The 72,089-nt window shown below is 45.5% G+C and overlaps 8 non-coding genes across 8 annotated transcripts; all 8 read right to left on the bottom strand.

The window, feature by feature from the left end:
* Nucleotides 1–8,349: 8,349 nt before the first annotated feature.
* TRNASTOP-UCA (transfer RNA opal suppressor (anticodon UCA)) lies at nucleotides 8,350–8,436 on the bottom strand. The gene has a single exon. It is a non-coding gene; the product is annotated as a tRNA-Sec (tRNA).
* A 3,776-nt stretch (nucleotides 8,437–12,212) lies between these two features.
* On the bottom strand, nucleotides 12,213–12,299 carry TRNASTOP-UCA (transfer RNA opal suppressor (anticodon UCA)). The gene has a single exon. It is a non-coding gene; the product is annotated as a tRNA-Sec (tRNA).
* A 2,259-nt stretch (nucleotides 12,300–14,558) lies between these two features.
* TRNASTOP-UCA (transfer RNA opal suppressor (anticodon UCA)) lies at nucleotides 14,559–14,645 on the bottom strand. Its single transcript has one exon. It is a non-coding gene; the product is annotated as a tRNA-Sec (tRNA).
* Nucleotides 14,646–19,961: 5,316 nt separating this feature from the next.
* Nucleotides 19,962–20,049, bottom strand: TRNASTOP-UCA (transfer RNA opal suppressor (anticodon UCA)). Its single transcript has one exon. It is a non-coding gene; the product is annotated as a tRNA-Sec (tRNA).
* An 11,210-nt stretch (nucleotides 20,050–31,259) lies between these two features.
* On the bottom strand, nucleotides 31,260–31,341 carry TRNASTOP-UCA (transfer RNA opal suppressor (anticodon UCA)). The gene has a single exon. It is a non-coding gene; the product is annotated as a tRNA-Sec (tRNA).
* Nucleotides 31,342–34,234: 2,893 nt separating this feature from the next.
* Nucleotides 34,235–34,321, bottom strand: TRNASTOP-UCA (transfer RNA opal suppressor (anticodon UCA)). Its single transcript has one exon. It is a non-coding gene; the product is annotated as a tRNA-Sec (tRNA).
* An 8,377-nt stretch (nucleotides 34,322–42,698) lies between these two features.
* On the bottom strand, nucleotides 42,699–42,785 carry TRNASTOP-UCA (transfer RNA opal suppressor (anticodon UCA)). The gene has a single exon. It is a non-coding gene; the product is annotated as a tRNA-Sec (tRNA).
* Nucleotides 42,786–47,200: 4,415 nt separating this feature from the next.
* Nucleotides 47,201–47,287, bottom strand: TRNASTOP-UCA (transfer RNA opal suppressor (anticodon UCA)). The gene has a single exon. It is a non-coding gene; the product is annotated as a tRNA-Sec (tRNA).
* Nucleotides 47,288–72,089: the final 24,802 nt, after the last annotated feature.

Below are 72,089 nucleotides of genomic sequence, written 5' to 3'. Positions count from 1 at the left end.
ACATTTTAGTGGCCACACAGCACGGGTCGGGACTCGGGAGACAGCTTCAGACGGGGTTTAATAAAAAAAGAAAGTAAGTGCCTAACCACCGCCATACGCACAGGAGGGGGAGCGGCCGGCCGGGCCCCACCCTCATGGCTGCAGGAGGCGGGCCCGGTCGCACGTGCGACCCCTGCGACCTCGGGCCCTACGCCACTGCCTGCACCCCAGACCACTGAGGATCATCTGGGCAATGTTACACTGCTCTGTGTCTGCTATATAAGGCCTGCTGTGGCCGGTAACTACACATTAGGGAGAGATACTGATAGTGTATTTTCCCCCCTTGTTATGAATATATAAATGTATACATCAATGTGTATTTATTAACATCAGGGATAACTATACTATTAGCACTTTTAATAGGAAAAATAAATAGTCTACAAGCTAAAGATTGCCTATCTTATTTGCATAGAAAACAGCAAAGCATTGTGGGAGCTGCCTCTGTGCTTCTAAAGGAACAGTCAGTACAAACCACACTGAGCAAAGTTCAGTGTTAAACCTCAGAAGATTTCAAAGCTGAGATACACAAATCAGCGCTACAGTATAACAGAACTTCCTCTCTGCTCTAAAAGATCAGCAACAGCATAATAACCTTTAAAGGAAATCTGAATAAAAAAAAAAACAGTTTAACTTACCCAGGACTTCTTGCAGCTCCCTGGGGTCCTCCTGTGCCCACGATGTTCATCCAAGTCCCTCCAGCCAGAAGGGGCGACCCCCACAAAGCTGGCTGGCATGGCGCACCTGTGACGGGGAGCATCCTGCGCATGCGCAGCGCTCTCCTGATAGCAGGAGCACGAATAGGGTGTGTGCGGCTCTGGGCCACGCATGCACAGTAGTCATTGACTGGCAGGAGCTGCCGCTGCTTGCCGGAGGGCCTTGGATGGACGTTGTGGGCACAGGAGGACTCCAGGGGCAGGGGCGTAGCAATAGGGGTTGCAGAGGTTGCGACCGCATCGGGGCCCTTGGGCCAGAGGGGCCCTGTAGGGCCCTCCCTCAACTGCAGTATTAGCTCTTTATTGGTCCTGTGCTCATAATAATCACTTCTATAGATACTTTGAACAGTAGTAATCATTAACAAACTGTTCCCCATCCCCTTCTTGCACCTCTAACCAGGGATGGTCGTAGGCAGCCAACTTCGCTACGCTGGAACTACGCGTATTTTTACGCAAATACGCTTCGCAATCTACGGCTCCGAAATCAGCCACTTCGCTACGTTAGCATACCGTAGACTACGCATTAAAATACGCAAGCTTTACGTATTGCGTAGCGTAGTTGATGCGACCGCTTATGCCCTTATGCGGAAAAATTTCCGCAATAATCTGCTAACTATGCGCATACACAAACTAATTTAATCATATTCCAACATCCAATGCGAAATTGTATGCGTACAAAGGGCAATAACATTTCTGCACATGCGCAATGACCCATATCAGTGCAGTTACCGCACGCGTAGTTGACTTCGCAATACATACGTCAACTACGCGTAGCGGGCGAAGCTACGCATAGCGGGACTACGACTACGCGGAAATGCGTAAGTGTAGTTCTTAAACTTCGCCTACGAACTACGACGCGTAGTTGCGTACTACGATGCGTAGATTCGCGCTGGCGTAGTTTACGAGCAACCCCGCCTCTAACACTGTAGTTGCCATTGGCAGGTTGTGGTGCCACCGCATCAATTGCTATGCATAGAGTGCTTGGGGGGGCCCCATTGTAAAACTTGCATTGGGGCCCACAGCTCCTTAGCTATGCCACTGTCCAGGGGACTGTAAGAAGCCCTGGGACTGGCCAGGCCGGCTGCCAGGTCGGGCTTCCTCTGCGCTCCAAAGTGCGTGTCACTCGTGCGCGCTGACGTCATCGGACGTCCTCCGGGCTGTACTGCGCAGGCTCAGTAGTTCCTGGCCAGATCGGGCTCGCCACCGGGGACCACCGGGAGCCTGCGGAGCGGCGCCGAGGGCACCTCCTGCCTGCCACGGGCTGGAGGTAGCCCCAGGTAAGTGGATTTGGATTTTTATTTTCTTGATACAGTCCCTGAACCTTCCCTTTAAGTAACTCTTTAAAGAAAAAAACATTTATTTGTTACTGCTGATACTAATCTTTCAGTGTGTCTACTTCCTGCTTTCATGGAGAAGCAGACTTTGGGCTTGATTCACAAAGCTAAACAGTTTGCACGGCTTTGTATATCAAGCCCATAGAGTTAACATCCTGTATTTCCAAAATTAGCTGCTCTGCTGTAGCAGTCATGTGACCCAGGGAAGAGATCAAATTAGAACTTGTGATTAGTCACAGGTGAGCTGGAATTAGTCAGGCTAAAAACTCTAAATACATACAGGGTGGATTTCTCTGTGTTTTCCTTCTGTCCTGTGCAAGAGTTCAGGTCCCCTTTAAACAACACAGACCCGAGGCCTTGCTATTCTTCTTTTGATGGACAATTTTTCCCCTTTACCATAGTTAGGTGATGTTAGACATTTCTGATGTTTTTAATAAATTTTTATTTTTTATTTTAAATGTATATGGTGATTAGTAATGGGTGAACTTCTTGTGTTGTGGTTTACCGGCTGGATGGCGTACCCCTAAGTGAGTATTCATAAGCATGCAGGGTTGCGTACCTACAAAGGCCACCTGAACCCGGGTTCACCTTCCACCCACCAAACCACCCCACAACTAGTGTTGGGCGAACACCTAGATGTTCGGGTTCGCGAACGTTCGCCGAACATCGCCGCGATGTTCGGGTGTTCGCGCCGAACTCCGAACATAATGGAAGTCAATGGGGACCCGAACTTTCGTGCTTTGTAAAGCTTCCTTACATGCTACATACCCCAAATTAGCAGGGTATGTGCACCTTGGGAGTGGGTACAAGAGGAAAAAAAATATTTGAAAAAGAGCTTATAGTTTTTGAGAAAATTGATTGTAAAGTTTCAAAGGAAAAACTGTCTTTTAAATGTGGAGAATGTCATGTTTCTTTGCACAGGTAACATGCTTTTTGTCGCCATGCAGTCATAAATGTAATACAGAGAAGAGGTTCCAGGAAAAGGGACCGGTAACGGTAACCCAGCAGCAGCAGCACACGTGATGGAACAGGAGCAGGTGCAGGAGGAGAAGGCCATGCTTTTTGAGACACAACAACCCAGGCCTTGCATGAGGACAAGAAGCGTGCGGATAGCATGCTTTTTACCGCCATGCAGTCATAAATGTAATAAAGATAAGAGGTTCAATAAACAGGGACCGGGCGTCAACGCTAACCCAGCAGCAGCAGACGTGATGAAACAGGAGGAGGCGCAGGAGGAGAAGGCCACGCTTTCAGGTGCAACTCAGGCCTTGCATGAGGACAAAAAAATGTGTGCGCAAAGCAATGCAATAAGTAGTTTTCAGGACACAATGGGTTATTCGGAGGAGCTATTCCCACCCCCACAAACTTCTACCTGTGAAAGGTCAATGGAACAGCCACAAATGTTGTGCCCGGATTCACAACCTTTTTCTGTGGAAAATGCACCTCGCACTGAAATGCAAGGCAAGGCCGAGGATGAACATGACGTCAACAACTCAACATGACGCAAAATGGGGGCGGAACAGAAAGCTGCTTTCAATGTTTTGAAGGCCTTAATTGCCTCCGGTGGCCAGTTAGATGCATCATTCATCACACCCAAATCCCAGAGCAATGTGTGCAGGAATTTGAATCTCAGGAGGTGTACCGAGATCATCTGGACAAGTGACCAAGTGACAAGTGACAAAGTGACCAGTGACAAAGTGACAAAGTGACAAGTGACAAAATGACAAAGTGAGAAGTGACAAGTGACAAAGTGACAAGTGACAAAATGACAAAGTGACAAGTGACAAAGTGAGAAGTGACAAGTGACAAAGTGACAAATGACAAAGTGACAAGTGACAAAGTGAGAAGTGACAAGTGACAAAGTGACAAATGACAAAGTGACAAGTGACAAAGTGACCAGTGACAAAGTGACAACTGACAAAGTGACAAAATGACAAAGTGACAAAGTGACCAGTGACAAAGTGACAACTGAGAGGTTGTTCTGGGGAGCTCCACTGCACTCAGTCGCATATGAGGAGAGGTCTCGTCGGGACTGCTGATCCTCCTCAGCTTGCTCAAAGCCTTGAGGGTTCCTGAAGATCCTCTGCTTGGAGTTCGCCGGGGTTCTGCTTGGTGTCGGGGTCGGCGGCGTCCTCCTCACTCCAACGTGGCAGATCTTCTGTTGAAGGAAAAAAAAAAAACATTGTTAAAAGTCCAGTACCGCTTCTGAAGGACTCACCAAGAGATGCAGGAGCGCTTCAATCTAGCGCACCATCGCTCGCTGGGTGATGTCCCTGCCTACGCGCTGGAATTCTACGCTGCACATGCTAGCACGCTTTTGCGCAGTGCCGAGGCGCATTCCAGCAGCTAGTAGCTACCAAGCTTCTGTGGATCTGATTGGGCCACCATGTTGGATCTCTGCCAAGTCCTCCAAAATTTTGAGCAATGCACGTTGCGTGACTGAGCAGTGACAACTCTACAGTCAGCATTACAATACCACTGCTGTGTTTACTGAAGAAATCAATGTTGAAGATGGAAACCGCTGGCATGATGCAAGTGGGGGATTCTGAAGATGAAAACGATCAGCGTGATGATACCAACATCAGGCAACCTGCCTCAGGAAACGCTGGTCCCAGCTATGACAAAGAACAGGACGAGGAACAGCTGGAGTTGGAGCAGGAATTGGATGCCCCCACTGCCGAGGGACAGAGCGGTGCACGTTGGACTTCCACAATTTAGCGGGAAAGGACAGCAGAAGAGGAAGAAAGTGATGCTGGTGACGAATATGGTGCATCACAACAATCACAGCGCTTACAAGAACATGAAGATAGAGGAGTCTGGCAGGACTCTCTGGCACACATGGCTCAATTCATGCTAGACTGCATTGAACGCGGCCCGCGCATTATTCACTATTCATTATTATTCATTATTCTGGAATCTGGACAACACCAATTACTGGGTTTATACCCAGTTTATACAAACACAATGTTAAAAAACTGATTGAAGAAAGTGTCAGACAGGTCAAAAATGGAACAATTCCAGCAGGCCCTTGAGGATGGAGACTTTAGAGAGGAGATTGACATCCTCCTCCTTCTCTAGCCAGTTGTACGCCGACAGACTGACTTCAGCAAACCCAGGAGGACCAGGAGGGCAGCAAAGAACACAAGCTGCTGCTAGTGCCCAAAAGGGAATGGTATTGGCAGTGTCCTTGGAGTGGGAACATTTTCTGACACCCATGCAGCAGCCCACAGAACAGCAATCGGGCAGTTCCACGTCCTCCAACACCAATCGCCTAGAGAAGATGGTCAAGGTCCAGGACTACATGTCAGATGGCGTAGCTGTGTTGAACAATCCATCTGCAGACAGACGGTGAGTGTGACAGGCAGCACAGAAGGACCATGGCAACTCACTCATAGTACCACAGTTTGATAGTGCTGCCCAAAAAATTATATGGATCCGTGGACCCGGGCACTGCGGGCAGTACTGGGAAGTGGGAACGCAGATTTCAGTACCTAAACACACGATACAACATGTTTTCCGGGGTCGGACTCTGAGGCACATACAGATGGTCCCGATCATCATCCTCATCATACAACTCTTCTCCTGAGTCTGACCCACCCACCACCTCTGCCACCCCAACATCCCCAGACACAGACCCCTCATCGTCCTCAACATTAACTTGGGATGCTGGCCTGAGCCCGACCTCCTCCTCCACATCAGGCCCCATCATCTCCTCAATGGCAGCCCTCATTAATCGTTCTGGCGACGGGCCGATGGACACAACATTCTCCTCCGGAGAGGGCTGCTGCTGACCACTGGCTGCTGGGGTGGATGTTATAGCTTGCGTGGGGCGTTGGCTGTTGCTGTTGTTGGGAGTGCTGCTCACAGCGGAGGTCTCTGAGGAACTCATGGTGAGCTCATATAGTGGTTGGCGGTGAGTGGAGTATTACTGATCCCAGCAATATACACACTGACTGGCAGAGTACGCAATGCTATATAGTCTGGCTGAGCGGTGTACACAGAGTGGCAGTACACACAATGCTATATAGTCTGGCTGAGCCGTGTACACAGAGTGGCAGTACACACAATGCTATATAGTCTGGCTGAGCGGTGTACACAGAGTGGCAGTACACACAATGCTATATAGTCTGGCTGAGCCGTGTACACAGAGTGGCAGTACACACAATGCTATATAGTCTGGCTGAGCCGTGTACACAGAGTGTCAGTAAAAAATGCTATATATAGCGTGGCTGAGCGAGGTACACAGTGGCAGTACACACAATGCTATATAGTCTGGCTGAGCGGTGTACACAGAGTGGAAGTACACACAATGCTATATAGTCTGGCTGAGCCGTGTACACAGAGTGTCAGTAAACAATGCTATATATAGCGTGGCTGAGCGAGGTACACAGTGGCAGTACACACAATGCTATATAGTCAGGCTGAGCCGTGTACACAGAGTGTCAGTAAACAATGGTATATAGTCTGGCTGAGCGGTGTACACAGAGTGTCAGTAAACAATGGTATATAGTCTGGCTGAGCGGTGTACACAGAGTGGCAGTAAACACAATGCTATATATAGCGTGGCTGAGCGAGGTGCACAGTGGCAGTACACACAATGCTATATAGTCAGGCTAAGCCGTGTACACAGAGTGTCAGAAAACACAATGCTATATATAGCGTGGCTGAGCGAGGTGCACAGTGGCAGTACACACAATGCTATATAGTCAGGCTAAGCCGTGTACACAGAGTGTCAGAAAACACAATGCTATATATAGCGTAGCTGAGCGAGGTGCACAGTGGCAGTACACACAAAGCTATATAGTCTGGCTGAGCCGTGTACACAGAGTGGCAGTAAACACAATGCTATATATAGCGTGGCTGAGCGAGGTACACAGTGGCAGTACACACAATGCTATATAGTCAGGCTGAGCCGTGTACACAGAGTGTCAGTAAACAATGGTATATAGTCTGGCTGAGCGGTGTACACAGAGTGTCAGTAAACAATGGTATATAGTCTGGCTGAGCGGTGTACACAGAGTGGCAGTAAACACAATGCTATATATAGTGTGGCTGAGCGAGGTGCACAGTGGCAGTACACACAATGCTATATAGTCAGGCTAAGCCGTGTACACAGAGTGTCAGAAAACACAATGCTATATATAGCGTGGCTGAGCGAGGTGCACAGTGGCAGTACACACAATGCTATATAGTCTGGCTGAGCCGTGTACACAGAGTGGCAGTAAACACAATGCTATATATAGCGTGGCTGAGCGAGGTACACCGTGGCAGTACACACAATGCTATATAGTCAGGCTAAGCCGTGTACACAGAGTGTCAGAAAACACAATGCTATATATAGCGTGGCTGAGCGAGGTGCACAGTGGCAGTACACACAATGCTATATAGCCAGGCTAAGCCGTGTACACAGAGTGTCAGAAAACACAATGCTATATATAGCATGGCTGAGCGAGGTACACAGTGGCAGTAAACAATGCTATATATAGTGTGGCTGAGCGAGCGGTGTACTACTGTTCCCAGCAGCGACACACAATGACTGGGGGGGACCCTGGCTAGCGTGGCTGGAGAGCGAACTACCCTGCCTGCCTACCCAAAGCTAAACCCACAGACAAATGGCGGAGATATGACGTGGTTCGGGTATTTATTTACCCGAACCACGTGACCGTTCGGCCAATCAGAGCGCGTTCGGGCCCGAACCACGTGACCCGTTCGGCCAATCACAGCGCTAGCCGAACGTTCGGGGAACGTTCGGCCATGCGCTCTTAGTTCGGCCATGTGGCCGAACGGTTTGGCCGAGCACCGTCAGGTGTTCGGCCGAACTCGAACATCACCCGAACAGGGTGATGTTCTGCAGAACCCGAACAGTGGCGAACACTGTTCGCCCAACACTACCCACAACCTGAGCAGGACACTCTGGGAGATTGGGCAGTGCAGCCCAGACTGAAGACGAGCGGGGCCGCGCAGGAGGACATCTCAGGTTTCCTAAAAAGTCCACAGAGTCATCTGCTTCCAAAAACAGCATAAAAAAAATGCAAGACCAAACTACACATACATTTTCTACTAAAATACATTATACACAACTGGAAGGGATTTTTTTGTCTTTTTTGCTGCCAGTTTGACATTGACATGTATGCACATTTTTTTAAATGGTTTGAAGCCATCTCATATACTTTTATATTCTACCGTACGCATTCTAATGGCAATATACATGTGTGAAAAATGCACCCTAGTTTGGTGAAGATGTGACTTGTGCATTCAGCAATCGCCCAGAAGGTGGAATTGAACCACTCTGTCGCTAAACAGCTACAGGTTTGAAGCCTGCACCCCAGACCACTGAGGATCATCTGGGCAGTGTTATACTGCTCTGTGTTTGCTATATAAGGCCTGCTGTGGCCGGTAACTACACATTAGGGAGAGATACTGATATTGTATGTTTTCCTCCCATATTATAATTAGTACATGGAAACATACATCAGTGCTTATCTTATTTATTTTAGAGACACATTTGCCACATTTTGGGAGGAAATAAAATATCCTATGAGATAAACATTGTACACCTTATTTGCATATAAAGCAGCAAAGCATTGTGGGAACTCCCTCCATCTAAAGGGACAGTCAGTACAAACCACACTGAGCAAAGTTCAGCAACACTCAGGAGTTCTCTGCCAGACGTCCAGAAGTAAAAATGCAGATATCTCCGGATTGCAACCGAGTCACTCAAAATCGGCAGCAAGTGTCTGTGACTGGGCAATCCCAAGCTCTGTACAATGTGCAGTACATCTCCATGCCATCCAGGACTATTAGCATATCATTAGGAAAAGGATAAACCATGAAACAGAGCCCTTGGCAAGATAGCAGTTTTTGCCCACCTCTGATGATCACCCGGCTTTGTTTTGCATAAAATGTTGTTCGGGCTAGCATGCACCAGCCCCCTAGACTCTCTCCAGGCCCTAGGCAACTGCCTAGGGTTGTTTTGTGGTTCATCTGACTTCCATTTCCTGCCTCTGAACCGAGGCGGCAGAGACAGTCCTGCCTGGGGGGAAACAAGCAGTTTGTAAATAAGGATAGGCAGGATTGTCTAAACCAGACTTCAATTTACAAGTCTATGGGGCTGAATTTTATGAATGATTTCAAAGTCCCTATGCATTATATAACCCATGTCCAATCAACAACTCAACTGATTTCAGGCTGCAATTGGTTGTATATATTGAATGAACATACTGAGAAACCTGCAACTGACGTGATCGATCGGGTGTGCTGTGGTAACAGTGTGCGATATCGTAACAAGCAAAGAACATGATGGAACCCCTGTCCTCTGTCCCCCCAAATGTTAATGTTTCCTCAGATGCCCATGTGTTACCCTCCCTGGCGGCGGTATGATTATTTTAAGATTTTATTGTCTAAAGGCAGTGCAATTTTTTCACAAGCTTTTAGACACACTAGAGGCGTTTTTTGGCCAATTGTAAGCGCGGGAGTTTTTTTCAAAACCCTGAAAGCGGTTCCACCATGCTTCTCTATGAGAGAGTTCACATCTGAGCGGTTCGTTTCCGATCCGCTCAGAAAAGCGGTGATTGGGCCATATTTGAGGCAATTTTGCCTCAATGGAAGGTATAGGAAAAACGCAAAGGCTCACAAAATCGCTTTGTGCGGCGATTGCGTTCCCGTTTTTAGGACTAAATACATTGCATTTATTCTTTTCCGGATCAAAGAGTTTACTTCCTGACTTGCGTCAGGAAGTGAAAAAATGCTATCGCTCGGCAAAATCGGTTACAAACACGGTTCACAAAAAAACCAGCGTGCAGCTAATCGCTGGGAATTGGAAAGAAAAGTCGCGTCAAAAACCCCAAACGCGGACGGCCACACAAACGTAACGCAATGTGAACAAGGCCTCAAACCTTAAAAATCACACCGCTAGATAGAGCTGCTGCAACCCTGCACATTACACACCTCCCATGGATCCAGCTCGGGGTTACCTCTCTGCGCTGTGGATTTCCAGCCGGAGCCTTAGGTTACCGATAAGGAGGTTAAAGCTAATAGGAATCCATATTTAACTAAAAAAAAGTCAGATACTCACCTAAGGAGAGGGAAGGCTGGGGTCCTAATGAGCCTTCCCTCTCCTCTCCCGGTGCCCTCCGTGCTGCGCTGGATCCCCCGTTCTATTCCCCCACCAGGGGGACTTTGGAAGTCTTCGGGAGCCGAGTCCTCCCGAAGACAGGCGGCTCCAAACTGCGCATGTGCGAGTGCGTCATAGAGGGCGCTCGCACGTGCGCAGTGTAGAGCGGCCCATCCTCGGGAGGACTCGGACTCCCGAAGAATTTCCTAAGCCTCCCTTCGGCGGGAAACCAACAGTATTTGACCAAAACGGTTGAATATTGTTATGGGGGAGCCAGCGCAACAGCGGGGACAAGGAGAGGAGCGGGAAAGCTCTGTGGGACCCAGAGCCTCACTCTCCTTAAGCTGGCCACTAACGGTCCAATTTCTAGCGATAAATCGTTCGAGCGATCAGAAATTCTGATCGGACGAAAAATTGTTCACTACACCATCAACTAACCAATCATTGCTTCCTATCTATCACGACCAACAAGGATATCCAAATTTTCGTTTGACGAAAATTCATTCGGGCGACATTTTTTTCACTCGTTCATAATCGATTGTGTCCACCAATGGAGATTATTTACAACCAATCCGATCAGAATTTCTGATCGCTCGAACGATTTTTCGCTAGAAATTGGACCGTTAGTGGCCAGCTTTAGGTGAGTAGCTGACTTTTTTATTTAAATTTCGGTTCCCATTAGCTTTAAAGGCTCAACTGTTCCAGATTTTATTCACATCCAATGTGGCTACTGCATGTGGGACACAAGTAGGGAAGCAGGAGCAGCTGGAACAGGTGACAAGAAGCAGGAGCAGCTGGAACAGGTGACAAGAAGCAGGAGCAGCTGGAACAGGTGACAAGAAGCAGGAGCAGCTGGAACAGGTGACAAGAAGCAGGAGCAGCTGGAACAGGTGACAAGAAGCAGGAGCCGCTGGAACAGGTGACAAGAAGCAGGAGCAGCTGGAACAGGTGACAAGAAGCAGGAGCAGCTGGAACAGGTGACAAGAAGCAGGAGCAGCTGGAACAGGTGACAAGAAGCAGGAGCAGCTGGAACAGGTGACAAGAAGCAGGAGCAGCTGGAACAGGTGACAAGAAGCAGGAGCAGCTGGAACAGGTGACAAGAAGCAGGAGCAGCTGGAACAGGTGACAACAAGAAGCAGGAGCAGCTGGAACAGGTGACATTTTAATAGAGGGGGGAGGGGGGGGTCGCAAGAGATGGCATGCATACATTGATCAGGAATCAGTCTGCAGTAAATGGGTAGCTATCAGATTGCCACTTGCTCAATGTGCCCATACACCGCTGGATGCATGAGTTAAAAAAAAATGCTCATCTAGTTACCTGGGGCTTCCTCCAGCCCCTTGAAGTCTCTGTGTCCCTCACTGTAGTTCCGCTGACAGCCACTCTTCTGTGGTCCCCTGTGCAGAACGCTCCTGGCCACGTCAGTGCGGCCCCCAGTGCCATGTTCACAGAAAGCACTGACAATGGAGCTGCGACGAGGGACACAGAGACTTCAAGAGGCTGGAGGAAGCCCTGGGTATTAGGTCAGCATTTATTTATTTTTTACCTCATGTATCCTTTAACAAATCATGTAAGTACAGATCTCTTCAAGTTAGCAATCAGCTTTGGAGGCCGTGCTGCTTGCTAACTTTCGCCAAAGTCATTTTCACATCAAAAATGCTATTTATCATTTCGAGAAAATATTCATGAAAATGCATTGTATTTTGCAAAATGATCAAAGGAAACGAATTTTGCAAAAATTTCTAAAACTTTTATTTTTAGCACCAAAATTGACGAAAAAGTGGGAAATAGTTTTTTTTTTATTACCACAATTTGTAAAAAAAAAAAAAATACAATCTTAATACAAAATGATTTTCAGGGGCAGTTTATCTCGAAAGGCAAATTTAACATTATTTTCGCAAAGTTTATGTGAAAAGTTTTGCTGAACATTATTCAGAGGATAAACTTTACACTTTCATAAATCTTAAACACCCCAGGGATGGCTTTTTGTGTGCATAAAACATATCAGCAGTCATCGCCCAGAAGGTGGAATTGAACCACTCTGTCGCTAGACAGCTACAGGTTTGAAGCCTGCACCCCAGACCACTGAGGATCATCTGGGCAATGTTACACTGCTCTGTGTCTGCTATATAAGGCCTGGTGTGGCTGGTAACCACACATTAGGGCGAGATACTGATAGTGTATTTTTCCTCCCATACTATAATAGGTACGTGGAAACATACATCAGTGCTTTTCTTATTTATTTTAAGGACACGTTTGCCACATTTTGGAAGGAAATAAAATATCCTATGAGCTAAACATTGTGCACCTTATTTGCATATAAAGCAGCAAAGCATTGTGGGAACTCTATGCCTTAAAGGGACAGTCAGTGCAAACCACACTGAGCAAAGTTCAGCAACACTCAGGAGTTCTCTGCCAGATGTCCAGCAATGAAGATCAGCAATAAGGCCCAGTGCACACCAAAAAGCGCTAGTGTAATCGCAAACGCTTTTTGAAATGATTTTTCTAGGGGATTCTAGGCATGTGCAGAGTGATTTTCTAATCCTGCCTAGCACTTTTTGGAGTGTTTTGGTGTAGAGTTTGTGTTTTTTTTGTTACAGTAGATCTGTAACTGAACAGCTTCTGTAACAAAACCGCCTGGAGAACCGCTCTGATCTAGCGCTTTTCAGAGCGATTTTCCACTTTTCTATACTTAACATTGAGGCTGAATCACCACAGAAATCAGCAGAAATGCTACAGGACCCGCGTTTGGGGGAGAATCACATCGCTCAGGTGTGCTCCATCCCATTCATATACATTAGCCAAGTGCTTTTCAAAGCACTGGAGTTTTTAAAAGAGCTCAGAAGCGCTCTTGGTGTGCACCAGCCCTATGATGCAAACTGCTTGCAACTAGGGATAATCAATGATATGTAAACACTTCTGAGTTTATGCAAATTTATGTACATTTTATGCAAATATATGCAGCTTGAAATTGGACCACTTGATTGGTCCATTTTTAAGCTGCATATATTTGCATAAAATGTACATTCATTTGCATAAACTCTGAAATAGTTGCATATAATTGAGCATCCCTACTTGCAACTGAGTCACTCAAACTCCGCAGCAAGTGTCTTTGATTGGCCAAACACAGGCTTTGCACAATATGCAGTACATCTGCATGCCATCCAGGACTATTAGCAGATCATTGCCCGCCTCTGCACAGGAGGGGACATGATAATCCTGCTTGGGGGAAAACAGCAGTCTGTAAATGACAGGAAATACAGTGGAAAACCACTAGAACCAAAAAACACAGAGACAATGGAAGCCCAAATGTTGGCACTTCAGGCAGGTGGGGATACACAAACCCAACTCCACTCAGGTATACCAGAGATCCTGGGAGCGGTCGCACTCTTGGAAAAAACACATGTACTCTGACCACCTATAAAGTGGAGGAATTCCACTTGGGGTCAGTTGTAAGGAACTCCCCTCACTGGGAGGGAGAGGAGAGGGGGGGGGGGGGGGAGTAAGACACAGAACAAGGGGAAAGAGGCACCCTATGAGTATAAAATGCTCTAAAAACAAATAAAATAAGAAAACTTGAGGTGGAATACCTCAATAAATGACACGTTCATGTAAAATGAACTATTTATTGGTGTAAAACACAGGCAACACGTTTCGTGGGAACTCGCCTACTTCCTCAGAGCAAATCAAGTGCCCATAAACGTTAATGTTCCAGTACCAACAGAGTGTTTAACACAAATATAGGAGAAAATATATAAAGTCCGAAAAATACAATAAATACAACTTTATCCAAACAATCAATGTCTAAAACTATTGCCGACAGTCATGTACATTTCTTACATGTACTGATCTGTCGGCAATCATTTTAGACATTCATTTACCACACACTGTTTAATTTTCATGACAATTAGAAAAATTCACCAATCCTGATCGACTTATATTAGAAATAAAACGGGAAATTTGATCGATTTCTCGCTGAAATCAACAAAAAACTTTCAATTGTTGGGGGACAACCAATTATTTTTATCAAATTTCTGTAAAGTCAGAGCATTTTATTGCATCATGTGTGGCCACTGGGGATGATCAATAATATGCAAATACTTCTGAGTTTATGCAAATGTATGTAATTTTTTATGAAAATATATGTAGCTTGAAATTGGACTAATCAAATCCCACCCAGGTTTAAGCTGATTGGACTGATTTCAAGCTGCATATATTTGCATAAAAAATTACAATATTTGCATAAACTCAACATTGACAAAATCACATAAGTACAGTTCTTCTGCTTCAGAAGATAAACTTTACATTTTTGAAACACTCCAGATAGGGCTCTTTTTATGTCGCTTACAACTAACATCCATCGCCCAGAAGGTGGAATTGAACCACTCTGTCGCTAGACAGCTACAGGTTTGAAGCCTGCACCCCAGACCACTGAGGATCATCTGGGCAATGTTACACTGCTCTGTGTCTGCTATATAAGGCCTGCTGTGGCCGGTAACTACACATTAGGGAGAGATACTGATATTGCATTTTTCTTCCCATATTATAATTAGTACATAGAAACACATATCAGTGCTGATTCTTATTTACTTTAGGGACATGTTTGCCACATTTTGTCAGGAAACAAACAGCCTTCAAGATAAACATTGTTCACCTTATTTGCATATAAAGCAGCAAAGCATTGTGGGAACTCCCTGCATCTAAAGGGACAGTCACAATAGAGTTCATGCTTAAAGGATACCAGAAGTGGCATGTGACATGATGAGATAGACATGTGTATGTACAGTGCCTAGACCACAAATAACTGTGCTGTGTTCCTTTTTTTCTTTCTCTGCCTGAAAGAGTTAAATATCAGGTATGTAAGTGGCTGACTCAGTCCTGACTCAGACAGGAAGTGACTACAGTGTGACCCTCACTAATAAGAAATTCCAGTTTTTTTTCTATTTCTTGCTCTCGGAAGCCATTTTCTGCTAGGAAAGTGTTTTATAGTTGGAATTTCTTATCAGTGAGGGTCACACTGTAGTCACTTCCTGTCTGAGTCAGGACTGAGTCAGCCACTTACATACCTGATATCGCCTTAGAAGAAATCAGCAGAAATGCTGCAGGACCCGCGTTTGGGAGAGAATTACATCGCTCTGGTGTGCTCCATCCCATTCATATACATTAACCAAGCGCTTTTCAAAGCACTGGTGTTTTTAATAGCGCTCAGAAGCATTCTTGGTGTGCACCAGCCCTTACATGCAAACTGCTTGCAACTAGGGATACCCACTTGATTGGTCCATTTTTATGCTGCATATATTTGCATAAAAATGTACATACATTTGCGTAAACTCTGAAGTATTTGCACATATATTATTATTATTTTATTTTTGGAGTGTTTTGGTGTAGAGTTTTTTTTTTTTTTTTGGTACAGTAGAGCTGTAACTGAACAACTTCTGTAACAGAAACGCTTAGAAAACTGCTCTGATCTAGCGTTTTTCAGAGAGATTTTCCACTTCCCTACACTTCACATTGGGTATCATTCATAAAGCATTTCCGCATGCGGAAATGCTTAACACCGGTGACTTTCCCGACCACTCAGCATAAGCCCCATTCATAAAGGCTCTTTCCGCATGAAAAGGTGACAGAGCGATACATTTCCGCCTTGTGCGGAGTTTTTCTAGATTAATCTAGAAAAAGTAACAAACACATCCATTCATAAAGATTAGAGCAAGCGGTATCCGGAAGGAAAATACCGCTTGCTCGACAGTAGCGATAGGCGGGCGGCATACATATAAATGAATGGGAGGGACCTCCCAAGCAGCATCAGACAGAGCAGCGCAGGGAGGGAATCGGGCAGCTTTTAAGTTTCCGCATGCCTACTGCCACGCTACCGCCAGCTTCCTCCAGAAAACCTCCGCACTTCTTCCGCAACAGGCAGACTTCTTTATGAATGGCCACCCAGAAGTCTTAATTACCGGTTGCGGAGAAGAACGGTGTTTTCCCGCACTACCGACAGCCTGTTTATGAATGATACCCATTGAGGCTGAATCACCTCAGAAATGCTGCAGGACCCGCGTTTGCGTTTGGGAGAAAATCACAAGGCCAAACCAGAAATGTTCGCCGGCGGGTGCAGAAGCATCGGAGCGGGGCTACGGAGGCACCAATCGGCTGCAGGGGGCTGAGGGAAGCCCCAGGTGAGTAAATCTCATTTTTTTTTAGACTTAAGGATCACTTTAAAATCGAACGATCTAGCTTGGTGGATTTTTTCCAACGACGATCGTTTGCAAAAATAGTAAATCGTTGGAAAACGGTCATTCGTACTAGGCTTGACATGCGCATTTCGCTATTTCTCCATTGAACTTTTCATTTTTATGCGCAATAGTTGCTTTACGTGATGTAACGTTCGTTCTAACGATCAGATCGTTACACACCTTTAAAAGCTAACTTTACTTAGGCCGTTCTTTCGTCACGAACGATCGTTGTCGTATGTGTGTACGTAGCTTCAGGCGTTATCTGCCAGACGCCCAGCAGCAAAGATCAGCAATAAGAATCAAACTGCTTGTAACTAGGGATGATTAATGATATGTAAATACTTCTGAGTTGATGCAAATTTATGTACACTTTTATGCAAATATATGCAGCTTGAAAATGGAACACTTGATTGGTTCATCTTCAAGCTGCATATATTTGCATAAAAATATACATACATTTGCATAAACTCTGAAGTTTTTGCATATCGTTGATCAGCCCTACTTGCAACTGAGTCACTCAAACTCTGCAGCAAGTGTCTGCGACTGGCCAATCACAAGCTTTGTACAATGTGCAGTAGATTTGCATGCAATCCAAAACTATTAGCCTATCATTGCCTGCCTCTTCACAGGAGGGGTGGAGACAATTCTGCCAGGGAGGAAACATCAGTTTGTAAATGAGGATGAGCAGAAATTGAATTCTGTGGGGCCGAATTTTACGGTCGATTGCTAAGCCCCAATGCATTATATCACCAATTGGGATTGGTCCAATTCCAGTTGCATACAATTTGCATTACATCTACACATGTAAGCTGGAGTTATTAGCATTTAATTGGCCATCTCTAAGTCAGGGCTTTGGAGTCGGCGTTGAGGAGTCGGAGAAATTTTGGGTAGTCAGGGTTGGAGTTGGTGGTTTCATAAACTGAGGAGTCGGACGATTTTATACAAAATCCACAGCCCTGGTAAGTATTAGACTAAGGAGTCGGAGTTGAGGAGTCGGAGACATTTTGGGTACCTGGAGTCGTGGTTTCATAAACTGAGGAGTCGGAAGATTTTTGTACCGACTCCACAGCCCTGATTAAAGGTGGCCAATTAGCCATACATCTATTGATTTTGCAGCCCGATTGACCATCCTATAGGATAATTTTATTGAATTGAATGAAAGTCAAGCATGTCTGATCAACGATCCAACCAATTTCAGGCCAAAATCAGTCAAATGTGTTGATTGAACATGCTGGGAAATCTGGAGCTGGCCTGGTCATCAGGTGTTTGGTGGTAACAGTGTGCGATATTGTGGCAGCGACAAACGCGATGGAACCTCTGGCAGCTGTACCCTTATATGTTAATGTGCCCGTGTAATAAAATCTCACCTGTTCCAGCTCCCCTTTTCACATCCCACGTGGCACACAAATGGAGCTGCAGTATCTGGGCACCAGCAGCCGCTGGAACAGGTGAGTATGAAAAGAGACTCAAGTCTTCAAAAAAAACCCCCCCAAAAAACGGTTTTCTGCAGTATCTTCATTAGCACTAATGCCCTACCTAAAACGCTGCATCCCTGCAGCTGAAATCACAATTAATCACCCCTCACTCCCGGGGCAAAAATCCATGACTTTCCTTGTCGTGGAATTTGCTGCCCGGGGGAGGTAGAGCTTTAGGCTGTAGCTCTGTCTCCATGCTCGTCAATCTCCACTGATCGCCGCCTCTCTCCACCCCTCTCAGTGAAAGAAGACTGAGAGGGGCGGGAACAGGCGGCGATCAGTGAAGATTGATGGGAGTAAAGGCGGAGCTACAACGCAAAGCTCTCCCTCTACTCGAAAGGAGCCCCAAATCTTCCCCTGGGGATTTCAAGGGTTTTAATTGCGATTTCAGCCATTGGGATGCTGCCTTTCAGGTAGGGCATTACTGCTAAAGAAGACTATGAAGTAAAAACGGGGTTTTTTGAGACTTCAGTGTCTCTTTAATATATGGGGGGAGGGGGGCATTGAGGCACCTGCATAAGAGAATTAATGCTGAAAGTGATCGGGGATCAGCCTGCAGTGTATGAGCTGCCAGCTGATTGGCCCTTGGTCACCTTTAGGCACTATTCACATCTGAAATTGATATCGCAAATGCAAGCGCTTTGCAATTTTGTGCATGATTTATTTTAGCGCTTCCCGGTGCTTGCCTGCATGCTGTGGTTTTTTTAAAGCGCTTTTCTAAAGCGTTTTTGCAGAGCGATTTTTTAATTCACTCCCTGACGCAAGTCAGGGAGTGAGCTCATTGACTCTGAAAATAATAAATATGATCTATTTATTCTTAAAATCGCGAATGCAATTGCTACACAAAGCGATTTTGTTAACGTTCAGAATTCTTCCTATACCTTCCATTAGAGCAAAAACTCCCCAAATATGGTACAGGCACCGCTTTGTGCTGACTGAGCGCAAAGCGGACGAAATGCGCTGATATGAACATTCTCATAGAGAATCATTGGACAAGTGTTTTGTGGGGGATTTTGAAAATCGTCTGCGTTTGAAAAATGGCCAAAAAGGTTGCCATACACCATACAATTACTGTATTTCTCTTCAATTGGAGAATTACAATCAGCTTTTCTGATTGTAACATTTAAACAATCTGGCCAATGTACCACACACAAAGTGTGTCTATACATTAAGAATTTGACCATCTACCCTACACCATTCCATTTTTATGAAAATTGATTAGAAAAATCCACCACTCCAGATTGACTTATATCGAGAAAAAACAAAAAACAAAAAAACAGGAAATTGGATTTTTTATTGGGGGTAAAAGAAAGCTTTCAATTTTTCTGGACAAGCAATCGTTCTTATACAATTTCTTTAAAATCAGATTATTATAAAATGATATAAAATTTCTGTAAAATCAGATCTTTTTTTATTTTTAGAAGGATGAACCAAATCATGTAAGATTAGTTCATCTGCTTCAAAAAAAAAATTTTACATCTTCATAACTTTTAAACACTCTAGGTTTGGTCTATTCGTGTGTAGCATACAACGTAAAGCGGAACTGTAAATTCCTTAAAAAAAAAGCCCCCAGCAGCCGCCCTGTCCCGCTCCGGTCCTGCCCGAGCCACCGCTCTCCCGGGCCAGCTAGTTTGGTTACCGCCGTCGAAGGCAACTGCACCTGTGTGCCCCTGGCTACGCAAAGCTTTCTTCACGTCCCCGCCCTTTATAGCGTCCTGCGTTATTAGTGCAGGAGGCTATTGCGTGTTGGAACGCGAAGAAAGCTTTGCGTAGCCGGGCACACAGGTGCTGTTGCCGTCGACTTGCAAGTAGGCGGTAACGAAACTAGCTGGCACGGGAGAATGGAGGCTCGGGCAGAACTGGCGCTAGACCGCATGCAAATAAGAAGACATTTTGACTTATATATTCAATGTACAAGTCAGATTTTCTTCTTATTTTCATGCTGTTGTGTATCTTTTAAAGTGGAACTGAACTCTTGCACAGGATACATGGAAAACAAAGAGAAATGTGCCCTGTACGTATTTAAAGAGTTTAGCCTTTCTAACTCCTCCTCACTCACCCCAGAAGGTGGAATTGAACCACTCTGTCGCTAGACAGCTACAGGTTTGAAGCCTGCACCCCAGACCACTGAGGATCATCTGGGCAATGTTACACTGCTTTGTGTCTGCTATATAAGGACTGGTGTGGCCGGTCATTACACATTAGGGAGAGATACTGATATTGTATTTTTCCTCCCATACTATAATATAGGTACATGGAAACATACATCAGAGCTTATCTTATTTATTTTAAGGACACGCTTGCCACATTTTGGAAGGGAATAAAATATCCTATGAGCTAAACATTGTACACCTTATTTGCATATAAAGCAGCAAAGCATTGTGGGAACTCACTGCATATAAAGGGACAGTCAGTACAAACCCCACTGAGCAAAGCTCAGCAACACTGAGGAGTTCTCTGCCAGACGCCCAGCAACAAAGATCAGCAATAAGGTGCAGATATCTCCAGCTTGCAAATGAATCACTCAAAATTGGCAGTAGTTGTCCCCAGGTGCTTACACATGTAAGATAAAAGTCTTTGGAAAACAAAAGATCAAAGATCGATCCGCAGAGAATCTTTGTAAAAAATTTTTTTGCAAAAGTCCCCAAACGGTAGAAATAAAATATATTTGTCTCTCAATCTTCCATACCCATCTTGGCGGATTGGATCTGCAGACAATTGTTTGTTAAACAATGTGCATATGAGATTGCCATCAGTGTTGAGTGAAAATGCTAATATTGCTTTTGGCATTCATTTTTGTGAAAACAATGTACAATTCAATATTTGAGTTAAAACATCATCTAAAATACTTTTTATTTATTTTTGTGTGATTTTCACGAATTATCGCTGTAAAATATCGGTTTTGTGTTTTTGCAAAAAAAATTATTGATTATTCACATTTTAATGGTAAAAATACTGAGGTTTTTGTTTTTTTTTTTTTTTTTTTTTTTTGCATTTTCGTAAAAAACTTGAAAATGCGAACATTTTGGCACTTTTTTTTTCGAAAATTTTCCTGAATTGAAAATAGGATTTTCAATGCAAAAATGATTTTGGAGAACACTTGCAAGCAACACCGATTGCCATTAGGAATGCTCATTCGGATTCCGCGAAAATGCAATTTCCGAAATTCCGATCGGAAATGGGATTTCCGCATCGGAATGCGGAAATCAGTAATGCAAGTGCGGTAGGCGGATTTCTCGTTCACAAGATTCAGTTTAATAAACCCTGAAAATTTGGTGTTTTTAGGACTTAAGGGGGCTTTGCTATTAACCGCTAAAGTCGGCGGATTTTTACTGTAATATAAATGCAGAAAATCTGCATCTGCCTATTTTCTGCATTTTACATTACAGTAAAAATCCGCCAACTTTAGCGGTTAATAGCAAAGCCCCCGCAAGTCCGAAAAACACGAAATTTTCAGGGTTTATTAACCAGCATCTTCTGAACAAGATGCAAAAAAAGTTTTCAAAAAGACCTTATCGTTTTTGAGAAAATTGATGTTAAATTCAGGCGGAATTTCCACGATTTCCAGCGGAAATTCCGCATTGGAATGCGGAAATTGGTAGCGGAAAGCGGAATCGGTAATTGGCAATGGCGGAATGCGGACTTACCGCAGAATCGGAAATTGCCATTCCGACCATCCCTAATTGCCATACATTGCTTAACCCCTGTGTGCACTGCGTGAATAAGAAGGAAGTGAATGTATTATGGGCTGGTGCACACCAGAGCGGTTCTGTAGCGTTTTTAAAAATGCTTGGGGATAGAAAACCGCTTGGCTAATGTATTTCAATGGGATGGTGCACACCAGAGCGGGTCGTTTTTTCCACAAACGCAAACTCGGGGGCTGCAGCATTTTTTAGATTTCTGAGGCGTTTCTGCCTCAATGTTAAAGTATAGGAAAGTGGAAAACCGCTGTGAAAAACGCTAGATCAGAGCGGTTTTCCAGGCGTTTTTGTTACAGTAGTTGTTCAGTAACAGCTATAGGGCCCATTCACACTTGCTGATCGCAAAACACTAGCGCTTTTTCTAGTGTTTTGCTCTGGCGTATTTTGTCGATTAACGCCAAAAAATCACCATTCACACCCGGCGATTTTTTAGCGATCGCATTTAGCGCTTCTATAGCACTGAAACACGATCGCCGGGAAATCGCCTGAAAATGGTGCAGGCTACGCTTTTGCGTTTAGCGTTTTTGGGCGATTAGTGCAAATCGCCTAAGTAAGAACGGGCCCATAGGGTTTCATTACACTAGCGCTTTTAAAAAGCTCTAGCGTTTGAGCATTTTGCCGAAGTGTGAATGGGGCCTTACTGTAACAATATATGAAATCTGCTACAAAAAAAAAACGCTCCAAAAACGCTAGGCGTGTGTAGAAAACCTCTCTGCACATGCCTAGAATCGCTCTGAAATCTGCTTCAAAAACCTCTAGCGTTTTGTGGATCTGCTAGAGGTTTTTGGTGTGCACTGGCCAAAGGAAGCATTGCTCAGGTGTTCTGCCTTTTAAAAGTGAGGGAATTTTAGATGATTGAAGTTGGGGTGAGCATATGAGGTTTCCCATTGCATCACTGCTGATTATGCAAATTATCCCTTGTTGTCCCTTAAAGGGAAGGTTCAGGGAGTCTGCAAAAAAAAAAAAAAAATCCATATCCACTTACCTGGTGCTTCCTCCAGCCCGTGGCAGGCAGGAGGTGCCCTTGCAGCCGCTCCGCAGGCTCCCGGTGGCCAACCCGACCTGGCCAGGTCGGCTGCCAGGTCGGGCTCTTCTGCGCTCCAACGACGGGCTCTTCTGCGTCCCACGCGGGCGCGCTGACGTCATCAGACGTCCCCTGGGCTGCACTGCACAGGCGCAGGGCTGCGCCTGCGCAGTACAGCCCGGAGGATGTCCAATGACGTCAGCGCACCCCCGTGAGGCGCAGATTGGAGCGCAGAAGAGCCCGACCTGGCAGCAGTGTTGCCAACTCATCCCTTTAATTACTGACACATATGAATTATACAGGTTTCGTGGCTAGGTAGAGATGCAGTTAATGCACTGATTATGTGTAAGTAGCCCCAGAACCTGTATAACTTAGATGTGTCAGTAATTAAAGGGATGAGTTGGCAACACTGCCTGGCAGCCGGGCCTGGCCAGGTCGGGTCAGCCACCGGAGACCACCGTAAGCCTGCGGAGCGGCGGCGAGGGCACCTCCTGCCTGCCACGGGCTGGAGGAAGCCCCAGGTAAGTGGATATGGATTTTTACTTTTTTTGCAGACTCCCTGAACCTTCCCTTTAAGCTAGCCACACCTCCAGATCCGCTGGAATGCAATGATGTGTCAGCTTGTTAATATTACAGAGCCACAATAATCCAACATGCATACAGACTGTTTCAGTTGGTTAGTCCTCATCAGTGCATGGGATGAATTTTACAAAGAATGCCAGCATAAAGATGGGGGTTAGTGAGCAGCCCCCCAACAGTAAGTATTGCCTACCGCACCTCTCCTGACAGACTATTTATGAATCTCCCTTAGGAATTGTTTCCACTAGAGGTATTTTGCAGTGCTTCACTGTCCACAAATTTGGAAAGGGAAAAAGTAGTCAATTAAAAATCGATAGACTACCTCTGGATTCGTACGCAGGGAAAAAGAGAAAGCATGCACAAATGATGCATCACGTAAAGGACACCTGAAGTGAGAAGACTATGGAGGCTGCCATGTTTATTTCCTTTTGAACAATACCAGTTGCCTGGCAGCTCTGCTGGTCTGTTTCGCTGCAGAGGTGTCTGAATAACACCAGAAACAAGCATGCAGCTAGTCTTGTCAAATCTGACAATAATGTCAGAAACACCTGATCTGCTGCATGCTTGTTCAGGGGCTATGGCTGAAAGTATTAGAGGCAGAGGAAGAGCAGGGCTGCCAGGCAACTGGTATTCCATAAATAAGATAAACATGACAGCCTCCACATACCTCTCTCTTCAGTTCCCCTTTAAAAGGAACCTAAACTGAGAAGGATATGGATCTTTCCTTTTAAAATGATACCAGTTGCCTGACTCTCCTGCTGATCCCGTGTCTCTAATACTTTCAGCCACAGCCCCTGAACAAGCATGCAGATCACGTGCTCTGACTGAAGTCAGACTGGATTAGCTGCATGCTTGTTTCAGGCGTGTGATTCAGCCACTGCTGAAGTCAAATAGATCAGCAGGACTGCCAGGCAACTGGTATTGTTCAACCACTTCACAACTAAGGGGTTTTACCCCTTGAGCAGCAGAGCAATTTTCACCTTTCATCGCTCCTTCCATTAATTCGTCTATAACTTTATTATTACTTATCGCAATGAAATGAACTATATCTTGTTTTATTCACCAGCAATTAGGCTTTCTTTAGGTGGGACATTATGCCAAGAATTATTTTATTCTAAATGTGTTTTAATGGGAAAATAGGAAAAAATGTGGGGAAAAAATCATTATTTTTCAGTTTTCGGCCATTATAGTTTTTAAATAATGCATGCTACTGTAATTAAAACCCATAAAATGTATTTGCCCATTTGTCCCGGTTATTACACCATTTAAATTATGTCCGTATCACAATGTTTGGCGCCAATGTTTTATTTGGAAATAAAGGTGCATTTTTTTCAGTTTTGCGTCCATCCCTAATTACAAGCCCATAGCATATAAAGTAACAGTGTTGTACCCTCCTGACATAAATATTTAACCACTTGGCCCTATCAGGACGGATATATCCGTCCAGATAGACTGTGTTGCTCTTGCAGCGTGGTGCGCGCGATCGGGGGCGCGCTCCTGCTGCCTGCCGCTAGCCCCCCAATCAGTGAATGGGAATATAATTCCCATTCACCGATCTAAGCCCCCCAGAGAAATACCAACACTTTCTAAGCAGAGAGTGCAGTATTTCTGCCCGGAAAAAAAAATTGCAGCCACCTAATAGTTCCTGGCAGCGTGATCGTACGGTCCAGGAACTTTTTTGACTGTGGCCATCTTCTGGCCAAATAGTAAACTGCACCCACATACATTTTTTAAAATAAAGAATTACATTATATTACACCTAAAAATAGCTGTTTACCTCCCAAACTAAAATCACCCAGATACATTTTTTTAATAAAAAAAATAAAAAAAATTACAATTAAAAAAAAAATTAAATAAATAGTTACCTAAGGGTCTGAACTTTTTAAATATACATGTCAGGAGAGTATCTTATTTTTTTTTTTTTTTTTTTAATTATAAACTTGTAAATAGTGATGGACGCAAATTATAAAAATGCACCTTTATTTCTAAATAAAATATCGGCGCCATAAATTATGATAGGGACATAATTTAGAAGGCGTAATAAGTGGGACAAATACGCAAATAAAATACATGGGTTTAAATTACGGTAGCGTATATTAATTTTTAAACTACAATAGCCAGAAACTGAGAAATAATGATTTTTTTCCATTTCTTTCTTAATCTTCCTGTTGAAATGGATTTAGAAAAAAATAATTCTTAGCAAAATGTACTACCTAAAGAAAGCCTGATTAGTGGCGGAACAAACAAGATATAGATCAATTAATTGTGATTAGTTAATTGTGAAAGTTATTGACGAATGAATGGGAGGTAAACATTGCTCGGATGCATGAGATTTTCCACGCTGTAGGCTGAAGTGGTTAAAGAGTTCAGTCCCTAAGGTAACTATGTATTTTTTTTATTGTAATTTTTTTTTCTTTTTATTACAAAAATAAATTAATTGGGGAGTGTGGGAGGTAATGAGTTAGTTTATAATATAATAGTATGTATTTGTATACAAAAAATGTTTTGGATGTAGTTTTACTATTTGGCCACAAGTGACTAGTGGTGCTTGGATGTGCCTTATCCACGAATTCGGCAATCCGCGTGGTCGCAAAAAAAAATCCGCATTCGGCCCCGTCACATGCGGATTTTCGTCCGCGTCCACGCAACCACGCGGATTTTCTGCCTTGAATGGCGTAATCACGCGTGGATTCCCGCCCGGAGGCGGAATTTCTTTTAACGTTAATAACAAAGCCCCCATACATGCTACAATCCCCCAAATTGCATGGATTATCGAGGTGATAAGGGGCAACATAACTTCAACAAAAAAAATTCCAAATTTTTTTTTTTTTTTTTTTTAATGGCTTTTAAAGATAAATCACCACTGTAAATGGGGCTATTAATTGGTAATACGTGGTTTTAAAAAGGGATAAACGCGTTAAGCAATCAAAGAGATGAAGGCGAGTTCCAATGGCACTTGGCGGCGAAGGTACCGCTGGAGGAGCAATGAGCCGCTGCAGCAATTAGCAATGACATCGCAGCAGAGTTGTCAGTGGACACGGGCAGTGTGAACGCAGAGTGCAGTGGTGGTAGCTACTGAGTCAGGAGAAGGACTATGCGGGCGGTCAGTTCAGCAGCACAGAAGGACCACGGCAACATACTGGTAGTAGTAGTAGCAGCACAGCGTCATAGTGCTGGCCAAAAAATTAAATGCACCCGGTGACCCGGGCAGTGATAACGCAGACAGAGTGCATTGGTGGTACCGTGGTAGCGACTGAGTCAGGAGGAGGAGGAGGACAAAGCAGGCGTTCAGTTCAGCAGCAGCAGCAGCAGCAGCAGCAGCACAGAAGGACCATGGCAACATACTGGTGGTAGTAGTAGCAGCACAGCGTCATAGTGCTGGCCAAAAAATTAAATGCACCCAGTGACCCGGGCAGTGTGAACGCAGAGTGCAGCAGCGGGAAGCGACTGAGTCAGGAGGAGGAGGACAATGCAGGTCACTGAAGGATGCAGGAGGAGGAGGAGGACAAAGCGGGCGTTTAGTTCAGCAGCAGCAGCAGCACAGAAGGACCATGCCAACATACTGGTGGTAGTAGTAGTAGCACAGTGTCATAGTGCTGGCCAAAAAATTAAATGCACCCGGTGACCCGGGCAGTGATAACGCAGACAGAGTGCATTGGTGGTACCGTGGTAGCGACTGAGTCAGGAGGAGGAGGAGGACAAAGCGGGCGTTCAGTTCAGCAGCAGCAGCAGCAGCACAGAAGGACCATGGCAACATACTGGTGGTAGTAGTAGCAGCACAGCGTCATAGTGCTGGCCAAAAAATTAAATGCACCCAGTGACCCGGGCAGTGTGAACGCAGAGTGCAGCAGCGGGAAGCGACTGAGTCAGGAGGAGGAGGACAATGCAGGTCACTGAAGGATGCACCAGGCACAGTACAACGGCACTAAAGGATGCAGTGGGCACAGCAGTGGGCACTGGATATACAACTAGGTCACTGAAGGATGCAGTGGGCACAGTACAAGGTCACTGAAGGATGCAGTGGGCACAGCAGTGGGCACTGGATATACAACTAGGTCACTGAAGGATGCAGTGGGCACAGTACAAGGTCACTGAAGGATGCAGTGGGCACAGCAGTGGGCACTGGATATACAACTAGGTCACTGAAGGATGCAGTGGGCACAGTACAAGGTCACTGAAGGATGCAGTGGGCACAGCAGTGGGCACTGGATATACAACTAGGTCACTGAAGGATGCAGTGGGCACAGTACAAGGTCACTGAAGGATGCAGTGGGCACAGCAGTGGGAACTGGATATACAACTAGGTCACTGAAGGATGCAGTGGGCACAGTACAAGGTCACTGAAGGATGCAGTGGGCACAGCAGTGGGCACTGGATATACAACTAGGTCACTGAAGGATGCAGTGGGCACAGTACAAGGTCACTGAAGGATGCAGTGGGCACAGCAGTGGGCACTGGATATACAACTAGGTCACTGAAGGATGCAGTGGGCACAGTACAAGGTCACTGAAGGATGCAGTGGGCACTGGATATACAACTAGGTCACTGAAGGATGCAGTGGGCACAGTACAAGGTCACTGAAGGATGCAGTGGGCACAGCAGTGGGCACTGGATATACAACTAGGTCACTGAAGGATGCAGTGGGCACAGTACAAGGTCACTGAAGGATGCAGTGGGCACAGCAGTGGGAACTGGATATACAACTAGGTCACTGAAGGATGCAGTGGGCACAGTACAAGGTCACTGAAGGATGCAGTGGGCACAGCAGTGGGCACTGGATATACAACTAGGTCACTGAAGGATGCAGTGGGCACAGTACAAGGTCACTGAAGGATGCAGTGGGCACAGCAGTGGGCACTGGATATACAACTAGGTCACTGAAGGATGCAGTGGGCACAGTACAAGGTCACTGAAGGATGCAGTGGGCACAGCAGTGGGCACTGGATATACAACTAGGTCACTGAAGGATGCAGTGGGCACAGTACAAGGTCACTGAAGGATGCAGTGGGCACAGCAGTGGGCACTGGATATACAACTAGGTCACTGAAGGATGCAGTGGGCACACAAGGATGTCACACTGTGTAATGAGATGCTTATATGCCAGCGAGCGAGCAGTGGGCACTGGGCACGGCACAAGGTCACTGACAGAATGAATGAACAGCGCTGGCAGAGAGTGGCGGTGCCGGCGGTGTGACTGGCTGCCTGCAAATAGTACAAGTGTATAACTGTCACTGGAATATACAAGTGAACACTGCCGCTGCACTAACCTGTCTGCCTGCACTACACACAGATAATCCCCACTCCCACTACACTGACTACACTGCAGCACTGAACCTGCCTGCACTACACACAGTTAAATAATCACTAGACTCCCACACTCCCACTACACTACACTGACTACAACTAACTACAGCAATCACTCACTGACTAGCTAACTGTGTACAGTATAAGAGCAGTGTTAGCAAAAAAAAACGCTTTGTTTTTAACACAATAAATGCACTTGCTCAAACAACAATGGCCTGGAGATAATCCTCTCAGCACCACAGTCTAGCAAGGACAGAGCTTTTCCATCATGGCCGCCGCTTTATATTCAGGAGGGGAGGGCATAGCTCCCCTCCTGTGATTGGTTGCTAGGGCCTGGCTGGGGCCCTCTGATTGGCCTGCAATGTGTCACTTCCGCATAGTTTGACGCATTTCCGCAAACCACGACTTCAGCACCGGGTTTCACGAGCGTGAATGCGGATTTCTGTCCGCATTCACGCGAAGCCGAAGAAGATTTTCGTGGTTGAAAATCTACTCACGGTTTAGCGTGTCCGAGGCGGAATGCGTCAAAATGGTCGAGAATCCACGCGTAAGCGTGATCACGACCTGGCGGTGAGCACTACTACAAGTGACCAAGCTATTTTTTACAATTCAGGGCTCTGCAGCTTTAATAGCTCACTGCACGGCCATACAACTGAGCACACAAATGGATCCCCCCATTTTCTGCCCACCAACAGAGATTTCTGTTGGTGGGCTCTGAAAACTGCTGCAGGGCGTTGTTGTAATCATCAGTGGCGTATCTGATGATCAGAACGTGCTCTATCAGAACAGTAGTCAGTACTTTATTCAGAGTATGATCACACGTGTATTGGTGCACAGTGGTATCAGGAGTACTCCTTTAGTGATAGCCCTTAGATGGCTGGGACTATCACTAACCAGAGAGTGGTCGTACGAGCAAAGTCGGTAACAGGTCGGTCAGCAGCGGTACATAATTGTCAGACAAAATAGTAGTAAGAAAACAAGCCGAAGTCGGTAATAGATCAGATGGGCGAAAGTACAGAATCAGCAGAGTTTAGCAGACAAGAGCAGAATGGAGGTCGGGCCGAGGTCGGCAGCATATCAGATTGGCAAAGTACAGAATCAATAGGCAGAGATGGTAATCAAAGGTTCAGGCAAAGAGTCATACACAGAAAATCAATATACAATGGTATGTTTTGTCCTAAGCTAAGTGTGAATCCCCGGGATCCTGCCGGATCAAACACACACGGATCTGACTCAAGGTGGCCACACACGATACAATAAAATGATCCGATTTTACAGTAATTTGATAAAAACGATCGTATCTCCCGAAAAAATCGAAAGCTTTTTTTTCATTCGACTTAAAAATCCGATCGGATTTCCCGTTTTCTTTGATTTTAATCGATCCGGACTGCGATATTTTTCTTCAATCTTTCTAAAGATTGTATGGTGTGTGTTGGATTGTCAATTTATTAATATACACACCCTAGCAATTTTGTTAGTTTCCAATCATTTTTATCATAATTGAGGATACAATTGAACATACATGTGTGGTACATTGGTCATATTTTTGAAATGTTACAATCAGTCAGAAAAATTGATTGCAATTCTTAAATTGAACAGATATTTAAAAAAATTGTATGGTGTGTGGCCACCTTAAGGTCTGAGAGCTTTCACTGCAAAGTTTCAGCACTGCGGAGGTGGCGGCCAAGGTCAGCTGACCTTAATGCATAAAGCTCACACCGCCTGTCGCGCGCGCGTGACAATCTATGCCTGTCCATTGAGGAGATGCCCGGCCTGACAGCCGACGCGGAAGCTGACATTTGTCTTTTTTTTTTATTTTTTTTTTTTATCAATTTCTTTCTTTCTTTCTTTTCAATATAAAAATTTATTTTTTCACCCTCCCCCAACAGCCAATCAGCAGGATCATCTCTCATAGGCATCAGCCCAGGCCCGTTTCTAGGGCCGTGCGGCCACCCTGAGCGCTAAGGGAGGGAGGGGGGGGGGCGCCGTGATGGAGGGGGAGTCACAGCTGTGCGGAGCATGGCCCAATCTCTCCCCGGGCTGCCCTCCGTGCTCCCCCCTCTATGCAGAGTAAAGCGCAGCATTCAGCAGTTTACCTTCCTGCGTTCCGATCGCCGCTCACTTGCCGCTGGTCTCCTCCTCTGCATGGAGGGTGGCCCGGGAGAGGTCGGGCCGCCCTCCCCATGGCAGACTCCCCCTTCCATTATGGGGGGAGGGCACCTGCCTGTCTAGCCTATACTGGGGGCAGCTACCTATCGAACCCATACTGGAGGGGCAGCTACCTATCTAACCTATACCAGTGGCAAACTATATTGGATACACCTACCTAACTAACCTATACTGGGGGCAACTATTCTGGCTACCTATATTGGAAGCACCCATCTAGCTAACCTGTACTGGGGGCACCTGCGTATCTCACCTATGCTGGGAGCACCTACCTGGCTAACCTATAATGGGGCATTCTTACACCTTCTGTGCGTTTTGGCCTAGAAACTGCCCTGCATCAGCTTATGAGAGCAATCCTTTGTTTTTCCCCTTCAGGGGACAGCCGAGTGACAGAGCAGTCCCCAGTACAGTCCTGCACAATGTAAATAAACTAACAGTCTGCTAGTGGCAATCGCCACTGGCAGACCTCCTCCCCCAAGACTTGAATCTTTTTTGTCAACATGCTGCTCATCAAGCGAAGCTGCCACTAATCAGGGTTAGGCAGCCAATAAGGTACAATCTGACTTGTGCATTCAGCCATCGCCCAGAAGGTGGAATGGAACCACTCTGTCGCTAGACAGCTACAGGTTTGAAGCCTGCACCCCAGACCACTGAGCAGAGGCGGGACAAGGTCCTCCAGCACCCAAGGCTGAGACACCAAAGTGCGCCCCCCTTCCCTGCCACCCCAGCTGTCACACACTGATTGCTATTAGACTAAGAGGGCCACAGGGCCCACAACCTCCCCAACACCTTAATATCTAGTTATCTGGCTTGCAGTCACTGCTATGTATCCCCTTTTCTTATTTATTTCTGCTTCAAACACAATTAGGAATGACAGCTGAATGAATTGCGCGCCCCCTCCTACACTGCACCCTGAGGCTCCAGCCTATGCCTCGGCCCAGCCCTGTCACTGAGGATCATCTGGGCAATGTTACACTGCTCTGTGTCTGCTATATAAGGCCTGCTGTGGCCGGTCAATACACATTAGGGGGAGATACTGATATTGTATGTTTCCTCCCATATTATAATTAGTACATGGAAACATACATCTGTGCTTATCTTATGTTATTTTAGAGACACGTTTACCACATTTTGTAAGGAAACAAAATAGCCCGTGACATAAACATTGTACACCTTATTTGCATAAAGCAGCAAAGCATTGTGGGAACTCCCAGCATTTAAAGGGACAGTCAGTACAAAGCACACTGAGCAAAGTCCAGCAACACTCAGGAGTTCTCTGCCAGACGCCCAGCAGCAAAGATCAGCAATAAGGTGCAGATACCTCCATCTTGCAAATGAATCACTCAAAATTGGCAGTAGTTGTCCCTAGGTGCTTACACATGTAAGATAAAAGTCTTTGGAAAACAAAAGATCAAAGATCGATCCGCAGAGAATCTTTTGTAAAAAAAAATAAAAAAATGTGCAAGTCCCCAAATGATGGAAATAAAATATATTTGTCTCTCGATCTTCCATATCCATCTTGGTGGATTGGATCTGCAGACAATTGTTTGTTAAACAATGTACGTATGAGATTGCCATCAGTGATGAGTGAAAATGCTAATATTCTTTTTGCATACATTTTCGTGTAAATAATGTAAAATTAAATTTTCAAGTGAAAACACCATCGAAAATACGTTGGTTTTTTTAGCATTTTTCACAAAATTTTGATGTAAAATGTTTGCGAAAAATATAGTTTATTCACATTTTAACTGTGAAAATACTGGGTTTTTTTTTTTTTTTGCATCTTTGCAAAAAACTCGAAAATGCAAAAATTTGGACACTTTATCGCAAAAAAATTCTTAAATAGAAAATAGGATTTTCAATGCGAAAATGGCTTTGGTGAACACTTGCAAGCAACACTGATTGCCATAGATTGCTTAACCCTTGTGTGCACTGCGTTAAGAAGAAGGAAGTAAATGGACTACGAAAGCTTCGCTCAGGAGTTCTGCCTTTTTAAAACTGAAGGAATTTAGTGTAATGCTGGATACACACGGTGCGTTCCCGCACTCGATGCGCTGCTGCTCGATTCCCGTCGATTTGCGTCGACTCGATTATTTCCGACATGTCCGATTCGCGTTTCGATGGATCGTTAGGTCAATTTGGCATACTTTACATGTGAATCGACCTAACAATCATCGAAATGCGCTCTGAAATGCTCGGAAATCGAGTGGGGCATCGAGTGCGGGAACACACCGTGTGTACCCAGCATCAGGATCTGCACATGCAGATTCTTATCAAGACAAGGCAAAAGCAAGCAATCACATGAGGTCTGCACAGGTTGGATTTGAAGGTGAAAGCATGTTTATTTATAAAGTGCATTAATTCAATTAAACAAGCAGCATACACTTACAATCATACAATCAATGCCACAATGAATCAAATACCAGAACCCCTCTAACTAATTAACTATACAGATATATACAGCAATATGCAGTAACACAGATCACACAGTATATACAATAGCATACACAGGAATCTCACAATATATACAGGAGTGGATAAACCAAATTGGCATACAATAGACAAGTCAGACAGGCAGTAATCAAACCAGGCAATCAGAATATATCAGGAATACAGAGACAGTAGGCAAAGAGAATAGTCGGACTAGCAAGGGTCAATACCAGGAGTTCAGAGTACAAGGGCAAGGATCAGGAAGCATAGGAAAAATGGCCAGAGTCACAAACACTGCAAGAGTTCCAGAATGATCTAGCAATGTGCTGCTAGCAAGTTACCCGAAGTGACATGTGACATGATGAGGTAGACATGTGTATGTACAGTGCCTAGCACACAAATAACTAGGCTGTGTTCCTTTTTTTTCTTTCTCTGCCTGAAAGAGTTAAATGTCAGGTATGTAAGTAGCTGACTCAGTCCTGACTCAGACAGGAAGTGACTACAGTGTGACCCTCAATGATAAGAAATTCCAACTATTAAACACTTTCCTAGCAGAAAATGGCTTCTGAGAGCAGAGAAGAGATAAAAAGGGCCAATAGTTCATAGATTTTAGCTCTGGCATACTTCAATGAAGGTGTCATTGAGCAAAAAACAATAAAACAGTTAAAACTTAAAAAGTAGATTTAAACATAAAATAAAACTGGAATATCTTAAAAAGTCATTTTTGGGTGAAAGAAGATAGATACAATTGTTTACTTCATTGGTTTATTTTCTTTTCGGGTGTCCTTAAAGGGAACCTAAACTGAGAAGGATATGGATTTTTCCTTTTAAAATAATGCTAGTTGCCTGACTCTCCTGCTGATCTTGCGTCTCTAATACTTTTAGCCACAGCCCCTGAACAAGCATGCAGATCAGGTGCTCTGACTGAAGGAAGGCTGGATTAGCTGCATGCTTGTGTCAGGTCTGTGATTCAGCCACTACTGCAGTGAAAGAGATCAGCAGGAGGGCCAGGCAACCAGTATGGTTTAAAAGGAAATATCCATAGCCCTCTCAGTTAAGGTTCCCTTTAAAAGATACACAGCAGCATGAAAATAAGAAAAAAATCTGACTTGTGCATTCAGCGATCGCCCAGAAGGTGGAATTGAACCACTCTGTCGCTAGACAGCTACAGGTTTGAAGCCTGCACCCCAGACCACTGAGGATCATCTGGGCAATGTTACACTGCTCTGTGTCTGCTATATAAGGCCTGCTGTGGCCGGTTACTTCACATTAGGGAGAGATAGTGATATTGCATTTTTTTCCTCCCATATTATAATTAGTACATGGAAACATACATCAGTGCTTATCTTATTTATATTAAGAACAGGTTTGCCACATTTTGTTAGGAAACAAAATAGCCTGTGATATAAACATTGTACACCTTATTTGCATATAAAGCAGCAAAGCATCGTGGGAACTCCCTGCATATAAAGGGACAGTCAGTATAAACCACACTGAGCAAAGTCCAGCAACACTCAGGAGTTCTCTGCCAGATGCCCAGCACTAAAGAGATCAGCATAAGGTGCAGATATCTCCAGCTTGCATATGAACCACTCAAAATTGGCAGCAAGTGTCCCTAGATGTTTACACACGAAAGATAAAAGTCTTTGGAAAACAAAAGATCAAAGATCGATCTGCAGAGATAAAAAATGACAAGTCCCAAAATGATGGAAATAAAATATATTTGTCTTTTGATCTTCCATATCCATCTTGGTCGATTGGATCTGCAGACAATTGTTTGTTAAACAATGTACGTATGAGATTGCTATCAGTGATGAGCGAAAATGCTAATATTCTTTTCTCATTAATTTTCACAAAAATCATGTAAAATTAAAATTTCGAGTGAAAACACCATCGAAAATAAGTTGGGTTTGTTTAGCGTCTTTCACAAAACTTCGATGTAAAATGTTATTTTTGCGAAAAATATAGATTATTCACGTTTTCACTGTGAAAATACTGTTGTTTTTTTTTTTATTTTTTTATTTATTTATTTTTTTGCATCTTTGTGAAAAACTCGAAAATGCTAACATTTGGGAACTTTTTTGCCAAAAAAATTCTCGAATAAAAATAGGATTTTCAATGCGAAAATGTATTTGGTGAAAATTTGCAAGCAACACTGATTGCCATAGATTGCTTAAAGCGGACCCAAACCAAACATTTTTTTAATTACAAATATTTAGTTGCACCACTCTGACACATACAAAGATAAATTAACACTCCTTCAAGCCTATGAGCATTTCAGTGCATGCTTTTCACCCTTCTCTTTTCATAGCTAGGGTTATACTGGGGGCAGCCATTAGCAATTCCTCCATTGCCGGGCACCCCCTACTCCACCAGTCTGCCGGATTCTGTCCCGGCAATATGAAAGGAAGGGAGGGGTTCCTCCAATAAATGTAAAATATTTTATATTTGTCATCATGCAGCTGAAAAAAGGCAGCTATTTATCATTATAATTTAGAAAATAGATTTTATTTCTGAAATCTTGTATTTTTAATTTGGGTCCACTTTAACCCTTGTGTGCAGTGCGTTGGAAGAAGGAAGTAAATGGACTACGAAAGCATTGCTCAGCTGTTCTGTCTTTTTAATAATACAATACAATACAATAACATTTCTATAGCGCTTTTCTCCCATAGGACTCAAAGCGCTTAGGCTCTCTCAGATTCAGTAATTAGTAGGATGAAGTATTCACACAACAAAAGTTATATTTCTGCAAATGCCAAACTGAACAGGTGGGTTTTCAGTCTGGATTTAAACACGTCCAGGGATGGAGCTGTCCTGATCTGTTGAGGTAAGGAGTTCCAAAACGTAGGGGCAGCATGACAGAAGGCTCTGGGACCAAAAGTTTCCAAGTGGACTCTGGGTATGACTAGATTATTAGAACCTGTTGATCTGAGAATGCAGGGATTGCTACGCAGCTGCAACATATCTTTCATGTATCCAGGGCCTAAATTATTCAGGGATTTAAATGTCAGTAGGCCGATCTTGAATAGGACCCTCCATTCTATAGGTAGCCAGTGAAGGGAGTGCAGGACTGGCGTTATGTGGCAGTGACGGGGTTGGTTGGTTAGCAGTCTGGCAGCAGTATTCTGTATCAGCTGTAGTCGGTACAAGACCTTTTTTGGAAGGCCAGTGTAGAGAGCATTGCAGTAGTCCAGTCGGGATGTGATGAAGGCGTGGACTAAGGTTGGCAGATCTTCTGGGGGTATGAGGTGCTTGATTTTTGCAATGTTCTTCAGGTGAAAATAGGATGATTTCACCACAGCAGAGATTTGAGTTCTGAAGTTTAAATCCCAATCAATTAGAACTCCCAGGCTACGCACATGATCAGAGCTGCGCAGATCCGTGCCTCCTATTCCCAGTGGTGAAGACTGCAAGTTAAGTTGTTTTGTTATCATGCTCTGCCCTCCTATCAGAAGGACTTCAGTTTTGTCTGCATTTAGTTTCAGCCAGTTGTCATTCATCCATTGCTGTAGTTCACGTAAGCAGGCGTTTATAGCTAGAGTTGGGTCTGTCACACCAGGCTTGAAGGAAAGATATAGTTGAGTGTCGTCTGCATAGCAGTGGTATGTCAGGCCATGTTTTTGGATTAGTTTTCCCAGCGGTAACATGTAAATCGTGAAAAGCAGGGGAGAGAGGATTGAGCCCTGGGGCACCCCATACCTAAGTGATACAGGGGTGGACAGGAAGGGCCCCATAGACACTTTTTGAGTTCTGCCACTCAAGAAGGATTGGAACCACTGAAGAACTATGCCATCAATGCCGCAGTATTCCTGTAGCCTGTTTATCAAGATGTCATGGTCAACTGTATCAAAGGCTGCAGAAAGGTCTAGCAGTATGAGGATGGAGCACTCTCCTCTGTCTCTTGCCATGAGCAGGTGGTTGCATATTTGGATGAGGGCCGTTTCAGTGCTGTGGTGTTTCCTGAAGCCAGACTGGAATGGGTCATAACTGTTGTTTTGTAGGATTTTGGCTTCTAGCTGGAGGTAAACAGCTTTTTCAATTAGCTTGCCCAGAAAGGGAAGGTTAGAGACAGGTCTGTAGCTGGTCATTGCATCTGGGTCCAGGGAGGGTTTTTTGAGGAGAGGCCTGATGATTGCTTCCTTCAGTAAAGCAGGAAATATCCCTGATTTTAAGGAACAGTTAACAATTTTTAGGAATACCGGTACGAACAGGTCGGGGCAGTTCAACATGAACTGTGTTGGGCCAGGATCTAGGTCACAGGTAGTAAGGCGGACGTGAAGGAGGATGCTTGATGTGACTTCTTCATCAATTTCTTTGAAGTTTGACCAAGGTGTTACATTGTCTCTGCTAATGGTCTTCAGCGATATATTAGGCTCAGATGCTGTAAGTTGGATGTCGGACCTTATAGCGGAGACTTTGTCTGTGAAGAAATGGGCAAATTGGTCACAGAGGTCCTTTGAAGACTCGATGTTAAGTTTTTGACATGCCGGGTTGCAGAGTTTTTCCACTGTGCGGAACAGTTGGGCTGGTTTGTTAACTGCATTTGCAATCTCTTGTGATAGAAAGGATGATTTTTTTCCCGTGATTACCTTTTGGTAGCTCTTCAAGTGGAGGATTAAGGCATGTTTGTCTTCTGGGGACTGAGATTTGCGCCACAGTCTCTCAAGTTTTCGGCCTTGTCTTTTCAGCTCTTTTATAGCGTTATCAAACCACTGTGCATGATGGTGTGGAGTAAGATATTTGGTGCGCAGAGGAGCAATGGTCTCAAAGGTGGAGGACACACATTTGTTGTATTTAAACACCAGAGTATCAGGGTCCAAGCTGGAGTCAGTCAATTCATCAAAGCTAAGGTTATCTCGGATATGTTGAGGTGTTAGCCCTTTTAAGCGGCGATATTTTATTTGATTCTTGACCTGGTGTTTGACAGCTGGTATTGAGAGGGAGAAGTGGATAGTGTGATGGTCTGACCAGGCAACAGGATTAATTTCCACATTGGCTATTGACAGCCCAGTATGGAATATAAGGTCCAGAGTGTGGCCTTTCCTGTGAGTAGCAGAGCTGATTGATTGGAGGAAGCCCAGTTCATGTAAGGCACGAGGTAGCTCTATTCCAAGTTTTGAAGAGGAGTCATCCACCCATGTATTGAAATCTCCAAGAACAATCCATCTGGGGTGTTCCAGTGTTAGGTTGCATAGGAGGTCTACAAGTTCCTTAAAGAGAACCCGAGGTGGGTTTGAAGAATATTATCTGCATACAGAGGATGGATCTGCCTATACAGCCCAGCCTCTGTTGCTATCCCAAACCCCCCAAAGGTGCCCCTGCACTCTGCAATCCCTCATAAATCACAGCCACGCTGCTGACAAACAGCTTGTCAGAGCTGGCTGTGTTTATCTCTATAGTGTCAGTCTGCTGCTCTCCCCGCCTCCTGCAGAACTCCGGTCCCCGCCTGCATCCCTTCCCTCCCTGCTTATTGGAGGGAAGGGACAGGGGCAGGGACCGGAGTTCTGCAGGAGGCGGGGGAGCAGCTGAGACTGACACTACAGATGTAAACACAACCTCCACAGCACAGCTGTGATTTATGAGGGATTGCAGAGTGCAGGGGGAGCTTAGGGGGGTTTGGGATAGCAACAGAGGCTGGGCTGGATAGGCAGATCCAGCCTCTGTATGCAGATAACATTCTTTAAACCCACCTCGGGTTCTCTTTAAGGAAGTCTGAGTGTTTTTCTGGTGGGCGGTAGATCAGCAATATGTTAATGTTTTTCTCAGCTGAAAGTTGCACCCCCAAGCATTCAAACGAGTTGGTAGGACCTACAGTAAGTGGTCTGATTTTCAAAGCTGATCTAAAGCAAAGTGCAACCCCTCCTCCCCTGCGTTCTTTCCTGTTGCAGTATATCACGGAATAGTTTGTTGGCACGGCAGCCTCCAGGGTGGGGCCAACTGGTTCAGAAAGCCAGGTTTCAGTCAGGCAGGCCAGATCAGAAGACTCTATTAGATCATGTATGATTGCTGTTTTGTTGTTTATCGATCTGACATTACAGAGGACAGCCTTGATGGGGCTACCCTGGGAGCTAGGGTCTGAGATTGATGACTCCAAGACAGAACAGTCTCCAGATGTGTGGCTGTCATCTCTGCTGGATTGTGCTGGAGCTATTAGGGTTGTTGGCTGGGTGTACTCTGCAGATTTTGTCACAGAGTTATTTTGGTTCTGCGGTGAAGAATATCTTTTCCCACGTCCTCTCGAGCCTCTCTTTGTCTTTCTGAAGATTCCAACAGACTTCAGTAGAATTATTGTAGATTTGTCAATTGGATAGATATTTCTTGGTTGGTATACAGCTAGAAGTCTCTCTGCTGAATATTGATGTTTACACATTAGGATGGACAAGAGACAGCTCAGGGCTCCTGCTGAGATAGGTCCTATTTAGAGTCAAGGTGTGAAGTTTGTCAGCTGTGGCTGGTATCCTGCAGAGATCAAAGGGCCTGTATAGACTGAATTGTCCTTACACAGAGATGTATGGATGGACAGCATGAGTTTGAAAACACACAGTTCTTTGTTTAGGAATTTGAAGATATAATGTATAGTATATGTAGAAAAATATAGTCTATTGAGCATAGATGCTGTAGATAATCGATGAAAGTTACTCACAGGATGGGAGAGGGCGGGCACAAAGAGGCAGAAAGTCTTTAAGGTCTCAGGTCAATTCCAAGGAAGGTGTGCAGTGTTCAGCCGTGTGTGATACCAAGGAAGATCCAATCCAGCTTAAATCTTTGCCATCCCAAGTAATCCAGGTGTTCTGAAAGGTTATAGGTGTTGCTGGAGAAGTGCTACATTAGAATCCACTGAAATTTCGGTCCAGTCTTTTCATTAAGAGGTTTAAAGTAGCAGAAATGAGATGTAATGTCTGGAGCAGACTTAGAGAGCAGCAGCACCAGTCTGGGCGCGCTCAGTATGAAGGCATTTAGTGTAATGCTGGATACACACGGTGCGTTCCCGCACTCGATGCGCTGCTCGATTCCCGTCGACCTAAATTATTTCCAACATGTCCGATTCGCGTTTCGATGGATCGTTAGGTCGATTTGGCATACTGTACATGTGAATCGACCTAACAATCATCGAAATGCGCTTGGAAAAGCTCGGAAATAATGGAGCGGCCGGAAATCGAGCGGGGCATCGAGTGCGGGAACGCACCGTGTGTATCCAACATCAGGATCTGCACATGCAGATTCTTATCAAGACAAGGCAAGAGCAAGCAATCACATGAGGTCTGCACAGGTTGGATTTGAAGGTGAAAACATGTTTATTTACAAAGTGCAGTAATTCAATTGTACAAGCAGCATACACATACAAGCATACAATCAATGCCACAATGAATCAAATACCAGAACCCCTCTAACTAACTATACAGATATATACAACACTATGCAGTAACACAGATCACACAATATATACAATAGCATACACAGGAATCTCACAATATATACAGGAGTAAATAAACCAAATCGGCATACAATAGACAAGTCATGCAGACAGTAATCAAACCAGGCAATCAGAATATATCAGGAATACAGAGACAGTAGGCAAAGAGAATAGTCGGACTAGCAAGGGTCAATACCAGGAGCTCAGAGTACAAGGGCAAGGATCAGGAAGCATAGGAAAAATGGCCAGAGTCACAAACACTGCAAGAGTTCCAGAATGATCTAGCAATCTCACAGATCTCACCAGCACACCACAGGTTAAAGCGCACCTTTTATTGTGCCAGTATCCACAGAATCCAACAATTGTTTCGGGGCCACGCAGGGTCCCCCTTTGTCAAGGCATATGGTTACATCACACATAAATGATCATTCCTCTATATACACACCTAATCACCAACCCCACCCGGACAAAAGTGACCTCACGAATGACATCATGGTTATTAGCATAAGTAAACACGATCTGTTTGAGCCCAATGCTATCCATCATGGAGTTATTTACATTATACACATACATAAAAATGTGCACCACCTAACTCTATCTGCGTACCTACCATTATCAGGTGCGCCCAGATCGCTCCTGGCGTGCTTGGGTCAAATTGTTATATTCAAACTTCCTGAGCCTTCCCACTCCGTCCGTTACCCATCACTGTTAGCCTAATCCAGCGGAGCGCTCGCCGCCGATACCGCCCATGGGCGTGAACACCGCTCGTTTCGCCGCTCCAATTGGCTAATCAGCACGTTGATACATGATGACGCCAGGAGCGATCTGGGCGCACCTGATAATGGTAGGTATGCAGATAGAGTTAGGTGGTGCACATTTTTATGTATGTGTATAATGTAAATAACTCCATGATGGATAGCATTGGGCTCAAACAGATCGTGTTTACTTATGCTAATAACCATGATGTCATTCGTGAGGTCACTTTTGTCCGGGTGGGGTTGGTGATTAGGTGTGTATATAGAGGAATGATCATTTATGTGTGATGTAACCATATGCCTTGACAAAGGGGGACCCTGCGTGGCCCCGAAACAATTGTTGGATTCTGTGGATACTGGCACAATAAAAGGTGCGCTTTAACCTGTGGTGTGCTGGTGAGATCTGTGAGTTTGGACTTTGAGTGTGGCACTGCCTATGCCAGCTCGCCAAGCACCCCGAGAAACGGATGGTGTGCCTGCCTCACTTTGGAAATAATGATCTAGCAATGTGCTGCTAGCAAGTTACCCGAAGTGACATGTGACATGATGAGTTAGACATGTGTATGTACAGTGCCTAGCACACAAATAACTAGGCTGTGTTCCTTTTTTTTCTTTCTCTGCCTTAAAGAGTTAAATATCAGGTATGTAAGTGGCTGACTCAGTCCTGACTCAGACAGGAAGTGACTACAGTGTGACCCTCATTGATAAGAAATTCCAACAATAAAACACTTGCCTAGCAGAAAATGGCTTCTGTGAGCAGGAAAGAGATAAAAAGGGCCAATAGTTCATAGATTTTAGCTCTGGCATACTTCAATGAAGGTGTCATTGAGCAAAAAACAATAAAACAGTTAAAACTTAAAAAGTAGATTTAAACATAAAATAAAACTGTGCAATATCTTAAAAATTCATTTTTAGGTGAAAGAAGATAGATACAATCGTTTTTTCATTAGTTTATTTTCTCTTCGGATGTCCTTTAAAGGGAACCAGAGACGAGAAAATAAAGCTATTATACATACCTGGGGCTTACTCAAGCCCCAAACGCGCTGATCGATCCCACGCAGCCATCCTCCTCTGCCCGCAGCTATGAGAACCGGCTCCGCGCTGTTCTGTCAGTCGGAGCCAGTCTAAGCGAAGCAGAGGTGCGCTCTTTGCGTATCTCTGCAGCAGTGTATGGAGAGATACGTAGAGGGTGCACTTCTCCTGCGTAGCACTGACGTCAGTGACGGGAGCCCGTTCTCATAGTTGCGGGCAGCGCTGGACGGCGGCGCGGGATCGATCAGCGCATATGGGGGCTGGAGGAAGCTCTAGGTATGTATACCTTCTTTTTTATTTTTTCAATTACGGGACATCTCTGGTACCCTTTAAAAGATACACAACAGCATGAAAATAGGAAGAAAGTCTGACTTGTGACTTCAGCCATCGCCCAGAAGGTGGAATTGAACCACTCTGTCGCTAGACAGCTACAGGTTTGAAGCCTGCACCCCAGACCACTGAGGATCATCTGGGCAATACTACACTGCTCTGTGTCTGCTATATAAGGCCTGCTGTGGGCGGTCAGTACACATTAGGGAGAGATACTTATATTGTATTTTTCCTCCCATATTATCATTAGTACATGGAAACACACATCAGTGTTTATCTTATTTATTTTAAGAACAGGTTTGCCACATTTTGTCAGGAAACAAAATAGCCTGTGATATAAACATTGTACACCTTATTTGCATATAAAATAGCAAAGCATTGTGGGAACTCCGTGCATATAAAGGGACAGTCAGTGCAAACCACACTGAGCAAAGTCCAGCCACACTCGGGAGTTCTCTGCCAGACACCCGGCAGAAAAGATCAGCAATAAGGTGCAGATATCTCCAGCTTGCAAATGAACCACTCAAAATTGGCAGCAAGTGTCCCTAGATGCTTACACACGAAAGATAAAAGTCTTTGGAAAACAAAAGATCAAAGATCGATCCGCAGAGAATCTTTGTAAAAAAAAAAAATGTGCAAGTCCCCAAATGACAGAAATAAAATATATTTGTCTCTCGATCCTCTATTTCCATCTTGGTGGATTGGATCTGCAGACAATTGTTTGGTAAACATAAACAATGTGCGTATGAGATTGCCATCAGTGATAAATAAAAATGCTAATATTCTTTTCGCATTAATTTTCACGAAAATAATGTAAAATTAAATTTTCGAGTGAAAACACCATCGAAAAGAAGTTTTTTTTTTTTTTTGCGTTTTTCACAAAATTTCGATATAAAATGTTGTTTTTGCGAAAAATATAATTATTCACGTTTTAACTGTGAAAATACCGTTTTTTGTTTTTTTTTGCATCTTTGTGAAAAACTCAAAAATGCTAAAATTTTGGCACTTTATTGAAAAAAATGTCTCCAATAGAAAATAGGATTTTCTATGCGAAAACGGCTTTGGCGAAAACTCGCAAGCAACAGTGATTGCCATTAGGGATGCTCACCACGTTCCGCGGAATTCCATTTTCCGCGATTCCGGCTGGAATTTGGTGGTTCCGTTGCATCGGAACGGAATTGCCTTAGCTGTATAGCGGAAATTCCGCGGAACGATGCGTAATTTTGGCGGGATGCGGAATTTTGTAAGCCAATCACAAGGAAGCCACTAGAAGAAGCTTAAAGTGAAAACAACAGGATTTCTTCATGAAAATCTGAATTTCTGCACCAATCAGAGGCTTACAAAAACCACCCAAACGGATTTCTGCATGAAAATCGGAATTATTTCAGCACCAATTACAGTGTTAACAAAAACCAATCAGTCCTATGTTAGCAACCAGCTCCCTAGCTATCACACCTATCCCAAACATTTTGTATAGGTCCCATAGCTTACGCGACACCTCCTGCGGCGCCAAAACCACTGCCATGGAACCACCGCCAGGTCCCAAAGCTTACATGACACCTCCTGCGGCGCCAAAACCACCGGCGCTGGCGGAATTCTGCAATTCCAGCGGAACGGAATTTGCTCATTCTGATCATCCCTAATTTCCATAGATTTTTTAACCCTTGCTTGCACTGCGTGAAAAAGAAGGAAGTAAATGGACTACGAAAGCATTGCTCAGGAGTTCTGCCTTTTTAACCTTCCTGGCGGTAACCCCGAACGTAGGAGGATTTCTTAGGCCCTGCTGGGCCGATTTGCATAATTTTTGTTTTGCTACACGCAGCTAGCACTTTGCTAGCTGCGTGTGCACACCAATTGCTGCCCCCCCCCCCCAGACCCCATGCGCTGCCTGGCCAATCAGTGCCAGGCAACGCTGAGGGGTGGATCGGGACTCCCTTTGACTCCCTTTGATGTCATCCCGCCCATCGCCATGGCGACGGGGAAGCCCTAATGGAAACCCCGTTCAGAAGGGGATTTCCGGACGGGCTTGATCGCCCTAGGCTCGCTACATGATTTAAAAAATAAATAAATAAAAACTGCTGCGCTGCCCCCTGGCGGTTTTTAATAGACTGCCAGGAGGCTTAAAACTGAAGGAATTTTGAGATTATTCAGGTCGGAGTGAGCATATGATGTCGCCCACAATGCATCACTGCTGAATATGCAAATTATCCCTTGTTGTCCCTGTTGCTAGCCACACCTCCAGATCCGCTGGACTGCAAGGATGTGTCAGCTTGTTAATTGTACAGAAACAATATAATCCAACATGCATACAGACTGTTTGAGACTGGTTGGTCCTCATCAGTGCATGGCGTGGATTATCATTTTACAAAGAAGGTGGATGTCAGCATAAAGATGGGGGTTAGTGAGCAGCCCCCCAATGCTAAGTATTGCCTACCGCACCTCTCCTGACAGACTATTTATGAATCTCCCTTAGGAATTGTTTCCACTAGAGGTATTTTGCAGTGTTTCACTGTACACAAATTTGGAAAGGAAAAAGCAGTCAATTAAAAATCAATAGACTACCTCCAGATTCGTATGCAGGGAAAAAGAGAAAGCATGCACAGATGTGGCATCACTTAGGCCTCGTTCACATCTAAAATGGCAAAACGGGAGTGCTTTGCGCTTCCGTTTTGCACGAGTGATTTTACTGCGATTAGAGTGGTAAAAATCACTGGACACGTCCGTGTTTCCAGAGTGATCGTGGTCAGCGCTTTATAAGCTTTGTACCGCAATCGCTCCAGAATCGCCCAGAAAATGCTGCAAATAAAACGTTTGTAATTGGCGCTAATTGTGATTGGCGCCAATCATGGCAGTGAGAACACTGCCATAGGATAACATAGCATTAGCGCTTTAAAAAGTGCTAGCGCTTTAGTGATTAGCGGGAATCGCCTTCTAATAGCGTAAGTTTGAATGGATCCTTAAGGACCACAGGCTTACATCCCCCTAGTGACCAGGCTATTTTTTACAATTCAGTGCTCTGCAGCTTTATTATCTCGCTGCAGAGCCATACAACTGAGAACACAAATGGACCCCCCCCCCATTTCTGCCCACCAACAGAGCATTCTGTTGGTGGGCTCTGATCACTGCTGCAGCTTTTTTTTTCAATAAACATATTAATATTTTTGCCCTCCCCACAGCTAATCAGCAGGATCATCTCTAATAGGTATCAGACTATGAGAGCAATCCTTTGTTTTCCCCTCCAGGGCACAGCCAAGTGATAGGGCTGTCCCAATTATAGCAATCTACAATGTAAACAGACTGTGGTTTCACTGTGTAAAGGTGGCCATACACTGGTCGATTTGCCATCAGATCGACCAACAGATAGATCCCTCTCTGATCGAATCTGGCTGCCTTTACTGCAAACAGATTGTGAATCGATTTTAGCATGAAACCGATCACAATCTGTGGAGCTGCTGCTGCCCCCCGCCCGCATACATTACCTGATCCGGCCGGCGCGAGTCACCGCTCTCTCCGCTGTCTTCATCTCTGCTCTGGGTTTCGGACTGGCTGGCTACTTCCGGTCCGGGGAAGTTTAAACAGTAGAGGGCGCTCTACTGTTTAAACTTCCTGTCGGGACAGGAAGTAGCCAGCCGATCCGAAACCTGGAACCCAGCGTGGAGAAGAGATCGCGGTGACAGCGGGGACACGCGCTGGCGGAGCAGGTAATGTATTGCCGCTAGCGTCGGTCGTCGGGCATTTCGAACGCCGCTATCGACGCACTCCTGACCCAGCGGCAATCTAGGGAAATCTTCTGCACAGACGGAATGATGGGAATCGTCGGGAACGATCGATTTCGGACGGAAGTCGATCGTTTGGTCAGCGTGGGCGCGACAATTTCACAGCCGATTCGATCACAGTGATCGAATCGGCTGTATATCGGCGGGAAATTCGGTAAGTGTATGGGTCCCTTAACTCTGCCAGCAGATAAAGCTGCTAGCAAACCTCCTCCCCGGGACGCCTTTTGGCAATTCTCCTTGTGGCCACCAATCAGCATTATGGTGGCCATACACGGTACAATAAAAACTTCGATACTCCCGTTTATTCGATCTAAATGATCAAATCGAATGAAAGTTGAAAATATTTTTTTTTTTCGATCAAGAAAATCGAACGATTATCCCGTTTTTCAGAGAAAACTCTGATCGGACATGCTGGAAAAATCGTTATATTTGATCTAACGGAATAATCGAACTAAATTATCTAATCGAAAAAAAAATAAAAATTGTACCATGTATGGCCACCTTTATGGTGCCCATACACACAGCAATAAAAACGTTCGATTTTCCCGTTTATTCGATCTAAATGATGGTATTGAATGAAAATATTTTTTTTCGATCAAGAAATTCAAACGATTATCCAGTTTTTTCCAGAAAAATCTGATCGGGCATGTTGGAAAAATCTTTATATTCTATCTAACAGAATAATCGAACTAAATTATCTAATTGAAAAAAATGAAAATTTGTACCATGAATGGCCACCATTAGGCAGACAATCAGGTACAATCTAACTTGCTCATGTAGCAATCGCCCAGAAGGTGGAATTGAACCACTCTGTCGCTAAACAGCTACAGGTTTGAAGCCTGCACCCCAGACCACTGAGGATCATCTGGGCAATATTACACTGCTCTGTGTCTGCTATATAAGGACTTCTGTTGCCGGTCACCACATATTAGGGCGAGATACTGATATCGTATTTTTCTTCACATATTATAATTAGTACATAGAAACACACATCGGTGCTTATCTTATTTATTTTAGGGACAAGTTTGTTATATTTTGGTAGGAAACAAAATAGCCTACAAGATAACCATTGTACACCTTATTTGCATATAAAGCAGTGAAGCATTGTGGGAACTCCCAGCATCTAAAGGGACAGTCAGTACAAACCACACTGAGCAAAGTCCAGCAACACTCCGGAGTTCTCTGGCAGACGTCCAGCAGCAAAGATCAGCAATAAGATGCACATATCTCCAGCTTACAGCTGAGTCACTAAGCCAGGTACACACTTTCAATTATGATTGGCCAATCACTGACCAATTTACCAACTCCATGTAGTATGAGGTGAACAGATATTGAATATTATGAGCAGATTGTGTAGGTAAATCTTATACTACATGGAGGTGGTAATATCGGTCAGTGATTGGCCAATTATAAATGAAAGTGTGAACCAGGCACACCATGCAATTTCCCGCCAGATAGATGGTCGAATAGATAACTTCTGTCTGATCTGATTTCTGATCGTTTTAATGATTGTTTTCCATAGAAGTGATCAGAATATCGATCAGTGAAATGATCGGAAATCCGTTTGGATCTGTCAAAAATATCTATCGACCCATCTATCTGGTGGGAAATTGCATGGTGTGTACCAGGCTTTAAATCAGCAGCAAGCATATGTGATTGGCCAATCCCAAGCTCTGTACAATGTGCAGTACATATGTATGCTATCCTGAACTAATAGCATCCCCTTTACTTTAAGCTGCATGCACACATGAGATAAAAATCTTTGGAAAACGAAAGATCAAAGATCGATCTGCAATGTTTGTAAAAGTCCCCAAAAGACAGAAATTTGTGTCTCAAGCTCTGAACTCCATCTTTGCGGATCAGATCTGCAGACAATTGCTTGTATGTAACCCCAGCCTCCCACTGAGACACATCCTAGGATGTTTATTATGCAGAATTCTTCCCCCTTCCAAGAGCATTCTGGGAGACCAGCTATGTTTTTGTACTGCCTTTAGAACTCTCAGTACCGAACATTCCACAGAGATCACCTGCCAGTTAACGATGTAGGCGAACAGCTCGCAAATAGCTGACCCTGTACTACTTCCGGGTCGCAATGTCCCGGAGTAGTACGCATGCCCCGGCCCAGACCATGCTTCGTGGCAATCAGGGACGCGCAGCGCCGGGCCAGGGCATGCGTACTAATGAACGCGTGCATACACGGGCATGCGCTCTACTGCGGGACATTACAACCTGGAAGTAGTATGCAGCCAGACTGCACATAGAGATTGGCTGGCGAGCTGCTCGCCAACATCTCTACTGCCAGTACTAAAGATGTGACCACCAGTGATAAATTCCACAACGTAAATTGGTTTGAGGAAAGCTTTTACAATGGGGCTAAAGGTGCCCTTTAACGGTACATTTTTTTTTACTAAATGCGATTTTTCAATGCAATTTGAATGACCGTAAGCAATCTGAAGGCAATTATTGGTTGTTCACATTTACTGAACGATTCTTTCTTCAAATTTGATCATAAATTCCAACTTTCGGATCGATGTGATCCTGTTTAGTGATCAACTAACGAATCGTTCATTATCGATTGCCTTCATAAATAGTGAATTTTCTATACAATGCGATCGTAAAAATCGCATGGAAAGATCAAATTTGGTGAAAAATGGTACCGTTAATGGGCACCTTAAAGAGACTCTGAAGCAAGATTAAAACTTGCTTTTTACCTTATATTCTACAGGGGGATGTTTGTTCCTGCTAAACCGCCGCTTTCCCGCGGCATAACGAGGGGTCTTTACCCCCCAAATCCCTCCTGCAAAATCCATTACCAACTTGGTCGTAGATTTTGCTGCTCATGGAGGCAGAGCTTTCGGCTGTAGCTCTGCCTCCGTGCATGTCTATCAGCGGCGGATCTCCGCCTCTCCCCCGCCCCTCTCAGTGAAGGAAGACTGAGAGGGGCGGGGGAGAGGCAGCGTTCAGCGCTGATTGACATGCTGAGAGGCAGGGCTGTGGCCATTAGCCCTACCTCAACCACAGAGGGGATTTGGGGGGTAAAGACCCCCCGTTCTGCCGCGGGATAGCGGCGTTTTAGCTATGGCAAACATTCCCCTGTTGAATATAAGGTTAAAAGCGAGTTTTAATCTCGCTTCAGATTCTCTTTAAGACTGACTAAATAATTTATAGATAAATACCTTATATACTCGCATATAAGCCTAAAATTTTAGCACAAAAAATGTGCTGAAAGGTTACCCCCTCAGCTTATATGCAAGTCAGTGGAGCAGAACGGATGGTGGAGCAGGTTTGTTACTGGCAGAGGAGCGTAAGGATCGTGCACTAGTGATCCGGCTCCTGCCAGCTGGCTCCCTGCTGTGTATGTCCCTTCCACCCCCTGCAGCATGTTGTGCAGAGTGCGCTGCTCAAGTCTACCTGTGTCTCCTGGCTTGTGGAGTGGAGTGTGCAAGCAACATGTCAGCGGTGCAATGATCGGGGATTCTTCCTGTGTGGCAATCGCTGTGTCTCATATCTATGACGCCATCTAGTGGCGTCTTGAGACACAGCTTTATCATTGGGGCACATCTGGCTATGGGGATGGGGGTTGGGTTGACTTGTACTGGGGTCACATCTGACTACTGTGGAGGGGGGCTGTATTGGGGAGGGGGCTTATATGTGAGTAAATCACTTTTTCCTGGTTCCTGAGGAAAAAGTGGGTACCTCAGCTTATACATGGGTCGGCTTATATGCAAGTATATACAGTATTGTAAAAAATAATGATCAATTTTCTGAATCACGTTATCTTCACTACATTTCCTCTTGAATTCAGGTTTACATTTTAAAATAAACATGTGTAATACTTGAACTTGCGATTCACCTAATTTTGTGACCCTTCTCCAACTTGGCAGAAGGAGCCGATCTTTCGCGGGGGTAAACACATTTGTACCGCAGTAAAAATAGATGCCATCGTTAACAGGAAGACATATAAAATTTTAGAAGCGCGGGTCGCGGTTCAGAATCGGCAAATGCCACTTCCAGGAACAGAACATTCGCACATTTTTCACAGGCAGAGAATTAATTTCTTTATTTTTTCCCCAGCAATATTTTCGGAGAACGGAACTCAGAGAAGGTGCGCCGAGATCAGTCGGGTTCAGCGGTGAAAATCGGTCTCATCGGTTTCTGCATCTGATTTGCATACATTGAGGGCTGTCTTACGGACGTGTGCTAATAAGCGTAAGCCAGAGGTAATTAATGACTTCTAGTAAATTCTGATAACATGGGAAAAGTAAACAGCAAATGCAATTATTGCGTGGCAGGAAATATTTGCCCGTCTTTGTGTAGCATGAATAAATTAATCTGGCAGATGAGAGGACATTTACCGGCGGGCACGGCGAGCACAAAGAGGTCTATTTACTAAATATTCACAGAGTGTTAATGAAATCGGATTCATGCGCAAAGCGAGGAGGTTGTACCGCTTCCGCCGCTGTAAACACCCGGAAACGGCTTGTTGTTCTGTTAAGCAGAACGTAAAAGACATTTTATGTTTCATAAAATGTTTATGCAAACCAAATTTGAATATTTTATTTTTGTAAATACCTCAAGAGCAGGGTCATCCCCCTAGTAAACCTAGGCAGTTAGAGGGTGTGGTACCACTACCAATGGAGTCTGAATACCTTCAAAAGGAGACAAAAAATTAGATAAGGACAAATACATCCCAACTTTTTGAGATGAGAAAGAGGGACACTTAAGCCACGCCCTTACCACACCCCTGATCACGCCCTTGACACACCCCTAGTCATGAATACCAAAGATTTCATAGGAAAAATGTTTTTTTATAATTCAAACCCCACTGGTCCTTTCTATACTCAGGGCCGGCCCGCTCATGAGGCGGGTGAAACTTTTGCCTCAGGCGGCAAATTTCCAGGGGCGGCACCCGCCCGTCCGTGGGTGCGGGGAGCCGGCCCGCCGAGCTGGAGGGGTAGCTGGCAGGACGGGGGTATTGGGCCAGCGGCGGGGAGGGGGGTCGGACCCCCCCCTCCCTCGCCTGGGTCCCCCGTCCTCCGCTCCCCTCCAGCCTAAATAGACGCAGCCGTATATGTAAGAGGCACGGGCGGGGAGACACTCACCTCCTCCTCGCTCCAGCGTGCGCTCCACTGACATCACTTCCTGCAACGCTGCAGGAAGTGATGTCAGTGGAGCGCATGCTGGGAAGAGGTGAGTGTCCTCCCCGCCCGTGCCTCTTACATATACGGCTGCGTCTATTTAGGCTGGAGGGGAGCAGAGGACGGGGGACCCAGGCGAGGGAGGGGGGGGGGTCCGACCCCCCTCCCCGCCGCTGGCCCAATACTCCCGTCCTGCCAGCTACCCCTCCAGCTCGGCGGCCCCCCACAGCGGCCCCCCCCCCCCCCGGGGGGGGAGGGGCGGCGGTGGCAATTTTTTTAAAAAAATTTGCCTCAGGCGGCAAAAAGTCTAGGGCCGGCCCTGTCTATACTGGTTTATTTTCCTTTATATTAACATTTGAAAATAAAGAAATATATCAATTTAAAAGGAAGAAAGTTTAGAGCCAATTAAATACATTTTTCAGTAGATAAATATATATATTTACACAGAAAGAAGGACAAAGTCCTGAAAGACAGACAAATGAGGAAGAAATAGGGACGGAGGGCGTGGGACACCAGGAGCCCCTGATGGTGTAGTATGTTGAGGGTATGGGACACTCAACAACAGTATGTGCAGAGTACTCACAAGAATAGGTTGTAAGACCGGTAACCATAGTGTAATGGGTGGTGAGGAAAGCCCGTCCTCACTCGAGTTCTTTGGTCTTCGACAATGTAGGTCGTTCTCCAGGAAAAGAAAAAGGGGTGTAAGGGTTCCAAGGAACCAACATACTCAGCCAACACCCTGAGCTGAGGGGGCCGGTGTGGGATATTACTGGGAGGGAGGAGGCGCCCCAAGATGTGATGCGTGGAAGGGATAATGTCAGCTGGATAAAACTTAAATAAATAGGCTTACCTCTAAAAGGGGGTAACCCAATTAAAATAACACAATTTCAAATTAAAACCAGACACTTGAATGATAACACGTTTTGTGGATCGCAGTCTGCTTCCTCAGATCAAAAAAGTGTCTTAATACTATTGTTTTACAAGCAGGGAGCATGTCTATCAATAGATAGAGGTAAGCCTATTTATTTATGTTTTATCCAGCTGTCATTATTACTTCCACACATCACATCTTGGGGCACCCCCTCTCCCAGTAATAACCTAGGCAGGTGCCTGGGGCCTAATAAGTGTCAAGAGGCTCACCTGCCTTCTTCTCTGACCTCTCTCCACGTCAGCTTACCCAAATGGACTACAAAAGTGTGCAAAATCTATTACCTTACCTAGGATCCCATTACATCCCAACCCATCTCTGAATACCTCCCAGGGTTCCGCCACCTAATGGGACTGTTCAGCTTCCCCTCAGAGCAGTGCTGAGATTGTCCTCATCCCCAGGCTACACCTCGTTCCCATGGAGAAGAATAATATCATCCTCACATGGCTGCTTCCTGGTGGGATCACACTGCTAAAATGGATCTAATCTCAGAACCTCCTCTCTGTTCTAAAAGATGAGCAACAGCTAGAGATGAGCCTAATGACTTAATTACGATTTCGCGAAATGTCGCGTAATTAGTGTAATTACGATTATGGCCGTAAGTACATAATCGTAATGAAGAAGGATTTCACGAAATTCCGCGTAAGCTTAATTTTCGCGTAATTTTCGCATTACAGTGGGTATCGCGAAATTACGTTTGCCTTGCATGCAACCGTTTGTAAGCGTAGTTACATAACGTAATTTCACGATAGTTCATATTACTGTAAGCGTTAATTTTCGCGTCGTTTTCGCGTTATGGTGGGTATCACGAAATTACGTTTGCCTTGCATGCAAACGTTTGTAAGCGTAGTTTACACCCTTGAACTGCGCATGCTTAGTTTTTACATTATTTAACGGGAAAAAGCGTTTATATGCGAACATTTGTTAGCGTTCGTCTGACTACCGCTGATTCGCTTCTGATTGGCCTAATGCGAACAAGTAATTTTTTATAGCTAACAAGTAATTACGAAATTTACGAAATTACGAAGAAATGCGAAATTACGGGATGGTTTAACGCAAAATTACGTTATGGTTTAAAGCGAAATTACGCGTTGAAAATTACGCTTACGGTACTTTCAATTACGATTTTAATGGCAATTACGCTACCATAATTTCGCATCGTAATAGCAAATTTCGCATGCGTAATTATAGTAACGCTCAACCCTAGCAACAGCATGATAACCTTTGTGGAAAAAGGAATAAAGGCTTTTCATCGTGTGCTGTGCAAGAGTTTGAATCTGATTTAAGCACAACCCCACATGTAGCATTATGGCCATAGTTGGTTTTCCAGCATGGTTTGCCTTTGCATATGCATGCATGGAGAGGTACACAGATGAAGACACATGTGCAAGAGACTGCGCACCGATGAGCCTTTACCTGGGTTATGTAGTCCTCTCTCTGACAGTGTCCAGTGCTGTTAGCTCTCTTCAGAGTCTTGTTTTCTAGATCGTCTTGATACCCATTATGACCTAGCTTGTGAGCTCAAGCCTGCTCAGATCTCAGGTAGTGACCCCAAATCGGCTCATGTTTCAGCCTGCCCCAACTTTTTGCCTGTAATCCTGACTCTTAAACAGCCTGCCCCAAACTCTGCCTGTTACTGTCGTCAACTCTGCAAGAACCCTGCCAGTCACGACCTCATCCACCATGCCAGTCTGTCTCTGGGGACCTGTACCCTTCCCTATCAGCCTGATTGATCTCCACATCTCGGCACGCTCTGTTCTCCGTCACCAATGATATAGATCCGGGGCCGGTAGTCTGCATGTTGGGCTGATGTGGCTCTGTAACATGTATAAGCTATAAGCTTGCTAGACACCAGTGGTTTTGGATGTAAGCCTGGCTTCAGGGGCATAATGAGATGATTTGCATATTCGGGAGTGATGGATCATGGGAAACCACAGTCACTCACTTGAAGCCAAATAATTCCAAATACCTTCTGTTTTAAGAAGGCTAAATTGTATTCATTCTTGCTTTTTAATACAGGACATTTCAGTCTCTTTCGGGTGCACACTTAGCAGGAACGCTAGCATTGCGGAAAACGCTGCATTTTCTGCTAATGGATGCCGATGGCCTGCAGGAAAAAACGCATATAAAAAACGCATATGCGTGTAAAAATGCAGGTTTTGTTGCATAATATTCAACCGCACATAATGAAAGTCAATGGGAAATCAATGTATTGTGTTTTGTATACGTTTTCCATGAGTTTTTATATGTGTGTTTTTTGTTTTTTGTTTTTTATCGTTTTGTGCTGTATTTCCGCTTCCTGTTGTCTTCCTAGTGATTTGCATAACATGCAATTTAAAAACGCATTGAAAACACATGAGCTGTAATATGTACGAACAGAGGCGCCAAGCAGAGTAAAACAATGTTCTAAAAATGATAAAAAGAGGTTCAGGTCCAGTTTTTTATGCTCCTATACTGCCTGATGAAGCGGGACTGTTGACCGCGAAACGCGTTGCGATTTTATGGAGTTGTGAATAAATTGTATATATATTTTTACTCTGCATTTGAGTATATGTCCACTACCAGAGGGAGGTAAGTCCGCCTCGACTTTTTATCATTTTTAGAACATTGTTTTACTCTGCTTGGCGCCTCTGTTCGTACATATAGAGAGCATATACAGAGAGCGACTTTTATACCTGAGTGGGGTCAGGTACTAATACTCCCCACCTGCCTGGCAAGTGGTTGCCTGATGGTAACCCACCTTTGTGAGTATAAGAACCTTTGACATTATTTTATATATTGAGCTTACCAGACAATATTGCACTATTGGGCTCTCGGTGTCCTCTGTTTTGTTTTTACAAATTGAAAACATATGTGCGTTTTGTATATGCGAGCCGCAAACACACACAAAACCCACGCAAAACGCATATGCTGAAAATAAACACAAATGCACAAAAACACACAAAAAACGCACATGACAGAAAATGCGACCTTTCTTGCTCTGCTATGTGTGCACCCAGCCCGAGCACTTGTTAAAAATTAAATATTGACTTACCTAGGGCTTCCTCCAGCCCAGTGTAGGCCGCAAAGTCCCCCGACATCCTCCTGGCTTGGTTATTGGACGACTTCTGTCTGAGGTCGTCAGGCCTGCTTCCCGCTTCCCCAATTAATGTCCTCACACCAGCCGACGTGAGAGTCCTGCACATGCGCGGTTCTCTAACCTGAAGTGTGCTGAAAGGTTGACACAAAAATAGTGGGGTGCCGGATTGCTGACTCCTGACCTTCTACCTTTGTTCGAGTGCAGGGCTTTAGGGGTGTTAGAGCGACGGCCTACAGCATTGCACTGCTCCACTGACTCGTAGCTTTCCCCATCCCTGGGATTTGTTCCCCCTGTACAATAACAACATGGCCTCCTCCACCCCCCTCCCTCACGCTGCTGATAACACGGCCCACAGAAGTTATACAGAACCAGACAGGCTGGGGAGACTTCAGGATGGTGTCAGATTGAAGTAATGATGGTTGTATAAACAAAGAGCAACACGGGCAGCTGATGATGGCGCCGCTGAGCGCACAATTACAGCATGGCCTCCCTGAGCAATGGGCTGCATTAAGCCCGCAGACGTTTTTAGTATTGCATCATTTATAAAGTGGACAACATCACGGCACCGGGTAATAGAGATTATCAATTCTGCCCGTGGCCTTATCTCACTCCACCTATTACCGAGATCCCGGAGCTTGCCGGAGAAATACATCCACTGATATCCCATGGATATCCATGGATGCGGACTGAGCCTCCGGGCCGGTCATCCATATATCTCACTCCACCTATTACCAAGATGCCGGAGAAATACATCCACTGATATCCATGGCTGTGGTCATCCACATCCAAGACCATCTCCACTGGAGGGTCTTTACCCACAAGGCACCCCCCTGCCTGGTGTCATCCGTAAACTCTAGGAGGTGCTTGCTTATCTCTGGCCAGGGCCGAATTTACCAAAAGGCACTGTAGGCAGGTGCCTACAGGCGCCTGATGATGGAAAGGCAGCTCACTCCCCTCCCCAAGTGCCTCCCTTCCTCCTTCCCTACACAGAGTCCAGATGAGAGTGTAAATGAGAGGTTACTCACCCTGCTCTCTGCATTCCACTGACAAGTTCTCCCTTCAGTCAGAGGCACCTCTAGCTACCTAATACTGAGGTTCCTCTAGCTACCTAATACTTAGGGACACCTCTAGCTACCTATGACAGGCAAGGGAAGTAAGGGAGAAGTGACAGCTGGAACAGCCAGCACACTTGCGGTGCAGGTCTGCGGGGGTTTGTAAGTTAATGAAGGTTGAAGTCTAGGGTGCCAGGACATCTCTGTGCCTGTAGGCTTCTGTGCATGGGCGTATCAATAGGGCCTGCAGCCCTTGCTCCCGTGGGGGGCCCGCCCCCCCTCCCTGGGGCACGCTCGGGGCCGTTTTGGGGGGCTGGAGGGGACACAGCATGAGGGGAAAGCCATGGCCACACTCGGCGGGGAGGGGGGGGGCGGTATTCCCCCCCCCTCACCTCGGGCTCTGCGCTCCCCTCCAGCTTAAATTAGTGTCTCGGCAGCGGCGGGCAGCAGACAGCGTTGAGCGTCAATTTCTCATGATCGGAATTAAAAAAATCGCAAATTACGACACAGAATCATAATGAAAAGTTTCCATCAAATTTGTAATTAATTTTGCACGTAACTGTAGCTATGTTTGAATTTATGATTATGTCATATGTTATCATTTACACGTAAATGTGAAATCTGATTCTTTGGGATCAAGTAGCAATTTTTTTTTTCAAAAAGACCTTGTAGTTTTTGAGAATTTAAAAAAAATAAAAATATATATTTTTTTTAATTTGGTAAAATGACATTTTGCTGCGGTACACTTCAATATACTCTATATCGAGTTTCGTTTACAAAATTTAAGAATACGGACATTGTGTGGTTCCCCCCTACCACGCCTCTTTAACCCCTTGTCATCCATGCAGGCTGGAATAGCTGGACTGCATGGGGTGGCGCACTCTGAGGTACGTCAGCCCACATGCTCCATGGTGTGGGGGATTCTGGAAGAACAGAGGCATAGCTATGGGGGGGGGGCATATGTCCCCAGGATGCAGCACTCTGAGGGCACTCAGCATGTGTACGAGAGAGAACGGCGCCGGAGACTTGGGCGCAGGACACAGCCAGTATATGGCTGATCCTGCTGCCGCACAAGTCCGGGCCGCGGTAATTACTATTCCCCCTCCAGGCCGACATGGATAGTGGGGGAATGAAATAATTCGGCTTCCAGCAATCGCTGGAATCCGAATTATTGTTTTAAAAGAAACTTCAGGTCCGTCTTCTGACGGCGCTGAAGTTACTCCCTGTGCCTGCGATAGCCGTAGTTCCTATTACGGCCTATGGTGGCGCCGGCTGCGCCCAAGTCTCCTGCGCTGCTGCGCCCAAGTCTCCAGCGCTGGATTTACCGTGTTCGCTCAGCATGGCCACCACACCCCTACGTGCATGAGAAGTGGCTCGCTGGCCGCCTGGCCTTCCTTCCCTCTGCAAAGGAGTATGGGAACGTTAGTAACAGCAGAAAACTCACCGGCCCAAACATCATCTCTCCCCTGAAGCACAATCAGCCTCTTCTTCTTGGTAATAGTGGTGTCATGTGACACGAGACACCACTGTCACCAAGGAGAGGATGCAGGGCTCGCTGCAGAGGAGAGATGATGTCATTGCCCAAACGTTGAAATTGCCTAGTCTTTTGCTGTTATTCACACACCTGACTATCTAAAGGGGGAAGGGCACACCTGGCTTTCTGAACAGGGAAAGAGGCACATCTAAACAGCATTTGAACATTTGGCTCTGCTCATGACTAGGAATGATCAATGAAACGCAAATGCTTCTGAAATTATACACATTTTTTATGCAAATATATGCAGCTTAAAAAGGACCAACCAATTTAATCCCAGGTTTAAATGGATTGGTTCATTTTCAAGCTGCATATATTTGCATACACATTTACATACATTTACATCAACTCAGAAGAATGTGCATATCCCTGATTATCCCTACTCATGCCCACTCCCACATTCTGGTGCGTAGCCACACCCATTTTTTGAGCAGGACTGTCCAGAGGAGGTCACAAAAACGTTCTTTTCCCCCGGGCGCTGAAAACACGAGCTACACCTCTGATGCATCCCTCTTTCCCCCAAAGCCCTTGTCCAATACATGGAAAAGGGGCTTATCCCCATTTCCAGTGCCCTGTATAAAATAAGTATATAGAACTTAGAACTTGGTATATATTAACTAGTTCATCACTAAGGGGTTTTCTCCTTTAGGACCAGAGCAACTTTCCCATTTCAGCACTCCTCCCTTTTATTTGCCATTAACTTTATCACTCCTTATTACAACAAAACGATCTATATCTTGTTTTTTTGCTAAGAATTATTTTATTCTGACTTCATTTTAATGGGGATAATGAGAAAAAAAAGTCATTTTTTTCTCAGTTACATCTATTATAGATTTAAAACAAAATGCACTACTGTGGATAAAACCCACACATTTTATATGCCCATTTGTCCCAGTTATTAACATGTTCAAAATATGTCCCTAGTACAATGTATAGTGACAATATTTTATTTGTAACTGTATTTTTTCACAGTGTTCAGTTTTGCGTCCGTCACTAATTACAAGCCCTTATTTGGAAGAATAACAATAATATAACCTCATGACATACATATTAAAAAAGTTGAATCCCTAAGGTAGCTATTTATGTTTGTTTTTTTGTTGTTGTTTTAAATATCACTTTTAAATGTACAAGTGTTTTATTTTTGGTAACTATGGGAGAGAGGAGGAGGTTAGGGGTTAATTTAATGGGAGTTTTATGTAATTTAATTCAACTTTATGTATTTAGGTGTAATTTTACTATTTGGCCACTAGATGTCCCACACACTTTATATTCCTGTGTACTGTTCACGGTACATAGGAAATAATGCGTGTATGTTTACTTTCACTTTGTCAATGACCACCGGCATCTCAAAATAATTTACTGGATTCTACTGTATGTCATTACAGGGCCTCTTTAAGTGAATCTTGCAGAACTAAACTTTTTTTTTTAGTAAGGCTAACAGAGCTGACTGATGTTAAGCGTCGGTTAGTCACAAAATTCATCGGCCACAAATATACAATGAATATTTGTTCTGCCTGAGATTGCAGGAAGTGTACGCGGCTGTGAGATGCGTGTCGCGTTTTTCACACTCTGACTTGTTCTATGCTGGAGCTCAGCCTGACAAATTAGCGAGTGCAATCAATTTTACATCTAATGCAATCCGTGCTCTCTGCTAATTATTTCTTGATTAATAAAGATTTGTATCTGTGGATTGTGAGCGCCGCTGTCAGCATCAGCTTCTGCTGTTAGGATGTAAATTTATTCATCAGCGAATGGAAATAAGGAGAGGTTGTTTTTCCGCGTTGAAGCGAGGTCGTGCTAGTTTGTAAACAGTGCAGATGGCGGATGGGGGGGGGGGCATGGAGACCTCTCCACCTCTCCTCAAGGTGACAGACAGACCCCCAACCAACAAAACAACTCTGATCACTTCTATTACGTTAAAGGATACCACAACCGAAAGACTCCGGTAAAAAGTGAAGGTGCTGTGGGTAGGTGGACATAAGCAAATACTTACCGTGCCTCCCGTTCCCCTCTGCCACTCGCCATTCTACTAAACTCAGTCCCGTTATCCTCGGCGACTCCTGAGACTCCAAACTTGCACCTGCTCTGCTGCGCATGCCCAGTATGTCCATTCTGTTTCCCTGTTCCCTGTGGCTGCGCAGAGTGATGTCACAGGACAGGAGCGCGCTCGCTCCCTCCGCCCCTGCGTCCTAGCTTGCGTGCTCTACTGCAGTGAGCATCACATGCTGAGCAGAACGGATATACTGCGCATGTGCGGCGCCGTATGTCCAGGTTAAGCCCAACTCGCAGAGGACAACGGGACTGAGTCTAGGAGAACAGTGAATGACTGAGGAAACGGGAGGTGCGGTAAGTATTTGCTCATATATACCCCCCTACCCACAGCACCTTAACTTTTTTATGGGCCAGTGCACACCAAAAACCTCTAGCAGATCCGCAAAACGCTAGCGGTTTTTGGAGCAGATTTCAGAGCGATTCCAGGCATGTCTAGAGAGATTTTCTAAACATGCCTAGCGTTTTTTGGAGTGTTTTTGTGTAGCAGATTTCATATATTGTTGTAGTAAAGCTGTTACTGAACAGCTTCTGTAAGAAAAACGCCTGGAAAACCGCTCTGACCTAGCGTTTTTCTGAGCGGTTTTCCACTTTCCTATACTTTAACATTGAGGCAGAAACGCCTCAGAAATCTAAAAAATGCTGCAGCCCCCGAGTTTGCGTTTGTGGAAAAAAACGAACCGCTCTGGTGTGCACCAGCCCATTCACTTTCATTAGCCAAGTGGTTTCCCGCTGCAAGCATTTTAAAAAACGCTCCAGAACCGCTCTGGTGTGCACCAGCCCTACCAGAGACTTTCGGCTCTGGTATCCTTTAATCCTGAAATCATGAAGACATAAAAAGTCCCCATTCATTTCAGGATTATTTGTATACACTATTTGTTTTCTACATAAACCATTTAGGCTAGGTTTACATGTTAGAGGTTTAACAGCATATTAGTTACCTTAAACTGCAGTATAGTAAAACAACCACAAGATGTCACTGTGTGTAAAACGTGATGGTGATCTTTATAGGGTTGTCATTTCCTGTATTCACTCTGTGTTCTTCTCTGTTCTAAGTAAGCAGCATTCCCTGATGGTGGTGTATGGTTTGTCTGCATGTTTTTCCTTCAGTAAAGACTAGGGGGAGGAGCAACGGCGGAGCCGCAAGAAACTTCCAGCAATACATGAGACAACAGAGTGCTTCTTGTCTGAGTCATTTAAACATTCAGCAAGTCGGATTGCTAAAAGACACATGGTAGATCCCCAGCCCAGATGGTGGCAAACATAGTCTGAAGTGAGTTCCCTGTAAAGTGTGTACAAGGCTTACATTGTCACCAACAGATTGGGCGGCATCTGTGAAGACATGTTTACTACAGCAGCAAAGTGAGACTCATTTTTGCTTACAAAAACCAATGAAATCAGCAGCGACTGTTCTAAAAGAGCACATTTTTAGAATATTGCTGATTACTGGGATGGTCACAATTGCAAAAACTCAGAAATTTCATACAAAATTCTAAACTAATTTCTTGGGTTCCAAGGTTGCATTGGGAAATGGCGATCAGCAGCAGCGCTGTACTGGGGACAGCTGTGTGACATGGCTGTCACCTCCATTGCGTCAGGAGTGATCAGCTGTTATAGGCTAAAGCCTATGGCAGCCGATCCCAGTGATTGGCTGGAGAGGGAAGGGAGGGCGGGGTTTTGAAAAAAAATAGCAAAATGTATTATTAACCACTTGAGTACCAGCACCCTGTGCCCCCTTAAAGAAAACCTGAACTGAAAATTAAAAGACAAAATAAGCATACACAAGTCATACTTACCTCCTGTGTAGTCTACTCCTCAATCTATTTTTCCTCTCCTGCGTTCTGTTTGTCCACTGTGATCAATGGAATTCTCCGTCCTCCATTTTGAGAATGGCCATTACCCCATAACAGCTTCCTGGTCAGCACACAGTTAAACTGTAACATCGCCCACTTGAGCCATAGGGAAACATGGACACATCAGTTTTCCTCTCAGCTATAACTGACAGCAACTGATAAATAACTGACAGCAACTGATATATTTCAGTTCTGACAAAATGTTGCCAGAACTGGAAGGGATAATTGTCAGAAGAAAATGGTGAGCTTCTGAGAGGAACTGATGGCAAGGTAACTATGGAATGTTCATTTGAAGTTACCTCATGTGTTTATTTTAAATAATTTTACTCAGTACAGGTTCTCTTTAAGGACCAGAGGGTGCTTGTACAGTAAACCGCCGCTTCCCGACGAATCGACGATATAATTCGCCGCTCCCGTCGCTCTGTCCCCGCCGCAGGCTGCTCTCTCTGCCGTTGCTTTGACAGCAGAGCGCTGTGCGCCGTTTAGGAGCCGCTTTCATAGGCTCCTGACCCTGTCAATCAATGTAAGCCAATGGGAACGGCTTACAGTAATGACAGGGCCAGGAGCTAATGAAAACAGCTCCTGCCCGGCTCACAGTGCTCTGCCGTCATAGAGGCGGCAGGACAGCACATTGCGGCGGGGGCAGAGCGGTGAGAACAGCTGGAACAGGCGGGGGCTCGCGGTGATCGGGACGTAGAGGTTACGTCCATTCAGAACCGCAGCGCCCCCTGCCCGCCGTAGATTTATACTGCGGCGGTCCGCAGGTAGTTAAAATAAAGTAATACATATTTACAAAAATAAATAAATAAATAAACATCTGAGGGGCAATCAGACCCCACCAACAGAAAGCTCTGTTGGTGGGAAGAAAAGGGGGGAGGGGGGGAATCACTTGTGTGCTGAGTTGTGCAGCCCTGCAGTGAGGCCTTGAAGCTGCAGTGGCCCATTTGTGGAAAAATGGCCTGGTCTTTAGGGGGGATTAACACTGCAGTCCTCAAGTGGTTAAATTGGCACTTTATGAAAATGCTGAACATTTCACTCATATAAACAATTAGCTGTGTATTAGCTGAAGTGTGCATAAGAGGTGAAGGAAAGTGTGAACAATGATACAGAACCCTCTCCTTTCTAGCTGGGCTGGTATAAACGCTTTCTGGATATCTGCTGCTGCTGCTGGTAGTTCTTATACAATATTTAAAAGACCATAACCGTAAATGCAAAGTTAGTATGCATAAAAAGGAGCTTTATTCACCACTGTGGATAAATATAAAAAGTTTCAAAAATGTATTAACACTAAAGATCGCACAAATACAGTTCTATGGCGAAATACATTTCTTAAATGTGTTTATTTTTTAAATGTCTTACGCCAGGGAAAAATATATATCTTTTAGTTTTAGATAGTGGAAAGGGGTTTGGGACTTTTGGGTTTTTATTATGCACTCAATGGTAACTCTATGTAATCTAGAAATAGTGCATAATATATAATTATTATAATATATATACAACCCCCGCTCTTCTAATGACATCCTCCCCTCAGCCTCAAGTCACCTCTTGCAGTTCTATGCTAGAATTTTTAAAAAGTTTTGTCTGTCTTCTGGAATCCCTTCCCTCAGTGTTTTCAGCACTCACTCGCCCGTACTATTTTCAAATGGGCGAGCTTATTGCAAAATTGTGTTTCACTTGCTGACCGGAATTTTTTTGTGAACCTGATAATCCCGCCATGAATATGGGTTCATTCCTGAACTGCACCGCTAGTGTGTCCCTCATTTCCTCCTCAGCTGCCTTCCTTACCTGGCCCCCCATCACCTCTCTGTTCCGTTCTCTGCCCAGTGTGCCCATGCATGAGGAAAAAAAGTGCCCCTAGGGGGTACTTACCTCAGGAGGGGGACGCTACTAGATCCAACTGAGGCTTTACTGTCCTCCTCAGCAGAGGGGATCCATTGATCACTCCCCAAAAAGCCCCCATGTCTGCACTTGTCAGGCGCCTCACACAGGAGCACTAGCAGCTTTTTGCTCGGGCTAGGGAAAAATAACCAAGCCCAATCGTGTCCACTCTACTGTGCAGTAGAGCCAAGGTGTCCCCCTTAACCCAAATTAACTGTGCTCCTCAAGGCCCCTGCAATGGCAGGGTAGTGTTTCACCTGTCCTGGTGGGTGCGCTCCTCTGTCAGTCCGTGCCTCCATGCACTCCCCAACTTCATCCTCGCAGGGTCACCTCTCCTTTATGACCTGGCTACTCTGACAAGGACATTGCAGGGGCCCCTGGGAGTACAGCTTATTTGGAGGGTGATCTGGGGCTGTGGTAGCCAGGTCAGGGGCCCACCCCTCGGGGGACATTTGGCAGAAACAAAGGGCCTCCAATGCTGCTTTTTGGTTGAGGGGCATTTGTTGGGGGGCCTGTCCTCTTAATTTTTCCCGGGGGGCCCATTGTAACTTGAACTGGCCCTGTGGACCAATTCTCTGCTTTTGCCAGTGACCTATACAGCTGCGGTACTGATGGGTAAGGAAGAGTTGGCTTCTTCTGCACAGAGATTTCTGAGTTTGTTTCTGGGATCTTTCGGAGCTAGACCTCCATCTTGAGAGTCACCACCCTGAGTGCTCCTACGACTAATGTGATCACTTTAGCCTCCACCTTCCGAATCTTCTCTGGTTTGTCTTTCAGCTTCAGGTACTGTTGTGTTTATCCAGCTCCTGATACTCCTTCCTGAAGTTATTTGGCACCACCACATCTGTCACCGCTGCTGTCTTCTGATCCTTGTCTACCACCACGAGGTCCGTACAGATCCTGTAACTGCCAGCCACAGTACTTGTTATGGAGATCTTACACACTACCACTATGTGTTATGCAAAGTACACACATGGGATAAAAGTCTTTGAAAAAGGCAAGATCACAGACCAATTTTACCCCCTTCCATGTAGTATGGGAGCCACACCTACACAGTCTATTCTATGGAGCTGCACTCCCCATCAGACAGACATCTTACCCCCTTCCATGTAGTATGAGAGCCATACCTACACAGTCTATTCTATGGAGCTGCACTCCCCATCAGACAGAGATCTTACCCCCTTCCATGTAGTATGAGAGCCATACTCTACACGGTCTATTCTATGGAGCTGCACTCCCCATCAGACAGAGATCTTACCCCCTTCCATGTAGTATGAGAGCCACACCTACACAGTCTATTCTATGGAGCTGCACTCCCCATCAGACAGAAATCTTACCACCCTTCCATGTAGTATGAGAGCCACACCTACACAGTCTATTCTATGGAGCTGCACTCCCCATCAGACAGAAATCTTACCCCCTTTCATGTAGTATGAGAGCCACACCTACACAGTCTATTCTATGGAGCTGCACTCCCCATCAGACAGAAATCTTACCCCCCTCCATGTAGTGTGAGAGCCACACCTACACAGTCTATTCTATGGAGCTGCACTCCCCATCAGACAGAAATCTTACCCCCTTCCATGTAGTATGAGAGCCACACCTACACAGTCTATTCTATGGAGCTGCACTCCCCATCAGACAGAGATCTTACCCCCTTCCATGTAGTATGAGAGCCACATCTACACAGTCTATTCTATGGAGCTGCACTCCCCATCAGATAGAAATCTTACCCCCTTCCATGTAGTGTGAGAGCCACACCTACACAGTCTATTCTATGGAGCTGTACTCCCCATCAGACAGAAATCTTACCCCCTTCCATGTAGTATGAGAGCCACACCTACACAGTCTATTCTATGGAGCTGCACTCCCCATCAGACAGAAATCTTACCCCCTTCCATGTAGTATGAGAGCCACACCTACACAGTCTATTCTATTGAGCTGCACTCCCCATCAGACAGAAATCTTACCCCCTTCCATGTAGTATGGGAGCCATACCTACACAGTCTATTCTACTGATATGAACTCCCTTGTTAAACGGACAATCATCTGCAGATCAGACAATCATCTACAGATCTGAAGATCCATCCTGGTGGATCTGATCTGCAGATTAATGTCTGTTAAACAAGGTGTGTATGAGGATCTGCAGATATCAAAGACTATGAACGCATATTGCAGGAACTGATCTTTTCGAGATTGGAAGGCAGTGCAGGTCACTATAACTTTTTTTTTACAGGAAGGCTGCCAGATTTTAAATTTAGGCTTGAGATTTGCTTTAAGTAATACATAAAGAGATCATATAGATCATAATGGGCTAATAATAAGCCAGTTAGTGTGCCCTAAGTGTTAGTGTGCACAAACCACGACGTTAGGTGGTTTGCGCCCACACAGTTAAAATAATCCCGCTCACTGTGCACGCAGTGCGGATGATAGTGCGCATTGCTGGGCCTTAAAAGTCACACCCAATGCGACGAAAATGACGCAACGGGTGCCCGTTAAGCAGCGCTATGATGCGCCACTTCGGGGGCACCCGATGCGTCATTTTCGTCGCATTGGATGCGACTTTTAAGGGCCAGCGGGTGCAACGTTATTGTCGCAAAGTAGTAGGTTTGCGTACACTAGCGGCCAAAAAGGGCTTTTCACACCGGAGCTAACACTTAGCGCCGGTTAGTGAATCAAGCCCATAGAATGTAGTGGTTAAAGGAGGAATGAAGAGGGCAGTGGGGACTATACTTCCCATGAGGTCAGATATGTAGGCGGGGCATCGGCTGTCATGTGATTAGAAGCGATAGTATTACGATTTCCACTACATTACTGCCTGCGTTACAGCTGTAAATCCACCTGGAAGAAAAGGCTTTATATTTGTCAAAACTGTTATGGGGAAGAATATTTTATCTTTTGTTGTTTTTTTGATGGAAGCGACGCCCATAAATATCCGCATCTCTCCAAGAATTTAAATATTTCTGTAACCGTGCGCGGTCTGTCGCGTTACTGCCTCACCTGACAGCCCGCTCGTTACTTACAAGGACGGGATTGATTTTCCTTTTTTACGTTACAAAACGCTCCGGTGAAAATATGTTGCTCATCCGACGCCATCATCACGTCCCTTTCTGAAAATCTGTTGCCGTGGTTACGGTAATGACTGGTAGCTTTAAATTTCGCGTATGAATAATGCAGGAGTACCTGGACGAGGGAGGCAGCGCCGGGGATACGGCTATATCGCACTGCGCCGCTGCGTTCATCTTTCCAGGGATATAACTTCTGCTATTGTTGTTGTGATGCTGACAGCCGCTGATCTATGTTACCGAGATGCTTTTTTTCTTACTGCGACTGACATAAATTTTACTGACAAGACAATAATGTCTGTATCCTCCGATACCTCACCGGCAGTCTCCAAACAATCGCCTTTCATTTTGCAATAAAGTCGTCATTAGAAAACCGAAGTTACTATACATAGCTCATCCTTTAACGGTTCAGGAGAATTGGGAGCGGCAGGTGACTAATAGACGCCTGTGCTAATATCGGTAATTGGGCGGTTATTGGGGTGCCCAATGTGTGTAGTATCCAATATTTTTAACATTTTTGGGGGGTGCCTTCTCCCACCTGCTAACATAAAGAAACAGTTAATAATAATATTCCAAACATTTGTACAGCGCTTTTCTCCTGTTGGACTCAAAGTGCTCAAGAGCTGCAAGCCACAGGGACACGCTCAAGAGGCCACCCTGCAGTGTTAGGGAGTCTTGCCTTGAACTCCTTACTGAGTAGGTACTGATCCTAATCAGAATCCTGGTCCTGTGTCAAAAGCAGTGCCCTTAACCAGTACACTATCCAGCCAAATGTGTGCCTTAACCCTCCTGGCGGTCTATTAAAAACCGCCAGGGGGCAGCGCTGCGTTTTTTTTTATTTTTTATTTTTTTAAATCATGTAGCGAGCCTAGGGCTCGCTACATGATAGCCGCTGCTTAGCGGCATCCCCCCAGCCCCTCCGATCGCCTCCGGCGATAGGCGATCAGGAAATCCCGTTCAAAGAACAGGATTTCCTGGAGAGCTTCCCCCGTCGCCATGGCGACCGGGCGGGATGACGTCACCGACGTCATGGACGTCGTGACGTCTAAGGGAGACCCGATCCACCCCTTAGCGCTGCCTGGCGTTGATAGGCCAGGCAGCGCAGGGGTCTAGGGGGGGGGGGGCTCGGCGGCGGCGCGGATAGCGGCGAATCGCCATGGGGCAGCGGCGATCGGTGTGCTGACGCTAGCTGCGTTCAGAAAAAAAGAAAATTACGAAGATCGGCCCAGCAGGGCCTGAGAAAACCTCCTGCGCGGTTACCGCCAGGAAGGTTAAAAAGGGACACCAGGAAAAATGGGCGCATGGTTTCGTTAATGAAATTCTTTGTTTGTAATGTGTGGATGGTCTATATTATCGTAATAATTTTTAATAACATTTTACTACAGCTTAACCTAGCTCTACTCTCACACAGAACCCTCTACCTAACATCCTCCCCCCCCCCAAAAAAAAAAACCATCCTATCTTGGCGCCTAGCCCTAACTCCTCCCCCACTCACACAAACATCCTTTCTGGACGTCTAACCCTACCTCCACCTGCACAAACATCCTGTACTTGATGCCTAACCCTCCCCCCCACACAAACATCCATTCTTGACGCCAAACCCTAACTCCACCCGTACAAACATCCTCTACTTGACGCCTAACCCTAACTCAACACTGAAGTACATAATCTGCAGGCCTCGGTCAAAACACCTCTTATGCTGGGAGTCACAGATCGGAAAGAGGATCCATCCAACCTCAAGTATTAAGTGCAATCATGCAGAACCAATCTAGACTCGACCAGTCGGTAAACCGGGAAATTCTCCACAAGTTTCACATTTATTTGCAGTGGTTATATAGCACATACAAATAAGCATGACGTTTCGGGCGTAGAGCCCTTTATCAAGTGCTTCTGAAGCACTTGATAAAGGGCTCTACGCCGAAACGTCGTGCTTATTTGTATGTGCTATATAACCGCTGCAAATAAATGTGAAACTTGTGGAGAATTTCCTGGTTTGCCGACTGGTGAGTCTAGATTGGTTCTGCATGATTGGGCCTAACCCTAACTCCCCACCCACACAAACATCCGTTCTTGACGCCTAACCCTAACTCCCCACCTGCACAAACATCCGTTCTTGATGCCTAACCCTAACTCCCCACCCGCACAAACATCCGTTCTTGACGCCTAACCCTAACTCCCCCCCACCCGCACAAACATCCTGTACTTGACGCCTAACCCTAACTCCCCACTAGTGTTGGGCGAACAGTGTTCGCCACTGTTCGGGTTCTGCAGAACATCACCCTGTTCGGGTGATGTTCGAGTTCGGCCGAACACCTGACGGTGCTCGGCCAAACCGTTCGGCCACATGGCCGAACTAAGAGAGCATGGCCGAACGTTCCCTGAACGTTCGGCTAGCGCTGTGATTGGCCGAACGGGTCACGTGGTTCGGGCCCGAACGCGCTCTGATTGGCCGAACGGTCACGTGGTTCGGGTAAATAAATACCCGAACCACGTCATATCTCCGCCATTTGTCTGTGGGTTTAGCTTTGGGTAGGCAGGCAGGGTAGTTCGCTCTCCAGCCACGCTAGCCAGGGTCACCCCCAGTCATTGTGTGTCGCTGCTGGGAACAGTAGTACACCGCTCGCTCAGCCACACTATATATAGCATTGTTTACTGCCACTGTGTACCTCGCTCAGCCACGCTATATATATAGCATTGTGTTTTCTGACACTCTGTGTACACGGCTTAGCCTGACTAATATAGCATTGTGTGTACTGCCACTGTGCACCTCGCTCAGCCACGCTATATATAGCATTGTGTGTACTGCCACTGTGCACCTCGCTCAGCCACGCTATATATAGCATTGTGTGTACTGCCACTGTGCACCTCGCTCAGCCACGCTATATATATAGCATTGTGTTTTCTGACACTCTGTGTACACGGCTTAGCCTGACTAATATAGCATTGTGTGTACTGCCACTGTGCACCTCGCTCAGCCACGCTATATATAGCATTGTGTGTACTGCCACTGTGCACCTCGCTCAGCCACGCTATATATAGCATTGTGTGTACTGCCACTGTGCACCCCGCTCAGCCACGCTATATATAGCATTGTGTGTACTGCCACTGTGCACCTCGCTCAGCCACGCTATATATAGCATTGTGTTTTCTGACACTCTGTGTACACGGCTTAGCCTGACTATATAGCATTGTGTGTACTGCCACTGTGTACCTCGCTCAGCCACGCTATATATAGCATTGTGTTTACTGCCACTCTGTGTACACGGCTCAGCCAGACTATATAGCATTGTGTGTACTGCCACTCTGTGTACACCGCTCAGCCAGACTATATAGCATTGTGTGTACTGCCACTCTGTGTACACGGCTCAGCCAGACTATATAGCATTGTGTGTACTGCCACTCTGTGTACACCGCTCAGCCAGACTATATAGCATTGCGTACTCTGCCAGTCAGTGTGTATATTGCTGGGATCAGTAATACTCCACTCACCGCCAACCACTATATGAGCTCACCATGAGTTCCTCAGAGACCTCCGCTGTGAGCAGCACTCCCAACAACAGCAACAGCCAACGCCCCACGCAAGCTATGACATCCACTACAGCAGCCAGTGGTCAGCAGCAGCCCTCTCCGGAGGAGAATGTTGTGTCCATCGGTCCGTCGCCAGTAGAGTTGGGCCGAACGGTTCGCCGGCGAACGTGGTTCGCCGGCGAACGTGGTTCGCGCGAACGTGGTTCGCGCGAACGTAGGTGGTTCGCGTGCGGGTACCGCACGCGAACCTTTTGCGGAAGAAGTTCGGTTCGCCCCATAATGCACTGAGGGTCAACTTTGACCCTCTACATCACAGTCAGCAGGCCCAGTGTAGCCAATTAGGCTACACTAGCCCCTGGAGCCCCACCCCCCCTTATATAAGGCAGGCAGCGGCGGCCATTACGGCCACTCGTGTGCCTGCATTAGTGAGAGTAGGGCGAGCTGCTGCAGTCTCTCATATAGGGAAAGATTAGTTAGGCTTAACTTCTTCCTGGCTGCATACCTGTTCTGTTCAGTGAGCCCTCAGCCCACTGCATACCTGTACTGTGATCCTGCCACTGCATACCTGTTCAGTGATCCTGCCACTGCATACCTGTTCAGTGATCCTGCCACTGCATACCTGTTCTGTTCAGTGAGCCCTCAGCCCACTGCATACCTGTACTGTGATCCTGCCACTCCATACCTGTTCAGTGATCCTGCCACTGCATACCTGTTCTGTTCAGTGAGCCCTCAGCCCACTGCATACCTGTACTGTGATCCTGCCACTGCATACCTGTTCAGTGATCCTGCCACTGCATACCTGTTCAGTGATCCTGCCACTGCATACCTGTTCTGTTCAGTGAGCCCTCAGCCCACTGCATACCTGTACTGTGATCCTGCCACTCCATACCTGTTCAGTGATCCTGCCACTGCATACCTGTTCTGTTCAGTGAGCCCTCAGCCCACTGCATACCTGTACTGTGATCCTGCCACTCCATACCTGTTCAGTGATCCTGCCACTGCATACCTGTTCAGTGATCCTGCCACTGCATACCTGTTCTGTGAACCCGCCACTGTATACCTGTTCTGTTCAGTGGACCCGCCACTGTATACCTGTTCTGTGAACCCGCCACTGTATACCTGTTCTGTTCAGTGGACCCGCCACTGTATACCTGTTCTGTTCAGTGGACCCGCCACTGTATACCTGTTCTGTTCAGTGGACCCGCCACTGTATACCTGTTCAGTGAACCCGCCACTGCATACCTGTTGTGTTCAGTGAACCTGCCACTGCATACCTGTTGTGTTCAGTGAACCTGCCACTGCATACCTGTTCTGTGAACCCGCCACTGTATACCTGTTCTGTTCAGTGGACCCGCCACTGTATACCTGTTCAGTGAACCCGCCACTGCATACCTGTTCTGTTCAGTGGACCCGCCACTGTATACCTGTTCAGTGAACCCGCCACTGCATACCTGTTGTGTTCAGTGAACCTGCCACTGCATACCTGTTGTGTTCAGTGAACCTGCCACTGCATACCTGTTCTGTGAACCCGCCACTGTATACCTGTTCTGTTCAGTGGACCCGCCACTG

The sequence above is a fragment of the Hyperolius riggenbachi genome, chromosome 5 (genome assembly GCF_040937935.1).
Source record: "Hyperolius riggenbachi isolate aHypRig1 chromosome 5, aHypRig1.pri, whole genome shotgun sequence".
NCBI lineage: Eukaryota > Metazoa > Chordata > Amphibia > Anura > Hyperoliidae > Hyperolius > Hyperolius riggenbachi.
Note: the sequence above shows the minus strand (reverse complement) of the source record. Positions and strands in the feature narration are given on the sequence as shown.